A 72,089-nucleotide genomic window follows, 5' to 3' on the forward strand; every position below is an offset into this window, starting at 1 on the left:
CATAAGGGTTTTGTAGAGATAATGTCAACAATTGGACAGATGGACTGTCCAGTATTTTGAGTGCATTTGCAAAATCATGCTTTCGGGCACAGCATTTAACCAGAACTGTCTGCACTTTCCTCCCCATGAAGCAAATCATCAAAAATGATAATTACGGTTGTAATTACATGCTCACCAAATGATTCAGAGGCCATCCCAGGCACCAATGCAAATACATTTAAGATTGATAAAAAAAAAAAAATAAACGTCGATTAGGAGGGGAAAAAAAAAAACAACAAAAGCTAAACATTCCCTGTGGAAAAATCTTTCAAAATAAAGCCATTTTATATCCTCGAAGTAAAAAAACAACAACTTTGTAATAATGGATAAAAGCTAGTACAATTTCACTTCCCGCTAAGAAAAGCGGGCATCTGTATGTGATTCACTAAAACTGAGATAAACAAAGAGACACAATGAGGAAAAGTGGTGAAATTCTCACAAATGTGTCGCGATTTATTTTTCTTTTCTCTCAAATCTGGAGCAAAAGCCTGTGAGTCACAGCTGAAATTCCAGCTACAGCTGCGTCCTTGAAAGGACTGCTCAAAGCGCTAATCTTCTGGAGACTACTCAAACTTTTCTTTTTCACAGTACAACTGAAAAGAATGTGAAAAGAACATTCACATTTATAATAGTGATGCCACAATCCTACTTCATTAAGGGAAATGATCGCTTCAGACTGCTTTCTATTAGCCTATAGGGCAGTTTGTCTACTTTGTCGCTATTTATATTCTGGATTAAATTAGGTAACATAAACGGTGTTCTACCCCTAACCCCCTAAAAATGCATCCCACATTTGTCCTCTCATTTTGTACAGCTATGTCATTCATTGATTCTTTGAAGAAAATTCACAGTCGGCAGGGTTTTTTTTTTTTTTTTTTTAAATGCGTTTATGGACTGTATCTACAACTATGTTGTTTGGAAAAATGATGGAGAATTGCGAGGTTTGGAAACGACTTAAACTCTCAATCCAGCACTGCAATTACTGTTTCAAACATGAATACACCTGTGGTGGATCATTGGTCTTTCTCTTTACAGTATCAGCCAGGAGCCCTTCATCAACACATCACGTGAACACCAATAGCAAGTAAAACCCCAGAGGGGGAATTTCATGACATGAAAATGCTGCTAAAGGGAAAGTGTGTTTCTGCTTCCAACTGTGCAGCTGATTCTAGTGCTTTCATATAGGTGCAATGGGAGATAAATGCTCTATGTGGGCCAATGGATTAACACTAGGCTCTAGTCTACACCTCACCTGCAAAGAGTGGGAAAACGAACCTTAACAAATGTTATGGTCGCCATTTACGATCTCTCCATTTCCACTTACTAGTAATTGTCTGCCTGAGGTGCATGCGCATTTGTTTTTAATATAACTCTGGTTGAGGCCCAGCAATCTGACTGGTCCTTCGTGTGAGCCATCCATTGTGGGGCATGCTATGGAAAACCCACTGGAAAAACTAGTTTTATTAGAAATGCTAATAAAAAAAATTTGAAAGTTGAATTATGTCTGGAATAGAGGGTTGTAAGCAGGGGCGCAACCTGGACCGGGCATTCAGGGCTGTAGCCCTGAAGATTTTTTCTTTAGCCCCGAATAACTCTCCACTTGGAGCGGTTTGTCACTACGTAACTGAACGTCAGTAAAAGAAGAAGGCGGTGTTGTCATTTTATATCTTCAGTGAACGGAGGCGAGACCAGTCAGACAGGGTTTACAGGAAAATACGTGGAAACACTCGTGTCTTATCGGCTGACGATCTCTCAATTCTTCCAAACGCTAACTCACAGTCAGTGTGAGGGAAAATGGATATATGCCTCTCTTTTTTTTTAACCAGTAAATGGGATGAAACTGAAACAGTAACATCGTCTGATGCTGAGCAGGAAAACAAGGTGTGTAAATATCTATATGAGTTCCAGTTTACGTCAACATGATATGAGCAGAGCGTAAGGAAAGATAATGTACACTGTATTATGGCACTGTAGCAGCTAAACCCATACAGTGATAGCTTAGCTGTGCCTCCCCATGGCTAGCGACACCAAACTAGCCTAGTTAGAAAAGCTTCACGGTATATTTTATCCGTCTGGTAGTCCTACAAACAGTGACAAGGCACTTTTATGATGACCGAGGCAAGTTTTATGATGAATCCAACTTTTTCTGATCATGTCATACATTGACAGCTAAGTTACCTCAGCTTAAAACAACACTTAGGCTACTAGCTGAGCTGGAACAAAATGCATGGAGAAGAATCTGGGCTCAGCCCCAGATGATTAACAGTCCAGCTAACGCCGCTGGTTGTAAGGTCACAGCATGCAGAACTTTTGCTAAGTGTCCGTTTAACCCCTAGTGTCTAGCAAGCACTAACACTGAATTATAAGTACAAGTTGATTAAAACACTCATAACTGAACCACATTAACTATGCTTTAAAAAATAAACCCAGCCAAAAGACAACCAAGGGCGGAACCATTACCGATCATTAACCATCAATTAGCTAAGGCCAGTCGAACCCATGCTTAGTCCTATGGTCAACCACAGATCCACCGGCACAGTGGGGAAATCTCACTGCTCAAATTTCCTGCCAAAGCTTTGGCAGGTTCCTACAAAAAGACAGAGGAACAGTACAGGGATTTGAGGCTTTTCGATTTATCATAGTTAGATAAAAGTAATGTCATATTATGATGAACCAAAAGGAAGCAGAAGTCCATTACAGTCTAATTTGTGCCGTTTTTGCAGAGACAAGGCCATGTGGGTGTTACCTTGGAAGGTAATTACATTAGACAGGGGCATGCTTTTTAAAAGCATAATAGCACAGACACATAGAGATCAGTTTATGGATTTGAATTTTTTTTTTAAAGTTCTAAAACAATAAATTATGTGTCATTATAAAGATTAGGGCAAATTGCCCCATGGGGTTTTAATGGCATTTTTTTTTTTTTTTGTTCTGTCTCTGAAATTATCCACACGTCTATATCCAACTCATCTCAATAACCCATCATAACCCATCACCTGCAGAGATGACACTCCTTCCTGGAATATGTCACTCTTTTCCTTTCTTCTCACTTCTCAATGTACTGGATTTAAACTAATTTATATGAAAATATCCATATTAAATTAGAAAATGCAATACTTTACAGTGTACAACTCTGTATTTGAAAAGAATGCCCTAGAACATCGCAGTAGTGGTTTGAGAATTCATTTAGCAAAAGAAGACATATTTCCTTGATATAACTCCTTTTAATATTTGCTCTTACCCATTAGTAGAGTCTGGGAACCAGTGTAGAAATATAATTTATTCTTAATTTGATATCTATAAACATTTCAAAGTTTTAATAAATAAATAAATAAATAAATAACTAAACAAGCAAATCAACAAATTAATTCATTCAATAACCGTTTTTATCTTGTTCAGAGTCTCGTAGATTGCGGGAACATTGGGAAAACACCCTAGATGGACTTGGCATGGCCTCCTCAGTTTTGACGAGGAAGCTGAAGAGCCCAGGGGTTCTGTCGACAATCGGCATAGTCATGGGAGGTGAACATGCAAACCGGGGGATGGTGTGACTGAGGAATGCCACCAGCATGCGACAACTTAAATTAAATTTAAAAAAGACAATTATTTACTAAAAAAGAAGAAGAAGAAGAAGAAACATTTAGACACAACATAGAGGAATAATACGAATCAGTGGTTGGCCAATATACTGAGAGATATTGGAGCTATCCAGTAGATGAAACGGCTAAATAGATGGTAATAATTTGTAATGCCAAGTAGTAGTGGATCAGAAGAGAGAGTGAGAGAACAAAGAAAAATTAAATTACTGATACCAAGAAAAGAGCCGACGGGTGGGGGTGGGGGGGGGGGGCAACGCGGAAAAAGATGGGGAGAAAGGGAGATAGATGTAGAGAGAAGGAGAAGAGATGTGCAGAGAGCAGATCAAATGATGCAGATTTGAGAGATGGTGAGTCGAGGCAGAGATTAAATAACCATAAATGCCTTTTCCTATCGACTATCGTGTCACATAGCATGAGATAAGAAGTTTTTAATGTAACACGAACCCACTTTCTCTCTCTCTCTTCCTCTTTCTCCTTCTCTCTCTCTCTTTCTCTCCCTCTCTCACACACACACACACAGACACACATTGTTCTCCACTCTCTCTTTCTTTCTTTCATACACACATGGGAGGTCAAAAATAAATGACACTGTAATTAAACTTTACTTAGAAGAAATGAGGAAAGGTAATAATAGCTTTATCACAGTGCTAAATGCTGTCAAATGTCAAAATAAATAAATAAATAAATAAATAATAGAGGCAGAGCATAATAATAAAAATAATAATAATAATAATAATAATCTTATACTATGTCCTTCTACTTCCTGTTTAGCACTCATCTTTCTGTCTCTCAAATTCTCTCTACCTGTTTCACATCTCTCTTTGTCTCTATTTCTGTTTTCTTCTTTTTTTCCTTCCTTTCCTCCTCTTTAGTTGCCTTCACGCATAAGCACTGTAGATTAAGCATCTGCATCCTCATTTAGACCACAGGACGACAATCAATGCAGCAGAAAGAGCTCATTAGTGATGTCATCAGCCCCCTTTTTAAAAAGTGCACAAATCTGTTAAGTGTTTAAATGTTCAGCAAAGCCAGGACAGGCTATTCAAGTTATTTGTCCTATTCTAGGTCATAATGAAAAGAGAGAATTTTCCCTTAAAAAAAAAAAGGGAAAAAGAACAAAGAACACGATGATATACATGGAAAAATTAAACAGCCAAAAGTGTAACAACACTAAACTAAAATTACAGAACTGCAATTTTTTTTTTTTTTTAATGTTTTCTTATCAGGAAGCAGTAAAGGTTGTATAGCTTATCCATGCACACATACAACAAAAACAACACGAACATGAACTACACCTAGCACCTACATATTTCGGCAGGTAATGACAGATATTTGCAAAACATGGTCTAAAGGTCACTAGACTAGACGCGTAACGTCAAGCATCGCATGTCACGCATCAAATCAAGACCTCATGTAATTACATTCTACAAAGCATCTCGATCCACATCGGCAACGTCACAGGCATGTTCGTGAAATGTAAAACTATAGCTCGACACTCCCGTGGACAAGACATATCTTACGAATGGTAAAAGGTAACTTTGACATAAACAGTAAAAAAAAAAAAAAAAAAAAAACTTAGCTTTGACGTCATTTGCCATTGACTGAGAGAGTGCTCATTCTTCCGATTAGGAAAAAAAAAAAGTAGTGTTCCATTTGAGACAATACTACCCTTCTAAAATTCACACAGTAGACAGTGGAGTACATAGTGCATAGTGTAAGTGCATGACGTATAGTACGTCATTTGGGACGCCGCTTATGACACGTATTCTTAAACCTACACGGTGAAACTAAATAGACACAAATATAAGAGTTATTCACCGTCCCACTGTCCCATATCACGTTTGTAGCTGAATGGCTTTGTAATTACAGTTGGCAGACTGCTACAGACAAAACAATCTTAGTAATGAAGGCTCGAGGGCAAACAGCTCTACCACTTCCTTTGGTTTATGGGTGTTTTACATCCATTCCATTGTATTAGCACCCTCGATGTTTGACAGTTTGACAAAAACTTTTAAGTAGCTATGCAGTTAGTGCAGTGAAATATTCAGCAGATTCTCACATCTTCTTATTGCGTTTAATTATTATATAATTGTGTATAGCAAACCACGGCAAACTGTTAAAAACCGAGGGATGTTTACACAGAAAAGGAGGTAATGATTAACAGGTGAGTGTAATTAGTAAATGGGAGTTTGCGCCGCTTGAATTGCAGTAAATTCATCTACTCGTAAACGATGCTAAGATTTTTCAGTAATTCCGCGTTGTTCCTTTTCCCTGTCATTTGCTTCTAGAGAAACACACGTGAGACATGTCTGATATGGATTGACCGAGGGGTTGATTTGATGCCTGATGCATCCCATGACATGATGCATCCGATGTGAATCCGGGTTATAATAAGGCACGTATTACTAGCAAAGTAAAATGTCCGAGCATGGATAGGACGTCTGAGCTAGCAGAAAGGCTAACAAACACCTATAAGTGCTCTGTTCATTTCCCAAAGGTAATGTGAAGTTACGTTACTTATAAATGATGCTAAAATGTTATCGTAATAGAAAGGAAAGTATCAGTCCCAAGCGATCGACCTCTAAGAAGGGTTAGAACCTGTGCTACTGTAGAAATGACTCAAAACGATGAATTCACCCCTTAGATTTGTGTAAGTGGTCTGAGGACAAGTCTGAAGGGGAATAGCCTTCTCAAACCACTTTGCTTTATTTACTTTAAATACCCCACTGAGTGTGCAGGTCAATCAAATCAAACAATCCAGGTCAATATGGATATTTTATAGCAGTGAGAGGTCTGGAATATGTTTTATATACTACCTGTTGTACACCGTCTACGGTGTATAGATTTTGTGCTGAATTTGATTCACATACTCCTCGGACTTGAAGGCAGTTTCGGGCATAGCTGAGGATAATGTCTGCTGTCAGTCGGCTTTTGTCATTTCGCTGCTCATATACGGATTTGTGCTGCTTCAGAGATTTATTCACTCCTCCTCATCCACTCAATGCTCCAGGTGTGTGGTCAATGGATGTGTGCAGTGGGTGATAAGGAGGCAGTTCTGCTGCTTTTGTTTTACCGCAAACCTTAGCAATGAATATGTGGGACATTTGCATGTCTAGTTTGGTTGTACAGCTTAGAAAGGGGATACATGTGCCATGACAATGAGGCCGGCCTGAGGTTAACGTACTGTCTTTCCACGATATGAAAGGGTTATGTGTTGCTAGTCAAGGGATGTCTTGTTTTGTTTGAATTCGAGGGGGATTTTGTGATCAAGAAGGAAACCGTTTTCGTAGGAAGGACTCGTCCGTGATGTTCGTGATTACCGGTAGGGTGCTCATTTTAACGGCCGTTGGGAAATACCGTATTGATGCTCAACTGCTGCTATTGCCTCTTAAAACAACTTTCCGGCTCAATGAGGTCTGGAAAGTATTGAGAATGTGAGGCTTTGCATCCATACTTCCAGGTTTGTGTTTGAATCAGGAGACAGATGAGTGACAGATGAGTTCTTCTGAAGTGGTTGAGATTTGCTAGAGCTTTTGGCCATGGAAGACTACCATGGTAGGTTGTATGGTAAGTCCCATACAACCACTGGATCCAAATGTTACGTGTTCTGTAACAAACAGGACTCCAGAGAAGGTTACGGAAAGCAACCAGGCTGTAGTCAGAAGCACCGACAACAATCAAAACTAACCAAGCTAGTTAACACAAATCCCAGTGACAAACAACAATAGACATATCGCATAGCGTAAAACAGCATATTAAAGATACATCCAGCCTTTTCTGCGGTCGACAGAATTGAATTTTCACCAAGAAAATAGCTAAAAAAATTTCTGTTCTACCACCGAGAGGAAAACGATATTTGGTCTGTCTTCTGTGATACTAATGTCTATTTTACGGGCTGATATTCTAGACATCCCATTCTAATCAAATCATTTTGTTCTTTGCCTCCACCACAGTTATAACCACAAGTGACAGCATTAAAAAAAAAAAAAAAACTGCACCAAAGAGCCATAACATTAAAACCACCTGCGTAATCTTCTGTAGGTTCCCCTTGTACTGCCAAAACAGCTTCGATCTGTCGAGGCATGGCCTCCGCAATACCTCTGAAGGTGTTCCGTGGTATCTGGCATGAAGACATGAGCAGCAGATCCGTTACGTCCTGTAATTTGTGTGCTGAGGCCTCTACGGATCGGACTCGTCTGTCCAGCACATCCCACAGAATAGTTCATCGTTTTCGGTCCTTTGCGCTTCAGTAGCTCTTCTGTTGGATCAGACCGGACACTCCCCACGCGCCCGCATCGGTGAGCACCCCACAAGACCTGCCGTTTTGGAGATGCTCTGACCCCGTCGCCTAGCCATCGCAATTTGGCCCTTGTCAAAGTCACTCAGATCCCAAATATCCCTCAGATATATCCCACCCCTTCACAGGTGCCACTGTAACGAGATAATCAATGTTATTCACGTCACCTCTCAGTGGGTAAACGTAATGGCTGTTCGGTGTATATCGTTCTTGTCTTATACAAACTACCAGTAAATGAACGAAAGTGTATTTTGTTGTTGACTACTTCATGTGATGTACATTATCTCCACCATATTGTCAGTAAATTTCCTTAAATCCTTTCCCATAGAGTCTGCAATAACAGTTGGGTCCATTTAAATGGATGTCGTTTGCCATCTATAGCTATTTGCAGCCGTTTCTTTTAAATAAATGTGTCTGGTCGCTCATGAGTAAAGCACTGTAGCATGTACAAGACTTATCATCGTTCACTGCGTACTGCTGTATGCAAACACATTTAATAAATGACCGTTTTCCTACACAGATTTAGAACATGTCTGCACACTTTGATACACGAGGCTGTGGATTCCATATCAGATTAGGTACACACAGTATATAGTGTGGACGGGCATCCTGTATAGTTTGAAAGAGAGACTCGTATCTATCATAGAAGAACGAACAGTGAGTCCAGATTCTACATTAGGTGACACAGAAGCCTGTTCCTTGCTCCTCGATCTTGCCTGTTCCTACCCTCACGTGTCATGTTAAGCAGGGTCAGAGCACTCTTTTTGATCATTTCCATTTCAAACGAACAGTGTAATGAGGCCAGGTGTACTATTATTTCGGAGGAACAAAATGTGTCCCCTTTTCCAAGTGACCAGGTCCCACATGTGATCGTATCTAAGTGTGTGAGAGATGTCCCATGGAGATGTTGTCGTGTCTAGTCACTTTTATACATTCTGTGTGTAAGGCAAATTCTAAGACATCATATGAAATAAAGCTGTGTGTGTGTGTGTGTGTGAAGCCAAATAAATGTACTTCATTCGAAGCATGTGTGCCAATGGTGTTGTTTAATAAGGGTCAAGCACTCTGAAAACTTATGTCAGGGCTGTGTGATTGAGCCAATGCATGTAGAAAGCAGAATTATTCTTGCACTTGAACACTTGAAGAGAAAAGAATGATTCTCTCTTTAAATGGCCAGGGAATAAGAACAATTGCTAATGCAGTACAAGCAGGTACTTACAGGGTCTGCTTAGCTTTTACTTATGGAAAAAAAAATGATTTTGTGGCTTAGCCACATGAAAAGAGAATGCATGATGTAATCATTGAATCCGTCCAGGATCTTTATAGAAAAGAGACGGGTGGATCTAGAGCCTGTTCTGGCAACACTAGGCGCGTGGATGGAATGCACCCTAAATGGGAGGCCAGTCTATCACAGTGCACCATGCACACACACATTTTGACCTATAAATAAACCTGTAAATATAGGTTCAACATATTAGAGTCTATAAAGTATGATTCTTAACATCACCATGTTACCAACTGAGTCATTACAGATAACAATAAATGCTCGTGTTAATTACTCCTCTGTTACCATTTGAATAAAATTAACAATTTGAAACAATTAAAGCCCATGGAGTCTGAATAGGATATTCAGGTTTCAATGACATTTTCACAAAGATCTTCTACATGTTTGATTAAATAACAAATTCCGTGCCTTGAATATGTATTCACCCCAACTGAACATCACTCCACATTTTGTAATGTTATAATCTGCAATTGAATTGTAATGAAATAGGATGTTTACCATTTTTGTCAAAAAAAAAAACAACAACAACAATTATTGTGACACAAAGATTCATTCAAGAAAACAGTCATGTAATGGTTGCGTAAGTATTCACCCCTCACCTCTAGTTTTGCCTGTTCCGCTTGGCAAAATTGCTCAAGTAGCAATAGTAAACAACAATTTTCATGTCTTCTTTTTTTTTTTTTTCTCAAAGATTCCCAATACATTGAGGTTTGGGTTTGATTGGCCATTCTAAAACATTCAGGTTCTTGCTTTTGAGCCACTCCAGTGTAGCTATGGCAGTATGCTTAGGGCCATAGTCCTGTTTGAAGGTGAAAGTCTGCCCTAGTCTACACTCTCTTGCAGACTTGGACAGGTTTTTATCTAGGACTGCCCTGTATTCGGCATCCTTACAACACGATGCTACCATAACCGTGCTTCACTGTGGGGATGTTGTTCTCAGACTGACGAGAAGTTTTGGTTTTACTCCAAACATTACACTTTGTGTCGAGGCCAAAACAAATTTATTTTGCTCTCATCAAACCATTGAACCCTTTTCCATTTTTTTTTTTTTTTTTTTTTTTTGCTGAGCCTCCAACAGGCCTTTGGGTAAACTACATATGAGACTTCATATGTAGTTTCTAACAAATTCTGGGGTTTACACTATCAGGGGTATTTATACTGAGCTCACAAAACACTTTAACTGCGCACAGGTCGATCACATTCAACTAATTATGTGAATTCTGATGGCGAATCTTTGCACTAGAACTAACTTGGGGGTTTAAGAGTATACCCTCATGCAACTTTTGTTTGTTTATTTATTTATTTATTTATTCCCGGTGTAACATTACAAAATGTGGTTCAAAAGGGGGTGAACACTACATCAAGTAAAATATTGTGTTCATAAATGCTGCTGGAGGTTTAATTAGTATGCATTAACATTAACACCCCATTCCAATTCCCCTCTCGCATAGGTGCTTCTGCACTCTACTAAACTTCACGCCCTGTTCATTAGCACATATGTGTCTAATTAGACTTAGACTATTTACGTCCACATTTGTCACTGTGTAGAGTGCAATACCAACCCTTTCTACTTATGAGGTTAATGTCATGTTGCTGATCTTTGTCTATTTATCATCTTTCCCCTTTTGATCACCTATAATGCTTTAGATTGTGGAATTAATTAAAGATAAGCAATAATATGTAGGCATATAGGATGTCATGCTGTCTGCCCTATGTTTTGCCCCCCCCCCCCCCCCCCCCCCCTCTTTTTTTAAACTGGAAATACAAAAAAAAAGAGAGACTTTTATTTCAGACTTTCTTCGGTCTGTGAATGTTTTTTTGTTTGTTTGTTTTTGTTATTTTTTTACCATTTTATATATTTTTTAAGTATATTTTAAATTATATTATATTATATATTTTATTATATATATATATATATATATATATATATATATATATATATATATATATATATATATATATATATATATATATTAGCATTATAATGGTGGCTCACTAAAAAAAAAAAATTTCCATCCTCACACTCCAAAATAATTGGTTGCAATTAGAATCCCATTAAAATTGGGTTTCCGTGGGAACATTCTACTCATTTCATTTCCGTGCAGCCCTTATCATATTCTTTTGTGCTGGGTTGAAAGATGGGAACAGATAGTGGGAGTCAAGGAAGAACGAATCTGCTGACACTTTTTTCCCAGCAGGCACCAGGGGAGGTCAGAGCAAAGTTGACAATGATTCACTGGTTCTGTCCTAATTCATTCACTCCAAAATCCCTCCAGCTGCCTTACATACTCACTCTCACTCTCACACACTTAGAGGGGAACTCCCATTGGAAATTGTAATGAACTTGAATGAGCTGAACTACGGCAATTGGTGGTAAAAAAAAATAAAAATAAAATAATAATAATAATAATAATAATAATAATAATAATAATAATAATAATAATAATAATAATAATTTTTTAAAAAATCCAATTAGTTAGTCAGATAGAGACAGGAAGTTATATAGCCTATAAGTATGTCATTAGTATCCTCTTTAACTTTGTTCCGCCTTTTGTAATTCACTCTTTACTTGGTACTGTAAACGAACAAGCACAAGCATTTCACTAATACCCACAAATCCTCCTTGGGTAAACAATGGGGCACGTTGCAGCTGTGCTTCTTGAAGCAAATCAATATCAGCTGCTAATCACTATGAGCTTTGTTTATTTTACTGTTAAAACCCTCTCTCCTGTCTATTGATTAGATTCAAAATATCCAGGTTAATTAAATCAGGATGTTAATCTCAGTGCCTCGTATCGACCAGGGCAGCGTCTATGTTCAGGTAGCAATCAAAGATCTGTCAGGGAATGTTTAGACATCTAGACCACCTATCTCCACTAAGATTAAAAAAACACACACACACACACACACACACAAACTCCGTGTCAATACAGAATCTTTACTCAGCATCTCTAAGTACCAATTTAGCTTAAGGAATTTAGCTTAGCCTTTACATTCAGAGCCACATCAATTAATCCTTTTGTCCTGCTGAGGTAAAAATAAATAAATAACTAAATAAATAAATAAATGAATGAATAAATAAATGACCCATAGATTATACAACTGGTCAAATTGTGCAAGAAGCCTAAACACATTGTTTTTGGCTTATTTGCTTTGAAATAAGATTATAGACGGCACGCCAACCATCAGAGAATCTCAATTTGTGTTTGGTGTTACAGGAATAAAATTATTATAAAACGATGCTAGCACTATAAGGCTTAATACACAGCATATAGTATATTGTGTGTGTGTGTGTGTGTGTGTGTGTGTGTGTTTGTGTATATATATATATATATATATATATATATATATATATATATATATATATATATATATAATATTATAAAACTAGTTAACATAGTTGTTTTAGATATAATAATCTAGTTATTACAAACATATATGTATATATATATATATATATCAATCATTTTGTTATTACTAAAAGCGATGTGTCTGTGTTCTCGTGTTATAATAAGGAATTTAATATCATATATTATTTTAGATAATAAACAGTGCATTAGCACAGGAGAAAGCACAACCACACACACATAAGCACACATAAATTCTCATCTATCACTTTATAACTAATATGTAATGGAGCCTACGGATGAGTGCTGATTTTCTTTTTTGGGTTTTTTTTTTTTTTTTCGTTTCTACTTTCCTTGCATTTCTCTGGTAGCCGTGGAAACAGCTGCTGGACTGATGGTGACAACAAAAACACAGATGGATGGCGAGAATGAAAAAAAGAATCCACTGTTTCTTTCTCATGTTCTTTTTTCCATCTTTCAGCCAATCATTCATTCACTCTTTCTCTTATAGGATCATCTTCCAAAGCCACAGAGTAACGATGTAGTATGCATTAATCAGGGCTCAGAAAACTCATTCTGTGGGTTACTCTACGAAAACGGCAGCCATTCAAATGTTTATAAATCGTTGGCAATGAAATGTATCAAAAGAAATATCATAAATATTGCAGTAAACGTCATGATTAATGTAAGGTGTTACACCTTGAGACACAGTGCCGTCCACTAATATTGGCACCCTTGGTAAATATGAGCAAAGAAGGCTGTGAAAAATTGTCTTTATTGTTGAACCTTCTGATCTTTTGCTAAAAAAAAAATTCCCAAAATACTCGGCTCTCATGGAGATCAAACAACTGCTAACAAAACACGGGTTTCCCCGAAAAAAAAAAAAAATCTTTGTTAAATATAGATTTGCAACAATTATTGGCACCCTATCGCTGCCTCCCTTCGCCGAGATAACAGCTCTGAGTCTTCTCCTATAGCGCCTGATGAGGTCGGAGAATACATGGCGAGGGATCTGAGAGCGTTCCTCCGTACAGAATCTCTCCAGATCCTTCAAAATTTCGAGGTCCACGCTGGTGGACTCTCCTCTTCAGTTTTTCTATTGGTTTCAAGTCAGGGGACTGGGACATATGTCTTTCATAATGTCTTTCCAAATTCTTCCCCATTAATTAATGTTGGAAATTGTGACATTCTTTACCATACCTAATAAAGTAATTATTTATTGCTTTAATTCCTACCCTTACCTGTAATAAAAGTCTTTCTATTTTAGTACAGAGGCTACTTAAATGTTATCTATGGGAATGGTTGTTCAGGGTGACAGCCCATTTTGTAAAAGTTGTTGCGAAAGTAACCATCGGTGTCTGCATGGGTGACATTAAAATGTATGGGATTTTATTTATTTATTTTTCGATGAATAAAATTAGGAGAACTTAAGAGTAACGTTGTAAGATTTAACGTGAAGTGTGTCGTTTTATCAGATCCTGTTTTGGGTGTGTTGCACTCGAAACATACAGAGCCTTACCAGGCTTCGAATTTCCCGCGTGTCCCTCTGCCCTCGGCCAGGCTTTAATTATGTTTCGTTTCGGGTGAAGGATTAAAAGAATTGTGCATTTTTTAAGACGTGCATTGTTTGTATTAAAAGCAAAACAAAAAAACACTGACCTCCAGCGATACGTTACAGAAAATATATCTATCATCATGTTTGGTTTAAACACACAATAAACCTGCAGGCGTCATTTGTGAACCGACTCGCTATGGATTTGTAAACCGACTTGATAGCTTACAGACGATACACACATACCGTATGAGCGTTCAGATAAATAAAAGGTCTATCGAGAAACTTCTTAGGACAGACTGTAGTTTTAATTCGTTCATATGCATTTCGATTTCAGTTCCATTTTAATACACAGCCAGACTACGCAGAAGTCTGAAGTGTTTCGCCATTTGATCCCTCCTAGCATTTCATATGGACATGAAACCTGCATTTTTAGCATGATTAGCATTTTCTTTCAGAAACTCTGTTAAATATTTGGGACAAATCCAGCCAAAGCCAACAAATGTCAGAACTTTATTTATTATCTGAAATAATAGATAACGGGCACTAAGGCACTAAGCACACAACTCCGACAGCTAACCCTAATGCGAGAAAAACATTGTTATTAGTCATTAATAAGATGCGTACCTATTGAACTCACAAACTAAGGGTCTTCACTCAGCCATTTAAAGTATAAAACTAGAGTGGAATTCTTTTCCATTTTAACTTTAGATGCTTGCCTCAAAGTGTCAAAGATAAACATGGAGAGAGAGGGAAAAAAAATGATTTGGACTTCACAAAGATAAAATTCTGGTCATTCAGGTGACGCAGTTGTCAGCTCACCTCCTCGCCTCTGGCTTCAACACCCACGTGGAAAACATAAATACACAATTCCAGAGCACACTGAATTTCCTTCTCTTGTTGTGCTAGTTGAGCACATCATTGCTTTTTGTTGTTGTTGTTGTTGTTGTTTTCGCCCTAGTTACATCCACTTCGCACTTCACTCACACACGTTTCATTTCACTTGCGCGCACTTCACACAAACGCTTCTAGTTCCTCCGAATAGTGTGAATTCTTGTCGCTATTTCAGCTTTACGTGGCCTATATTAACCGGCTGACGGTTAATTATTTATAGCATGGCGTAGTGTGCAAGAGAATAGGAATTTCAAATGAATGTACATGTTATGCGTGTTTACTTATTAAACTTACTGTGTGAGGCTTTCACTTAATAGGGAATTATACAGCATGGCCATTTGTATGAGCAATCTGTGAAATATGCTCCGCTTGTGTCTCTAATAAATTTTTTAAAATTATTAAATAACCGTTTGAGACTGCCTGTTAGTAATAATACTCTATCAAAGCCCACTGTGCACGCTGAAACACTGTGGCAGTTTGCCATCAAAAATACGGCACATTTCTGGCATTAGCCTGACGCGCTTATCTAGAACGACTTACATTTATACAACTGAGCGTTCGAGGGTTAAGGGCCTTACTCGAGGGCCCAACAGTGGAAGCTTGGCGGTGTTTGGTATTTGAACGTACAACCTTACGATCAGTAGTCCAACGTCTTAACCATTATAGTGAAATCAGTCTAACACTGAGCTCGAAAAGCATGAGCGAGAAAACAGACAAACGATTAATTACTCATATAAACCTAATAACTGAAAATATACTGCAAAAACAAACAACCCGCGAAGTGAAAATATCTCGTATATATAGTCCAATTTATCTAGTATTCCCTATTACAAGATTACACTTTTAATCTATCTCTATGCATTTTGTTTACTAATTTCAAGTTTGAATCAGTCTTGTTTTAATTGGTCATTTTAAGCATTTATTTCTAGAAAGAAGCTGAAATATCCGCCAATAGAATAAGATGTGCATTTAAGAAAATGTCAATCTTGAAATTAGAGAGAAGGAAAAACATCAAAAAACACGCTGAATAATCTTATATTTGACTTATACGGTATTCATCTCATAATAAGAATTATTAGAAGCATTTTCCAATTATCGAGACATTTTTACTTGCTAAGATATGATTTATTTCGCAGTCTACACTACCCAAGCATCCGTCACACAGATACAATATATATATATATATATATATATATATATATATATATATATATATATATATATATATATATATATATATATATATTTCTACTTGCGATGGTTTCCAGCTATAAACACTATAAAATGCCAGATGACAGACTCCAACTTAATGCTAACGAATGTATAAAGGACTGGATTCCGAGTCCCTCCTTCTCAATTCTGACAAGAACGAAGGAACATTTGCTAGAAGTCAGCTTTATGATTATATAGTAACTCTCAATGGCCTTTCGATTTGGCAGCATGCAGCAGTTGAAAGACCTTGGTGTGGCACTTCAGCTCAACTTTGCTAAGTCAAGAAAAATAATGTTGTTTACAGGATTGTCCATAGGTGTGAGTGATTTGGTGAATGTTTGTGTGCATGGTGCCTTGCAATGGACTGGCATTCTAATCAGGATGTATTTCCATCCCATCCCTAGTGATCCTGGCACAGGCTATAGATCTGCCATGACCCTGATCAGGATAAAGTGGTAACTCGAGATGAATTAATGAATGTTCACAGGACTACAGGAATTAGTTTCACAGGCCTAAGTTGCAGATGAATCACGCATTTGGCATGCAAAACCAAACATTTGCTCACAGTTGCCACCTATATGAGAGGAATGTGGGTGGTTAGTGCATCTCTTGGCTGTGGTTTTAAGTTCTTTGATGGCTCCCACAGAGTTGGTTTCACAGTTGGATCCCCTGTTTTGCTGCTCCTCTGACAGCATATGAAGCATCTGAGCGCGCTCATGAAATCGAACCTGTCTACTAAGTCAGTAACCTCTATTTTGTCTAGCTTGTATGCCTGTGCATGTGACGATTGCACCCCAGTGTTTGCTATTTACATGACCTCCCTATACGTTTTTGGTTGATGGAGCAAAGATCAAATGCATCATAAGTCTCATACAAGTAAAATCCGAGTTTGTGCTCACATCCTTTCCAGAATCAAGATCGTGTAGGCCGTTGACCAGATCTTTTGTTGGAAAAGTTCCTGTTCTGAGCACATCAATGGCTTCTGTTACAGTGGGAAAATACTTAAGGCTACCATCAACATAGAAGTGTCATTCAACACACTGTCTTACTCGAGCAGCAAAAAAATCACTTTCTCCCTCCACAGCTGTCCACTCCTCGCCTCAGCTAACGAGAATTGCCTCAGCTAATGAGAGATGATTGCCAACAACCTGGACCTGTATGTGGTAATCAACAAGCTGGTGGTTGTGAAAACACAGGAAGTAGCGTTAGTCATGCGTTTCTCGGGCTGAGGAGCTGTGAAACATCTGCTGAATGTCAGGAATTGCTGTACAAGACTCCATTCCGAAATTGATAAGGACTCCTAGGGTTTCCAAGAACGATAAACCCTGAAGTTAAGACGTTGGTTGTCCTCCAGTGGCAGAGCTGGATTTGCACACCTGTTAACCAAGAGCTTTTCCATGAAAGATTCCAGTTATGCTCGTAGTGTCAGAGTATGTCTGGATCACTACGTATTCCAAATACAGGGCAAATCTTGCCTTCCTTCACCTGAAGTGTGTAGTGGAAACACAGGGCGAAATATAAGAATAGGTGATACGGTACGCAGTGGTACTCGGTTTCCAAGTACTCCATTTCCAAAGCTTGAACCAGCTACAAGATCTCAGACATACCGCAAATTGAACCGTCTTAAACTCCAGACGTAAAACACACATCTCTTTTATCATGCCTTGTTTTTATCCATACTTAAGCACTTCCTGACGACAATTTGCACTGCTTTTTAATTAATTATATATCTAATGTAAGTCTTGTAATGTATTTCCAACGTTATGTTCTTTTATTATAGGTTATTTTAGTTATGTAAAGCCATTTGAATTGCCTTTGTGTATGCTACGTAAATAAACTTGCCGTGCCTTGCCTTGCTTCCATGGACATTGAAGGTTGTGAGGTAGCTGTTCTCTAATGGATTGACACAGGGTTGTCTGTGTCAATGAATCCTCTCCTGTCGCTGCTTCAATCTCAAGGAGCAATTCAGCAGATGTTAAGGTGAAGGTCCTTAAAGCCGAAGCCCTGTTTATAGGAAACCTTCGAGTCATTTGCAAGAGAAGCTTCCATGATCTCTAAAGAGCTATTAGACCTTTCAGACTCTGACGAAACATTTCCAGGCCAGAGGCTGTGCGCTTCATATGGACAGCTCACATTCTTCTTGCATGTTGTGGTGACTCGATACTTAATGAGAAGGTCAAACTGATCAATAGGTTTAAGGTTCTCTACTGCATTGACAACGTTGGATTCCGTGGTATAAATTATGGCTGGTTGACTTGTCATCGTTATCATGATGTGGCTGATAAGTAGACAGGTCATTTATTGGGAGGTGAGTACGCCTCTGCTGCATGATTACAGTCCATCACTGGGACTGAATATTTTCTTCACGTTACTGTTAGAGATTTAAAGAATGGGGATTTTTGCTGTTGTGGGAACTGAGGAGGAGAAGCTGGACACCTTTTGCGTTAGTGAACTGTGGCCAGCGAATTGAACCGTTGAGTACAGATGAGCTGTAAAGGGTTCGTGATGTCTGCTGCTTCGATGTTGAATTGAATGGGAGTGTGATTTTGCTGAGAAGCTCAATGTGTTTGGACATATTTGTCAGTGTGACACTGCTGAAATTGTGATGTGGTGGCCATGAGTGTATTCGCTATTTTCAAGTACTCTGGCTTCTAGTGATGCAGTCTCAGCATTACATTTTTCTTTAAGGGCCTTCGGAGTACCTTCAATGGCTTTACATCAATCTGTGCTTTCTTTTTTTTTGTGTGTGTGGTTTCATTTCTGCTTCACATTTTGCATATGCGGCTGTATTCAGCCTTGGCAAGTGCATGATCTGCAGCCATGGTAGCTGAGGAAAACTGGATTCAGAAGACACTTTATGACAATATTGGTAGTAGGGCTACATGGATGCCATTTATTTCTTAGATTGAATACAATGACAAGTACTTGGAATTTTTTTTTTTTTTTTTTACCAATTCCAAATTGAATAACCTACATAGTTGGAATCAGACAGAGGCATCATCCATCCATCTTCTATACTGCTTTTTTTTTTTTCAGGGTCACGGGGAACCTGGAGACTATCCCAGGGAGCATGGGGCACAAGGCGGGGTACACCCTGGACAGGGTGCCAGTCCATCGCAGGACACAATCACATACACACTCACACACCCGTTCATACACTACGGACACTTTAGACACGCCAATCAGCCTACCATGCATGTCTTTGGACAGGGGGAGGAAACCGGAGTACCCAGAGGAAACCCCCGCAGCACGGGGAGAACACGCAAACTCCGCACACACAGAGCCGCAGGAATTAAACCCACAACCCTGACGGTGTGAGGCGAACGTGCTAACCGTTAAGCCTTTGCAGAAATTCGTTACATGTAATTCTGATTATTAGCTGCAAAACAAGATCTTCAAGGTTGTGGAATAGTTTTAAACTAGCCCAGTGTAGTGTAAAAATCATGACCCCTAGCAGCCAGTCCTTAAATGTCCTGCCCACGGTTCCTCTTCCACTGAAAAGGCTCATAGAGCATGCATGGGGCAGCATGAAGGTGAGCAAATCAATGGAACATCGACTTAAATCTGTCAAATAGAAACATTTTTTTAAAAAACAACTGGTAAGTCAAAAGAGCTAATTAATATTTCAATAGAATTTAAACGTATGGAGCTGTAAACGAGGACTTTATGGAGAAATTTGCGCTTGCTCTAGGGATGAGGCATCAGTGGATTTTTCGCTTCTTCTTTTTTCTTTTTTCTTTTTTTTAACCAAGGGATAGCATTTCCTCTCCATGCTTGAACACTGAACGCTGCATGGAAACAAACGGCAATTTCGACTTTGATAGCACTTGGCGCTCAGCTGAATCTGATCGAAATAAATAACGTTGCATTAATCTTTAAGCAGTGGTGATTATATATCACATACACATGCTAATAATGAAGCATTTAGCAATTCCACCACCATTTTAAGTAAAACCTTAGGTTTGGTTTGGTTGGTGTGCTTTGCAAAGTGTATAGTCGTTCATTACATTTGACACTGTGGGTTGTCATTAAAGAACAAACACACTGTAGTACTCTGGGATAATTTGGACACCATGAGAAGGATCAAATTCCTCACTGTTTAGAGCGTTATATACAATTTGACCCTAATAATGTCTTCTTATGGTATTGCCACAACACTCTGCTGCCACCTAGAGATCAAACTGGGTGACATTCTGGTTTTATTATTAATTATTAAATCATATCGTAAACAGCTATTGGCATTTGGAGTGATGGTGCGGGGGATGGGGGGGGGTTACAAAAAGATTGTAACTATGATAAAAGCAGAATGAAGATAAATTATAGATATTATGTTCATTTTTTTCACAGACGTTTTTATCCTGCTTTCGATTTCATGTAACCCCTTAAGGATTAGTAGACGACATGCTTATTCGTAGTACTCGGCTTGAAGACCCCCTCACACTTTCCTGAATGTGGGGGGTCTGTCAAAATCTCTCAGAAAATACACTTAGCATGCAGTGCAAAAACGGCATCTTAGCCAGTTAAAATAATTTGAATATAGTCCAATATTTCCGGTGTTTCCTATTGTAAGATTGCAAGAAACAAAATATAAGTAAACATATTTCTGGACATTATTGCTAATTTCAAGTCAAGTCAAGTGAGTTTTTATTTTATAGTCATTTCTCTAAATAGCTTGTATACATTGGAGCGAAATGCCATTGGCAGCAAAAAGAAGTCTCATAATACAGTGGTGCTAAAAAGTTTATAGATTGTTCTCTCTATCTGTGTAAATATGACCTACAACTCATCTAATGACTCATAAAAGTAGACAAAGAGAACCCAATTAAACAAATGAGACAAACATATTATCCTTGGTCATTTATTTACTGAGGGAAATGATCCCTCAATTACATATATTACATATCTGTGAGTGGCAAAAGTATGTGAACCTCTAAGCTTAGCAGTGTAATCTGAAGGTGAAATTAGAGTCAGGTGATTTCAATCGACGGGACGACAATCAGATGTGAGTGAGTGGGCGCCCTGTTTTATTTAAAGAACAAGGATCTATAAAAGTTCACAACATGTTTGTGGAAGTGTATCATGGCGTGAACAAAGGAGATTCCTGAGAACCTCAGGAAAAGAGTTGTTGATGCTCATCAGGATGGAAAAGGTCACAAAACCATATCTGAAGAATTTGAACTCCACGAATACACAGTCAGAGAGATTGTGGATAAATGGAGGAAATTCAAGACTATTGTTACCCTCCCCAGGAGTGATCGACCGATAAAAATCACTCCAAGAGCAAGACATATAATAGTCCATGAGATCACAAAGGAAACCAGGGTAACTTCTAAACAACTAAAGGCCTGTTTCACGTTGGCTAATGTTAATGTTCATGAGTCCAACATCAGGAGAACACTGAACAACAATGGCGTGTATGGCAGGGTTGCAAGGAGAACGCCACTGCTCTCGAAAAAGAACATTGCTGGCCTTCTGCAGTTTGCTAAAGCTCACACTGACAAGCCTGAAGGCTATTGGAAAAATGTTTTGTGGGTGGATGAGACCAAAATAGAACCTTTTGGTTTAAATGAGAAGCGTTATTTTTGGAGAAAGGAAAACACTGCACTCCAGCATAACAACCTTATCCCGTCTGTGAAACATGGTGGTGGTAGTACCATGGTTTGGGGCTGTTTTGCTGCATCTTGCCCAGGACGGCTTGCCATCATTGATGGAACAATGAATTCTGAATTATACCAGCGAATTCTAAAGGAAAATGTCAGAACATCTGTTTATAAACTGCATCTGAAGAGAAAGTGGGTCATGCAGAAAGACAACGACCCTAAACACACGAGTCGTTCTACTAAAGAACGGTTAAAGAAGAATAAAGTTAATGATTTGGAACGGCCGATTCAAAGTCCCGACCTTAATCCAATAGAGATGTTGTGGAAGGACCTGAAGCGAGCAGTTCATGTGAGGAAACACACCAACATCCCAGAGTTGAATCTGTTCTGTACTGAGGAACGGGATAAAACTCCTCCGAGCCGACGTGCAGGACCGATCAACAGTTACAGTTACCCAAACGTTTATTTGCAGTTATCGCTGCACAAGGGGGGTCACACCAGATACTGAAAGCAAAGGTTCACGTACTTTTACCCCTCACAGATATCTAATATTGGATCATTTTCCTCAAAAAATAAATGACCAAGTATAATATTTTTGTCTTTTTTTTTTTTTTTTTGCTTAATTGGGTTCCTCTTGTCTATTTTTACTACTTGTGTGAAAATGTGCTGGTGATTTAGATCATATTCACGCAGAAATATAGAAAACTTTACAGGGTTCACAAACTTTCAAGCACCACCATATAAAAGTGACTGATGGAGCTGTGTAAAGTGCGGCGTGCAGTGGTACTGAATCGTATTATGTTAGGTGTTTGACTAGCTCACGTGAGCGTAAAGAGGCAGCAGTGTGTCGCCTAATCTGACTGCCTGAGGGAAGAAATTGTTTCAGAGTCTGCTGGTAGTGGCACGGATGCTCCTGTACCTTCTGCCAGACGGCAAAGAGTCCGTGAGAGGGGTGAGAGAGGGGTCGTCTTCGATACTGAACGCACCGGTTGTTGAAGCGTGTTGATTGAGTTGTTTATTTCTAGAAAGAAGCTAAACGATCTGCTAATAGAAAAAGAAAATACGCCAATTGGGTCACGTGAATAAAGTTTTTTATTCCACCCAATAATTCACTGGAGGTCGTGTACTGTATTAAGCATGACATTCCCACAACATTCTGAGTTACGGCTCAAGTTACTTATTTCTTAGCCTCATTAAAAGGAATGTTATAGAGCTAGCTCTCTGGCCACTATAACACAATAATAAGACCAGTAATGTTAGTCTAAGTAGTAGGCATATACTGCAACACACACACACACACGGTATCATGGCTCTGTTCACTGTATCCTCTGTATCCTATCCAGAACGTTCCCTCTTTGTGCACATACACAAAAATAATTAAGCAAAGGAATGAACTCCTGGCGCTGTCGGTTTCGTGTGCTAGCGCTTCTGCTAACACAGATGGTTTTTCCCACAACGCTAGACAATGGCTTAGCTCCACCATGAGTTTTTCAAATTCAAGACCCATAAATCTTGAGTCATATGAAAACTGGCAATCACATAAAAACGCTCATGTTTTATTTATAAAATTGTGTCATGTGGTATATCTCATCAAGGACAGACGAGGATTCATTATACTGTTATTGCTGACAGACGTGATAAGTACTGGCGGGTACCGTGTCTGCTAAAGAACGTGAAAGCTGAAATCAACAACAATAACCGAACCTATCAAACGGAGTTTGGTGATCGTGTCTGGAATGTCACATCTTGTCAAATTAGTCGAATTAAATATGTCAAGACAACGGTATGTGTTTGGATATGAAATTATCTAGGCTTAACCTGACTCAAATCTTGCATAATAAGGCAGGGAGTGAATCCTTGCGTTGATGTTGACAGCACTGTTACAGTGAAGGAAGCATTCCGAGTAAGATCCAGCTGATCGTTTTAAATTAGTGAGATGAGATTAAGTAGAGTAGCTAGTTATCTGTTTAAACAAATGCGGGGCTGGTCCTCCTGAGGAATAGAAATAAACTGGAAGAGAACCAAAAGGTGTCCTTTTATTGACTGAGATTAGAATTCAGTTCAGATTTAGTTTTAGGCACAGCGTTAATTAAACGCGCTAATAATTATCTCAATGGAAGGTCTTCACACGGATGCTAACTAAGACGAATGTGTGCACCCGGATTTCTGCGTTTCCGCCACTGATAGCAATAGATCGGCTGTCCGTCTTTGCCTAGAGGCTTTCCTGAATTTTAAATCAAGAACCAGACGGTTTTATATTCTTATATAATGACTATATATTCTGTAGGCATTAACCATCACCTAGTTTGCTTTCACAGTCATTGCCACTGTCAGTCTGTCAACATTTTCCTTAAGCGCGTAAACAGCATAAATTACGCCTTAAATCCCATAATAACCAGACAAAAATCTCCTGCTACACGCAGCAGAGAGATAAGAATAGTTCTTCTTTTGCAGTAACTTCTAGTGCGGTACATCTGTGCATGAAGCACAAGAAAAAACACTCCTCCCTGTTCTTTCCCTCCTTAAAATGGAGTCCTAGACAGATATACAGACGTCTTGAAATATTTCAAACGAGTCTGTTCAATAAAAAGAGCTTTGGAATAAATCAATGTAGACAGCAATATGATCTCCTCTGCTCACAGACTTGAACCAGAAGAGTACAAATATCTGCTATATCTGAGACTATTGGGTGAGAACAGTGAAAAAACTTTTTTCTTTTTTTTCTCTTTCAAATAACCAAGGAACAAAGGAACGCTTCTCCGCTGGAAATATATGAACAACTTTATATAGTTTTCAGGTCAGTGGTTGGTAGCAGCCTGCGATGGTTATTGATACTGTTTTCTTTCTAACAGATAGTAGTTAGACTAGTTAGTAGTTATAATACATTTAGTGATACGATATAATATAATAACTAGAAGGGTCGAACGCTGTTTATATCCCGGCACTGTTGAATTCTCGAATCTGATTGGTCGAAAGGTGTAGATTGATTTTCTCTAACAAAACGCCGACCGTATTCCGAATCACGGGTTTATTTTAATGCTCTCGTTGCAGTACACTGCTGTTTCTATAGTAACAACTCGTTCAAAGGGACGCGTATGGTGGATGCTTCCACTTAGTACAAACCGATTAATAAATGGATTTAAAAAAATGTGTTATAATCGATGAGAGTTGATTTGGTGAAGGTTTCTATAAGGAGACGTTTATGTCATGTTTATGGACGGAGTATCGAGTGCCAGCACTTTGAAACAATCACAATGGGGAAAGTTTTCAGGACGGAGGACTTTTCTTCATTTCTGGTTTCCGGTTCGTTAGTAACATGACTTTTTTTTGGGGGGGTCACTTCAAGAGAACGGGGGGGGGGGGGGGGAGAGATCGGTGAGGGAACCAGTCTTGAATAGTAAGAGCTAACTGTTTATAGCTCTTATAAGATAAGTAATAATAGGAACTAACTTGTTTTGCAGACATTTCACAACATTAAACGTTAATGATGCGCGGTTATAAACCATGATGCCTTCTTCTGTAAAAAAAAAAAAAAAAAAAAAAAAAACGTTTTAAGTCTTCACTGTGGTATATGAGGAATAAAACACTTCAGGATGTGCTGTTATAGCAAAACAATCAACTTTAGGGTGGTAATGGCATTACGTTATCTAATCTAATGTATTATCAGATGTCTCTGATACATTAGATCAGTCACAGTTTTATCACCTGTGGTTTTAAGGTGCATTGTAGAATGTAATAAAAGTACATAGATATCTCAAGGAACTGCTTCTCTCTTTTTTTTTGAACTACTAAACAAGCTACTGGCCTTAATGTGTTTCCCGAGATTTAAATAAATACATGAAACAATTATTTTCCTGCTGTGTGTGTGTGTGTGTGTGTGTGTGTAAGGAGACTGCAGAGAGAGAGAGAGAGAGAGAGAGAGAGCCTCTTTCAAAGCCCTTCGAATCTTCAATTATATCAGTCCAAAAGAAAACAACACGGAGTCAATTGTGTAGGTGTGAGCAAACATCTACAAGAACTTCGATTATCCCACATTATTAAAGTGTCACGCAAGCTTTCATTTTCGCTGACAACCCACGTTTCAGGTCTAATTCCATCTCAAATAACACAACACTTCTGGATGTCAGATAAATACGATATACTATAATACAATGCTACAATACATATGACTGATATTTGTGGTCAGTAGGCACACAATCAAGTTAAATAAATGTTTCTGAATCAGTGTAATTCTCATGCTGTTTTCCAATTCCTAGACTTTCCCAGAAGAGTCCTCAATAAAAAACGAATCTGTCATCATTAGAGGTTAAATTGGGATTTACGAGGCGGGCGAGTGTTGATTCTTTCATGTGTGCCAGCAACGTGGGAACAGTTTACGTTATGTTATTATATATTCTCCGAGTTCTCGATGTTGAACTAATTGAAATGCGAATAAAAAAAAGCTTTCTGCTCTAAAGTGAACAAACTACGGTATATTAAGGCATCAGGATCTAATTTAATGATAATGAGTGTTTATTGATCACATATACTTACGCACAGTGAAATAATTTTCTTCGCATATCCCAGCTTGCTAGGAAGTTGGGGTCAGAGCGCAGGGTCAGCCATGATACAGCGCCCCCTGGAGAGGAGAGGGTTAAGGGCTTTGCTCAAGGGCCCAACAGTGGCAGCTTGGCAGTGCTGGGGCTTGAGCCCCCGACCTTCTGATCAGTAACCCAGAGCCTTAACCGCCAATAGGATGCCCCATAGGATGGCTATATCAGTAAAGTTGCAGCATGACCAAAAATATGAATACTGGAATATGAAACCTGATATGTCTACGTGCTATTATCTGGAATATCTCATGACGTGTCTGTGAAATGTCTTAAATGTGTTTGGAAGCTGGTTTGGTATTTTGCACACAGTGTATTTATCACACCGTGATAGCTGTGCCATTTTGTGCCACTTGTCATTTTTCTTAATTAATGGATTCCTGTTAATGCTCTGGGAAGCAAACTTGGATTGCGAGACAGTCAAGATTATTATTACTGCCATGCACTAAACTGCTTTTTTTGTTAACACTGATAGAACAGTTTTTGAGTTTTAGCCAGTACTCAATACTGATCCCAATGCGGCTTTCTGCAAACATCTGTCGAGTCGCAAATCAAAAGAGGCGTTACGGCAGCATGCTTTACGCATGCGTTTACGCCCTGTGTGCATGTGCAAGACCGAGCTCATTTCTTTCTATCTATCAATCTATCTGCTAGTTTAGTTATTGTTATCGTTTCCAAGCTCTACTTTATCGGCCTACGCTTCCAACTGTGCTTATTCCTTTCTGAAATCTGAATGGCTCTATTGCCTTCATTTTACCTACATTCTCTAGTTATGGGAGTATATGTCGTGTGTGTACTTGACCCAACGACACCTTTCGAGCCCCCGTATTTAGCTCTGATCATATTACTTGCGAGAACAATGTGCAGTTTCCTTTGGCCTCCCTGGTCAATTTCTTGATCATCCTGTTTCTCCAGGGCTGTGAGAGCTTTAATGTGCTCCAAATGTCTCTCGCAAGACTGGAGCTATTGAGTAGAGGTGGAAAGAGGAGAGGAAAGTAAAATTTGGGGGGGGGGTTGTCAATGGATATCCTCTTCACCATAGGCACATTAGTAGATTTTTATAGCAATATGCCTCTATGCCTTTATTTTAAACTAGTCAGTGATTAATGTACTCGAATAACTAAAATCTGTTTTTCCATGCTGTTGGGTGTGTGAAATTTTAAATGAGATCGACTTAGTTATTTAACTCTAATCATAAATGTCAAATTCTTTAGTGAGTTACAAATATTCTTACTTGTGTTTTCCTGCACGTCATTGCAAAGTCATTTTGGCCTGAGCTCTCTTGCAAAAGAGACTTTCTGGTTAAACAAAGGTTAAATAAATAAATAAATAAATAAATAAATAAATAATACATTAAACCCTATTATTAGCCATGGTTAGTTGTTGTTTTTTTTTTTTTTTTTTAATTAAATTATTTTTTTATTTTTTTTTAGATTTTTTTAGTTTTGTCATTTGTTTCCGCTTTATATGGTACATTCTGAATATAGGTGCCATTCTATTTGTAATCAAATTGAAAAAAAATAATGCTTACTGTACACTACTAAACAATGAAAAATCAACAATTAAACTACAAAACAAACTAAAGAAAACTACTTTGTCGCTCAAATATAGCTTGTAGTGCACCTACAGCAATGACAATTGTCAATTTGTTTTTCTTTTTATTTTTTTTTATTTTTTCCGGTTATTGTGTTCTGATTTGACATTTTAGTAATGGAATTACCTTACCTGCTTTAAAAAAAACAAAAAAAAAAAAAAAAAGACAAAAGATATACAGTGGTCCAGATTTTGGATGTAGACAATAAAGCACCTCTAAATGAGCACTTTATAGTAAGTGGCTCGGGATCTATAAAATGCCGCAAATGTAATTATAATGAGTAAAAACTTTGGTGTAATAATTTGTAATCATTAATGCATGTGATGAAAAAAAAAATGTGATAAATAAATAAATAGACAGATAAATAAATAAGGTATACGTTTGAGAGAAATCAATCACCATGCTTTCACAAATGACAGTATGACATTTGAAAAAAAATACTGAACATATAAACATTAATATGGGAAGAATACTTAGAAGACATCAATTGATGGATTGATATGCAGCTACACAGGACACATCAACCAGTTCAGGGAGAAAAAAAAACAACTGGTTTGGGTTTGAAAAAGCTTAATTAATGTTTTTTATTATTATTAGTTTAGAGAAAGTCGTGGAGCTATAAGCCTCTGAATAACCCCACATGTGGAAGAAGCAAGATTCAGCCTGGTAAAAAAAAAAAAAAAAAAGCAACAAAAAAAAAAAAACAGAGATATTGAAGAAAGCTAATTGGAAAGAAAGCAACAGCGGGGGTTCCAATAATAACCTTTGAGCTGCCATCTGCTGAAGGGTTATTGCTGCAGAAAAAGGACAAAGAGGCAAAATCTCATAACCCTTGTAATTGTATGGGACGGTTTATCATTTCACCAATCCTGTTCTGAGGCAGAGTAGTCTTGCATCCACCTGCCTATCGTCTCCCTTCCTCCCACTTACTTTCCACAACCCCATAGAGGAATTCTTTTCTTTATGGAGGTGGAACGTTTATGATCGCGGTCCACATGATCCGATGTCACTCTTAGATGCAGTGAATGCCTGGTGCCTGGATATACCTCTGGAAGATTTCAGACATGCAAACCATTTCATACCCTATATTTCAACGGGTCACACCTAAATATTGCCTTCGTTTCATTTATTACTGTTTACTGCGTTTGGTAGTATTTATTTTATTTTTTTTTTTAAATAGAGAAAGATTTAATTTAATTCTTTTTGAAGACATCATTGCTCTATAGCATAGAGCATTTCTTTGAATATGTGCCTAAGACCTTTATATATATATATATATACAGTATATATAATTAAAGGTCCCCATGGGTGAGGAATTTACTGTCTATTTTCTGCCGTAGAAACATTTAAGGTGGCCTAACTGCTCTAAAAATAATTTCTTTTCATGTGTACCATACCTTCACTGCATATTACTCCAGTACCATATATAGACAGACCAACCTCATGGCCTGCATGTTCTACAGGCTCTCTGCCTTTCTCAAAACATCTGTTTAACTGCTTTTCCCAGCACACAGGATAACAAGATTAAGACAAAGAGCAAAAGAAAATGAATGCATGATACATACTTGTCTCACACACACAGAGACACACATACAAAAAAAACAAACATATACATTTAAACGATGGGAAGAAAATAAAAAGTATGTAAGAGATATGGGTGGAGGCAGAGAAGGTAGAAAGGGAGTGCTCAAAGGTATGCGTGTGTGTGTGTGTGTGTTCTCTGTTTAAAAGGGGGGGATGCATGCGCCTCTCTAATGAATTGACAAAGGTCCTGTGGTCTGTTCATCATCTTCATCTTTATCTGTGCTTCTAACTTTGACTGTGTCTGTGGCATCATGGGAAGGCAGAAGGTTTTCATGGACAAAATGATGCAGATGTTCCACATACGAAACCTCTTGATGCGTCAGGCTCTTGCAGAATGCCTGGGCACCCTCATCCTGGTGGTGAGAATTAAACATGTTGTTTTTTTCTCTCTCTCTCTCTCTCTTACAAGTCTGTAAACTGCTTTTGTTTTTATCATTGATGACAATTAACAGATTTTTACTTAGCAGTGAATCATTTCTAAAACTGGCACAGACTGGGTTTCGTCTGACATAGAAAGGACGGAGACGACATAAGGTTTGCTTTATTTCCGAGGTGGTTCAATTCGCTTAATTTCGTTTGTTTGTTTGTTTTTCATCTGCTAAAGATGTCCAGCTAAAGAAGTCTGGGCCTAATGTTAAGTATAAAAACTTTGGTGTGACACCCATTAAGGAATTTTATTTATTTATTTATTTATTTATTTTTAAACTTCCTTAACCTCCTTTAGAGATCAAGTGTAAAAAGTTACAAAAATGCCCCCGAGGAAAAAGAAAACCGTTGCAGTTCAATCCAATTAGATAATTATTGAAATATAATAAGACAGCTCCCATGGGGATATAGACCTATTTATTTCAATCGTTATATTTAATACTCGACACATTTCATTCTATTCTAACACACGTGGTTAATTGTTGTCATTTTATAACAGCTCATTTCTGTTGTGTATTATTACCCCTACTGCTTTCAGTCCAAAATAAACACACTTATTATTTAGGCTTACCTGAGTGAAGAAGGATTGGATTCTGCATGAGAAATATGGCCGATTGATATTAGTTTCTAGTAACACGCGATGTAAACACTCTAATAACGCAGGAATAAAAAAAATAAATAAATAAAGGTTCAATCGTGTGTTATCCTAGTTGGTTACGGGGGGAAGTCATTATCCAATGACAGTGTCCCTTTGTTCTTCTTGCCCAAATGCACACAAGAAAATTATGGACCTTCAACTACGCAAAGAACCATTGACAACCCATTTTCTTCAGCGTCTGGGATAAAATACCTAAAGAAATGTTTCAGCTTAAGGGAAAGTATGCAGAATAAATATGTGCATGTTTTCTGGCTATATACTTATATATACTATAATAGGTAATGTGTTTTTTAAAAAAATGCGAGCGAACACTGGATGAAAGATAATCTGGTTCAGGTGGTGACTGAGACGTAAATCTTTTCTCAGCCCATGTTGTTTTCAGACTGCTAAGGGTGGAACCCTTTGATTTTTTTATTACTCAACTTAGCTGGGGTTTGGAGCCTTTTAGGGGATAGAACAGGTATGCAGACACACACATGGAAAACACACACACACACACACACTACCCCTTACCTACACATATCTTCACTTCACATTCTTTGATTGTCCAGACAGAAACAGGTCCACTAAGCCAAATGTAGCTTTGCAAATCACAACCATTTCCTGTACTGTAATGCTGGAATTTTTGACCTATTACAATTCTGAGGACCCCCCCAATGTTTTCATGCGGTGTTTCTATCTGAGGAATGTGCGTAATTCCAAATAAGTCCACGAGCCCAAGGACGTCACTCGGTTACAGATTTTGGCGGCGTTACGTGACTTAGCGGGTACGCTTGAAACACATAGTTCTGCAGTAAGCACACATCCATCTGTGCTCCCTGCTGCACCCTCTGCTGGAGATGAGTGGACGTCCTATCAGGGACAGAAGGATGGTTCTATGGATGTGATATCACTGCATGCAAATAATTCCCTTTAGGGTAGCGAGGGGGAATGCCGAAGAAGACAAGGGAGATGAATCCAGGTCGGACGCTTCAGAAGGGAGCCGGCGTTCTGAGATTCTTTCTCGCATTTTAAGTGCGGAAAGTGCTCCTGGGCCTTGATACTCAGGAAGAAGCTACAACTCCAGCCCTTACACAAGGTGTATGTGTGAGCATTTCCCGTACGCAGCCTCCTGCGTCTCTTCCTGTGGGGTGAGGATTAATCTCAGATGTTAAGGAAAGCCTGGGATAATCCAAAAGCAGCACTGCAGTTTAATGCAGGTTGTAAGCGGTTTGTTAAGTTAAATTACGCCCCTGGGAGTGAGACTTAAGCACTTTGGGACCTGATCGGGTTATGGATAACCATTGTTGCCCTGGTAAAGAGTGTCAGAAGACAGATCGGTTAATGTGCCAAGCGTATAATGCAGCTACCCAGGCACAATTAAAGACCAGTTAACACACTAAGAAAATATTGCAGAAGCAACTTCCAATATGGCTATACTCAAAGTGCCGTAAATTCAACCGGTGACGAGAGCACAGCAAGTTTTAAGTGTTCCTGTAAGCTGTTCCACATTGCTGAGGCATTCAAATGAAAATGAAACCTGTTTTTTTTTTGTTTTTTTTCCCCCAGATTTAACGGGAAAATGTATCGTTAGCAAATTAGTACCAGGATGTACTAGGAATAATTTCTATGCCATTTCAGGTGTGCAGATATATGATGCCGTTTCCTCAAATCAGAACATTTGATCTGAATTTGTTCCGTGGTGAAAACATTGCTCACATAGTTTTAAGTCATGTTGTTTGAACATTTTGATTAGTTTAGCGCAACATGGTGGAAAGCCGAATCACGTGCTATCGTCATTTTCTTGACTACATTTAAGATACGTCTTGAAATGCTTCGGCAATTTTAAGCTTTTAAATCAAAAAGAAAAAACTTCAAAGTAAAATCAATTACTGTCATGCTCAAGATTCTGAAGACAAGCGAGAGGTTCTCAAAAAAAAAAAAAAGAACCGGTCATGGAGAGACTAGAGCAAAGATTCAATAAGTAGAACAATGCTAATCAAGTCAGCGGTACATCCACGGAGAATGTAAGAGTTAAAGAATATTTTTTTCACTGAGCTATTGAGATAACATAGTGGGCTTTTCATCCCATCCATCCAGATGTTTGGCTGTGGTGCTGTTGCTCAGTTGGTCCTGAGTGAAGGATCGCATGGAATGTTCCTAACAGTGAATTTCGCATTTGGTTTCGCTGCCACACTTGGGATTTTGGTGTGTGGCCAGGTTTCAGGTGAGCTTTTATGAATGCTGGATGATTTACTGGCTACTCTGAATTGCCCCAGGTGTGAATGAATGTGTGTGCTGTGAGTCGTGGAGTGCCCTGTGATAAACTGCCATTCCATCTAGGGTGTATTGTTTTTATTCTTATTAAATTTACTTCAGTTTATCTCACAGGTTAGAGGTTAGATTTCTCTCAGAGTTTCTCATGTTTTCAAGTGTGAGCTAATTAACCACAGAGAGATTTTTTCATTACCTTTATACCATCTTTACCGAAGGTGCCAATATTTCTAGAGCCAAATAAAATAAAACTAAATAAAAATACTATAGATAAAAATCTATAGAATATATATGTAAATTGTTTGACCAACGAATAGTTTGACCAACCTGTGTGTTAGCTATCGCTCATTTTCGTGAAGGGTGCCAAAAATTGTGCTAGTTCGCTAGTCAGATTAATTGTAATTGCCATTGTGAAGATCTTTAATTCTCTGTGCATTCTGTCATTTCAAAAAAAATATCTTTCCTGATGTTCTACAGGTGGCCACCTGAACCCAGCTGTGACCTTTGCCCTTTGCATCCTGGGTAGGGAACCATGGAGGAAGTTCCCTGTTTACTTCATATTTCAGACTGTGGGTGCCTTCCTTGGATCTGGAATAATATTTGGCATGTATTTTGGTGAGTACAAATTTTGGTGAATATCTGAAGGAACAGAGCTGGCAGATGGAAGTTAATTAGCTGCTTCAAAGTACTAGGACATGGATTTGATCTCATGACATATCTACATTACTGATGTTTAACAGGTAACCTCTACAATCTCTAAAAACTAGCAAGTTGTACTTCTTTCCTCCGACTGTACCTGGATGATCCATTTTTATAGCATTTACTAGCTCTTCTACCTAAGACTCTTCTCCTAGCACACTTTCTAACTCAATTGCAGATGCACTCTGGGAGTATCGGAAAGGCAGTCTGATTGTGTTGGGGGAAAATGCGACAGCTGGAATATTCGCCACGTATCCGTCCAAACATCTCAGCCTGTTTAACGGCTTCTTTGACCAAGTAAGACGCAATAACCCAATTTCACAGAAAAAATGACCTACACCAACTTAAGAAATTTGATACGGTATATTGCTACGAGTATATGAGCTTAGAAAATAGATAATATACAGTAAATGAATAACAATAATAGTGGTCCCGGCTTAAAATATATAAATTCCCACGAATTGCCTTTTAATAAAGAGTTCTGTACTTTTTGTGCAGGTGATTGGCACAGCAGCGCTGATCGTGTGTATACTCGCCATTGTGGACCCGTATAACAACCCAATCCCACGTGGGCTAGAAGCCTTCACTGTAGGCTTCGTGGTTTTGGTTATTGGCCTTTCTATGGGATTTAACTCAGGCTACGCCGTGAACCCCGCCAGAGACCTCGGACCCCGAATCTTTACCTCACTTGCAGGCTGGGGCGGTGAAGTCTTCACGTCAGTACTTAACTATATCGCGCACATTCTACTATATTAAGCAGAGTAGATATTTTAATGCTTCGTATGCAGTGCCTCATACACAATATGTAATATTAAAGTACCACTGCACTCAGAAATGTGATTTTTTAAATTTATTTATTTATTTTTTGTAAGTGACTAATAATAAGTATTTAATAAATTGTTCATTCTATAAATTGACATCTAATGTCGGTGATGAACAAAATCTCCATTGTTAAAGACTATGACAATTCAAACCGAGAGTATGGGATGAAATCTCACTCGTGTTTGCCTGTAACAGACGTGAGCAAATTTACTATAAACCAGCTGAATAATTATGTACGTATGTTACCTATAGAGGGCGCACGGTGGCTTAGTGGTTCGCCTCACACCTCCAGGGTCGGGGGTTGGATTCCCACCGTGGCCCTGTGGGTGCGGGCGGAGTTTGCGTGTTCTCCCCGTGCTGCGGGGGTTTCCTCCGGGTACTCCGGTTTCCTCCCCCAGTCCAAACACATGCATGGTAGGCTGATTGGCGTGTCTAAAGTGTCCGTAGTGTATGAACGTGTATGTGATTGTGCCCTGCAGAAGACTGGCACCCTGTCCAGGGTGTACCCTGCCTTGCCATAGGCTCCAGGTTTCCCCGTGACGTAAGGTTTTATGTAGTATATAAAAAATATATAGATGCTTTATGCTTCTAGCTCGCCATTTAAGCATTCAAGCAACTCTATAATTTCTTCTGACTCATTTGCTTCACACAGAGGGCATACAAGTATATATATATATTTATTTTTAACCACAATGATGCTGAAACAATCAATAACTTTCTCTACTTATCATTGTTGCACTAGTTTTAACCAACTAGAAATATACTAATCGCATCTACTTTCTCATTTCTTTTCTGCTGCAGGGCAAATGATTACTGGTTCTTTGTTCCGATCTTTGCACCATTTATCGGTGCCATGGTGGGCGTTTTGGTGTACCAGCTGATGGTGGGATACCATTTGGAGGGCGAAGCCCAAGACAGGGAAGAAGCAGTGACCCGCGAAGAGAAAGAAAGACTGAAGTCATGCAAAGTGTCTGGATAAAATCCCACTTACAAATCATCAGCTTTTTGTTGTTGTTGTTGTTGTTGTTGTTGTTGTTGTTACAGTCATTTCTTGCAGTCTGAATCCCAGACGTTATGGCTTTCATGTTCGCTTTGACATTAAGATCTCATATTTCCTCTACTCTCCATGCTAAATCCCAGACAATATAACTCCCATGTTTTCGTTGGCATATAACGTTTGATTGCCTTTGTATAGTCGTCTGATAGTCACGTCCTACCTAAATCCCAGAATGTTTGCCTTCTCTTATTCACTGCGTTTAATGTATAACTAGACAAGTCTAGACAGGGCTAAATCCTGCACTAAAACCAAAAAATCCTAACTTCTGATATATTAGTGTTGTTCAAGACCAGTTGAGTCTTAAACACCAATAAGAGCAAAGCAAAACTATTTCAAACATGTGTGTTGTTCCTTCATATATGTATTGGAAAGAATCAGAAACTTACAGTATTTCTCCTTCAAGCGTGTTGACATACTTCATGTGTATAATTAAGAGCAACAAGAAGGAAGACTAGGGCCAGAACAAGATAATAACTTTATATCATAAATCTAGTACAAACAAGGCTTTCATAAGAAGACAAAATTAGAGAAGCAGAGTAATATATATGCTTACGGTTAGAATTTCACCTTGACTGGAGCATATTCCTAAAGATGACCTCCATCTCTACTTTATATATAACTTATTTGAATTAAATGTAACATTCATTATAAGAAGGAATAACAGGAGTCCTAAATTCTCAGTTGTTCCTAAATTGCTGTCATTACTTTAATGTTATGCTGAATATGTTATGTTCTTCTATTCACTTTCTATTCGTCTATTTTTTAAAAAATATTTTAATATTTTTAGTATTAATATTATCCATTCGTGTATTTGACATTTTTTTTTAACTGTGTGCATAATTTAGACGCTTTTTTTTTTTTTAATCTTTCATATATGTATCTACAAAGGAAATGTTGAATTATTACTGCTCATATTTTTCCAGCTAATATTTGCATTCCCTTTCTTTCACACACAACGATGTAAGTTGTAAAATAAATAAAAACGACCAGTTTCGTCATCTAAAAGGATCTTTGATGCATTCTTTATAACCTGAATGCATGTTCTTGCATTTAGAGAATTTTCATCGTGAATAAAACATTAAAAACGTCCGAGTCCGAGTGTGGCTCTACACCAAGGCCGGCATTAACTTCCTTCTCATCTCTGCCAAAACACTCCCTTTGAGCCTTGAGGCCCTCATAAAAGACTCGCACTGTTCGAGTCTTTTTCAGCTTCATCGAGCATAAAGTGGACAGGTCGAAGGCCATTTCTGACAATAATGCCATAAATAAATCCTGCTTAGCTGAAGACTTATTATAAGATAGCGCTACTACACGGGCATTAAAATTAGTTTTTGCTCTGTAATGGATTTTGGATCACAGCTTTGAAGAGATCTCTGACATTGGCTTGATATTGATACTGCACCATGGGAAAGATTTGTTCTTGCACAGAGAATAATTTGTGTGTGGGGGGGTGTGTGGGTGTGTGTGTGTGTGTGTTCACTTGTGTCTTTAGAGCAAAGGCACTGAAAATCAATATAAAGTTTTTCTGACCTTTCTGTTCACCTTTATCCTATTAGGAAACATTGATGGGAGAAGTCTTTTCCAGCATGACTCTGCCCCCTGAAAAAGGGCACAAGGTCACACTGAAGGGTTTAATCAGCATAAAAATGATGTAAATCATATACCATGACTTTTACAGTCACGGGATCTCAACCCAGTTAAACACCTATGGGAAACACCTTTTTAGGCTGTTTGCTTCGTCGCCTGAAGAAGGAGGCGTGCCAGGAAAAAGCCTTTGCAGGATTATAGTTTGCCAATGAGCATATAGGCAAAGCCCAGGCCTTTTGGAATAATGTGCTCTGGACAGACAGATCAAAGATAGAGTTGTTTAACCACTGTAAAAACAAACATGTTTGGTGCAAAGACAGCTTTTCAGGAGAAGCACCTCATACCAACTGTGAAGCACGGTGGAGGAAATGTTATGGTTTAAGGTTGCTTCGCTGCCTCAGGGGCTGAACAGATTCAACTATGAATTCTGCATCATATCAAAGAGTGCTTGAAGATAATGTGAGGCCATCTCTCCAAAAGTTGAACCGAAAGTGGACCTTTCCACAGGATAATGATCCTAAGCACACGAGCAAATCCACCAAAGAATGGCTCAAGAAGAAATGGAGGGTTATGGAATGGCCTAGCCAAATCATAGATTTGAATCTCATTGAAATGTTGTGGGGGATTCGAACTGGGCAGTGCTTACAAGAAAATGTTCAAACATCTTGTAACTGAAAGGATATTGCATGGAAGAGTGGTCAAAAATTCCACCAAGCCTGGAGGACAGTTATGCAAAATGCCTACAAGAAGTTATTTCTGCTAAAGGAGGCGATACTAGCTTCTGAGGCCAAGGGTGTACTTACTTTTTCCACAGAATAGAATATCACATCTGTTGACATTTCTGGTGAACAAATGATTGAAAAGGTGAAATTTCCCTTGGGGTTTTGTTCAAGTATATCAACTTCATTAATAGGAACTATTTCAAAGATAATCAAATGTTTGCTAGTCCAAATATGTCCAAAAAAAAAGCCAACGATTTGCATGGGGTGTACATATTTATAATGTATGTATAAGGTGCTAAGGACAAGACGCAATGTAGCATTTGGGGGTGTGGTTTAGCATGGGTCATCTCGCACTCTGCATGTGCTGGTACAGACGTTCATCTAATAAACAAGGTCCTGTACCTGGTCGTTATTACCAATGGGGGGTGATTATTTTGGACAGAAATCTTCCAAGTCAAATGATCTCTTTGTTATGAAAATGTATTAAAACTGTGTTTGCAGCCAATTCGCAGTTAATTTGTGCGACGGTCCTATCATCTCACCACGCCTTTACGCTCGTTACACTCTCTGACCCGCCTACTGTAGTACACAAACATACTTACAATCCACCTTTTAAATATTAATTCACCCCCCCCCCCCCCCCCCCCTCAACTCCCTGTCCCCCAATTATACTGTTCCCAAAATCGCCGACCTGGCCCTTTTATTCAACAGCCAAGTGAAATGTGACAGAACTTCACAAGGGAAAAGAGAAACCTGACATTTAAGAAATCCTAAATGACATGGCCTTTTTGCAGTGTGCATCAACAAACACACCTAACGTCACTCACAGCTCCTTCCCACGTTTACGGAACAAAATCCTAGAAATTTGAGCTTATGTTCTAAGCTATTTGGGGGAAGGGGGGGGGGGGGGGGCGGTTGGCTTGTATGTTTAAGCTTATTCGGTATATTCTTAGAGGTAATAGTGAGGGAAAAAATATTAAAATCCCTATATCACAAATTAAACAAAAATTTGAAACACACCAAGGATCAATTATGCTCCAGAAACGTCTTGAATTAACATGATGCCAATACTGACAAATGAATAATAGCGTTGCTTCCTTCACCAAGACAGTGTCATTCATTTAAGGAAAAAAATAAACACTACATTAAATGTAATTGAGGTGAAGACTGATAACAGATGGAAATCTTTGTGGGTACCTTCCACTAGCTAAGTAGCTAAATAATGCTAGTGTCCACGTCTTCCCTTAACCCTAACCATAGTACATATGCTAAAAAATATATATATATATATATATATATTAAAAATAGTTATGCTTCTTCTCAATCTTATTTCTTCTTAATGTTGAGTCATATTGTTTGATTTGACAGCTACCCATCAACTCTCCATCCCCAAAGCTAAAGAAACCAAACATGAATTCAGCCGAGTCTATACAAACTGCCTACACAATTTACTTAATGAATGTCTAATGAAGCAAAGAGTTGACTGTGGAGTGCGTCATTATCCACGATGAAGAATATGCTTGTTTACACAATGCTCGGAGTTAAAATAGTGTTTTCTCTCTTGCACACTTCTTTGTCTTCTCAGTTTTCCAGAACTGACCTCCATGAAGTCAGTGGTTTTAAACAAACCCAACAGTGACACCAACTGAACAAAAGACGGTACTGCAGGAGGAGTGGACATAGTAAAGTAGGAGGTTAAACAACGCTTAAACATAATAAATAGTTTTAATATAGTACATAACAGGTTATAACACTGAGTATTGCAGTAGAATAAACACTGCAATAGACATGTATCTGTTCTGGGGGGTTTGCTCGTTTGTCCCTAACCCTAACACCACCCCCCCCTGCCCCCCAAGCATTTGATTAGGTCCTCATATACTGTAGACCTTAATAATGGCAGTTTAAAATTCAGAATAATTAATCTATTCAATTAAATAGAATTATTACTTCTATAGACTTTTGTGACCCAGAAGAGGGATTAAATCTGACCTGAGATCAGCACCAGGAAAAGAAAAACAAAAACAAACAAAAAAGACCAGGCACATGAAGCATCTCGTACATTTATTACCCCAGACAAATATTCTGAACAGCACGATTAGGCAATAATGAGACTATCGCATATTTCAAATGTGATTAAACCTTTAACTATGAATGTATAAATGTTGTGTGTCTCAGACAGAACGTGAGAAAGGCGTTTAGTTTGGTTTTCTTGCGACGTGCTGGACAGGCAGATAAAGCAGACAGGGCAGGTGTTTGTGTGTATGTTTTCGGAGGACTTTCATGGCCTGCAGCGCTGGATGAAGCGTGGGTAGAGGCACACGTCTCGAATGTGGTGACGGTTGAGCAGCCAGGTGAGGAAACGTTCGAGGCCGAGCCCGTATCCACCATGAGGACATGTCCCATACTTCCTCTGAAACACACAAAAGATGCATGTTTAGTTCTTATGGTCATGTTAAAAGCACAATAAAGCAAGTTTTAAGAAATGTCTAGAGGAACTGTAACATATTAGAACCAGTGCATTAATATTAAAAGCAGGTGATCTGAATTACAGCAGGCACTTAATTACATCAACACCTTCTTAAAAGCATCTTGAGGCAAATCATACTCATGTTAGAGGGGACCACTTAAAGCATGTAAGGAACACACTGGTTCAAAATACTATACAGTACACACACCTGGTCAGTGTACCAGTAGTAGGGAGTGGGGTCGATGCCTTCTCTCTTGTAGCCCTCCAACAGCTCCTCAGCATCCCAGATACGCATCGACCCTCCAACGATCTCACCAACGTTGGGCATCAACACATCAACCTACACACACAGCAACTTTTCTATTAGAATAATAATAATTTTTTTAAAATAAATAAATAAAAAAACACTTCAAATAACACAAAAGGACTATATATTTCGCCTCTAGAGGCCGCTCTCGTGCTGTTTAACGACAGGGGACCCTTCCCAGCCGCTCCCACACCAGACGCAAACCAGGAAAATATATCGGTGTGGAATTTTGACAATAAACGAACGGTTAAGCAATCGGTTATCGGCGCGGATTATTCGGCAAAACCACCCGATCGGTCGACCTCTACTTTTGGACATATGCAAGTGAGAGACAATACTGTTTGAGGAGAACATGACACAAGATATCACTATTACTCATTAATCCATAACTAATGCATGCATATATAAGAAGTAAATACAGCAGTAATCTAAAAATGTTAGGAACCTACTAGTATAGTATTTAGTGTATTCACATACTACACTGCAGTTGTTACCGGCTTCTCCTCAATAACTACTGCTTCTGGAAATTACTGTGACCCTTAATGTAAAGTGTTACCAGTACTTGGACAGAACAAACAGATCAATTAAAACATTGGATGTGATGGCTATCATTATCTAGCCATTTATTTAGCACTGCTGTATTCACTCTTTATGAATTATTGTCGAATACGTGACTCCCTATAATGAACTATTACTTGTATGAGAACTATAATTAAAAGATCAGTGTATTAGTGCTCGATTTGGTTTATTCTCTTTTTGCTGACCGATTCGGTGAGGCGTCGGTCCTCGGCACAGCGCTGCATGTAAAATGATTTGATCTCAGCTGGGAAGCGACACAGCAGGATGGTCTCGTTGATGGAGTCGGTCATCAGCCTCTCAGGGGCTTCAGGGATATCCTATAAAAGAATCATGGGGGGGACAGAGGATGCCAGATTATGTGAGATTAAACAATATCTGCATTAGAAACTACAGGTAAGTGAATAACAGTCATGGCTTTGACAGTCACACATAAAAGATTTTTTCCAGATTTCTTTCTTTAAACAAATTCACAATCGGGTCATTTTTCTTCCACGTGCGTGAAACGTTGCTTTAATTCGACGCATTATGTCATTGTCATCTTTCATATCCGATCTCTTACTGTCCTTTCCTTTACACATCCTGAGGAGTTTGAGCTCTTTACACAGGACAAGCTGCTGTGAAATGAAGGTCCTGTCAAACTTCATGACAAACCTCTCCAAACTCGTAGTAGGTCCCATCATCCTTTTTAACGTCGTGCTCCTTAAGCCATGTAATGGCATCGGCATAGTTCATCCTCTTAAACGGCCTCTTGGGGGGCTTGAAGTCCTACACACACACACCAAAAACAGCTCGTTACTTGTTTACATATAGGTAACGTACATTCGTGTATAGTGACTACTGAAATGAATAATTATCACTGAGAGAAGCATTTTTTATTCTATTTATAATTTAAATTCACGTATTGTCCAGGTCCTGATTGTTACTGACTCAATTACAAGATTATACACGTTATTTGTTTAAGAAAATCGGAGTTCGGTCGATTATAAAACACGCTTTTACAGGCTTGATCATATCACAACTGGTGCTATAGAGGTGAGGATAGCTGGAGAGGTCAGAGGTCATACAGGGTTCAGTTCGTAGAGCAGCGGAGCAGCAGGGGACTTCAGCACTCGATCCACCACATCACACACTAGATCCTCTAATCTGTTCAGCAGATCTTCAAAGGTCATGAACGGACACTCAGCCTCAATGTGGGTGTACCTGTGGGTTTTTTTTTTTTTTTAACGAAAAGAAGATTCAATCATACGTCACTAACGTCAGTCCAGTATAGTGTGCTCTTATTTTCATACAAGAATTATAAAATTATTATATAAATTGTGTGTGTATGTGTGACTCACTCAGAAAGGTGTCTACGAGTGCGGGACTGCTCAGCGCGATACGATTGGGCGATGCAGAACGTATCTCCGAGAGCTGGGATGCATGTCTCCAGATAAAGCTGCGATGACTGGGTCAAGTACGCTTGCTCTCCAAAATAATTCAGATTGAAGAGGGTGGAGCCCCCTTCCACCTGAGTCTGCACCAGAGTGGGAGGAGTGATCTACAAAAACAGAGATACACACACACACACACACACACACACACCTTAACAGTGTCCAGAATGTCAGAGTCTTCCCACTCTTGTTTTTATTTCATTCCAGAAAGAAGCAACATTACTTCATATCTCAATTCATCCAAACAACCTGTAGATCACAACCCCCCCCCATGGCCTCACCTCATAGTAGCCACGGCTGAAGAAGTGCTCTCTGAAGCAGTGCGTGACCGTGGAGCGCACCCGCAGGATTTTGGACACGTTTTCTCCACGGATCATCATGTGCCTATTGTTGAGCTGAACGTCCACGTCGGACTCCTCGTTCAGCAGATTGTCGGCGCCGCCGGCTGGAGCGAGACCGATCAGCTCCCAGAAATCGCAGTGCAACTCGTGGCCTCCTGGAGCCTAGGATGGAGCAGCAATTTCATTTATAATAGCTAGTGAATGGTACAATTTTCAATAGGTGGACTGAAGAAAAAATAATAATAGTAATAATAATAATTCATGAAGATCAATAGCAGCAAAGCTTTAGGCTCTCTTGCACGTTACGGTTTCTTCTTAAGTGTATTATCGGCTAGACACAGAATAATGCCATCATACGTGTTCGTCCAAATTATACTAATAGTTATATTTAAGTTAAAAGTAGATGCTGGGAATTTGGGTTTCAAACAAATTTACTGTAAGCCAGGCAACTCAAGTTTAAATGCAGGGAAATGAACTACTTGAGATATATATATATATATATATATATATATATATATATATATATATATATATATATATATATATATATATATATATATATATATATATATATATATATATATATAGTGATTTGTTATTTAAAGGGAAAATAGTTAACGTTTTACTGTGGCCAAACGACTCTATCTTTGATCCACCTGTCCGGAGCACATTATTCCAAAAGGCCTGGATTTCGTACATTATTTTCCTTAAAGTAGAATGATGTATTTCAGATCATTTGGAGATCTTTTTGAAAGATGCATCCACCATCTTTTTTCCTGAAGTCCTTACAGAACTCTTTAGATCGTGGCATGATGACACCACACACCTCAATAGCAAAGGGAACACCAGACACTAGATATGAGAGCGGTATCAATAAGACCGGCTCCACCTGCACTCCCTAAGCAGGTTCTAAATCACCGGCACCCGATCTTGAACACCTGATTCGAATTTTATGGATTTGAAGGTGTGGTAAATGTAGGGGTGTACTTCCATATGACTGACATGGCAATTTTGACTGACGTATGCCGGACAATTTCCATGGGGGTGTGGTTTTTCAAAGGACTATACATTTTCATCTGCGGCACTGAAGGACATATAGAACAACGCCATACGGAGTTGTTTTTCCGTAAGTGTGGTACCTGTTTTCCCTCAGGGACCGGCTTCACTATTCCATACAGAGCCACTGTGCTTTCAGTAGACAACATGAGTCCATTATAGCACTGACACTAAAAAACAAAAACACACAAGCATTAATGCACCTGAGCATTTCTCTCTCTCACACACACACACACACACACACACAAGTACAGCAAACGAAATAGCACAGTCATCAGAAAACCAGAGAAAGGTGCGATTCTCGTTCAGCAGGTTCCAGAAATCAATTGATATCGAGGACCTTTGCAACATTAGTAACCGCTACAGTTATATGATCCTGATATTTACAAACACTACATATTAATCTCTTTCAGATGACTGATTACCAGTTTATCGGTGAGTACACACTGCAGGAATCCTGTTCCATCTCTCAGCACAATGAACAGGAGGTTCTTTCCTAACATAAAACACACACAAAAGCAGTCAATTTTATTAGCCATTACACAAACAAACCACTAAAGTGTTAAAATACTCAACTGCATATTCGGCTAATAGGTGATTTCATAAACGCCAAAGATAGAGTTACGTTAATACCGCAGTATTGAGCTTATAGGATTAAGCATAGGTTGTAGAAGTCTCAGTTGGATTGAGGTTTGGGCTTTGACTGGCCATTTTAAGACATTCCTGTCCTTTTTTTTTTTTTAAACCACTCCAGTGTAGTTTTACACCCCCCCCACACACACATATAGCCCACAACATTATGGGCCACTATGTGTAGATTCATGACGTATAATCCCAATGATTCGTGACATACGAGGGGTGAATCAAATGAAAACAGTTTGTTTTATTTATTATTAATTTATTTTATTTTGCATTGTTTAACAATTGTCACACAAGTGTACCAGGTTTAAAGTAGAAGGGCTGAGAACATTGGAATAACACAGTGAAATATACGACTTCAACAAACACAAGTATTTGTTGATGCATTAAAAATAAATCAAGGTCGTGGACTATGTGTTCAGAAAGGACACACGTGTTTACATTTGTTACATTAGCACGGAGAATGATGATGCATTTAAAATGCAACAAAAGCCCTGACAATCCAGACTATTAATACATTACATATTACATTATGTAGATTGTGTGTGTGTGTGTGTGTGTGTGTGTGTGTGTGTGTGTGTGTTACCTTGACGGCGTAGCCTGTGCACCCAGCCAAACACTTTGACTCTCTGTTCCCTCAGAGACTCCAGCTGATGGATCTTAACCTAACACACACACACACACACACACAACAAACCATAGTTAACACATACAGTTAACCAGTTATACTGTATGGTACACCTACATTCGTTACACAAAACACTTTTGTAGCGCTCGCTGTAAGACTTCGATTAGCCGATTGATTATTGATTTATACTCGGTTCAACCCTAACAAATACAAAAGGCTGTTAGAACACACACGATCATATTTTTACCCCCCCCATTTTCAACTTAACCAGATGTGCAACCAAACACGCACTTGTTCGCTTGTTTCAGCTGGGTATCGAGTTTCCTACGTTGGTTTTTTTTTTTTTGGTCAATGTTATTAAGTATAGTAGATAATATACAACATATACCTCAAACCATCAGATTTATCCACGCAGAGGAGCAGTGCTGAAGCACGAATAACGCCACAAGTAACTTGCAATTTTATGTTTCAAATACAGAGGGCGATAGAGAGGCAAAAGCTCAGTACTGCAGCTTTCATTTTCATGTGAGAAAAGGAAAACGCCAGAGCGTTGCATATTACGCATGTCCTCTACAGATTCAATTATGAAGAATTTCAGGTTCTTCCAGCAGAGTGTGTGGTTTCTTTCATGGTACACTTATGCTGCATCGAAACAAGTAATGAACTAGGAAACGTTTTTTGGAGTTTTAATTGAATACTTTTAATATTTTCAATAAATCACATCAGATATAATTTAAGACCCAATTTGCAGTGATGATACACTGACTATAAAATTACTTCTAAATAACTCCCTCATAATGAAAATGATTTGAAGCGTATTATACAGATAGTATATAAACTACAGTATATATAAATAAAAACAGTCCATAGAGTTTCTTAAGGTGCCCATGAAATGGCTTCTTTGCTGGGATTTGACTCTGTATACGGACATATTTCCTTCTGTGACAGCATGTTGAACTGCCAGACCGACTTACACAACATCCAGTTGCATTCGAGAGTAGCTTAGCAAGCTAGCTAAATCTGGAGAACAACAGAAAGATTTACAAGAGCCTTTTAATTTGTCTTACTGATGGGTGTTTCTTGATACACAGGTGTGCAGTGTCAAATTGATTTTTTTTAAAGAATTAACAGCTCTGAATGTCTACTCTTGGTTTGAGCCCTAGGTTTCGGCAGTGAAGACTGCGTTTGTTGTTTAAAAGGACAAACCAACATGAAGATTAGAGAGCTGTCTATTGGAGAAAAGCAAGCCAAATATTTTGATGCTGAGAAAATGGCTAACCAATGGTTAGCATTTAGATTAATTTCACCATACTACATAGTACTTTTGCTTATGTCCTGAAAAAAAATTAAAGTACAGACAAAAATGTTGAAGAACATGAATAAACTGGGAGGTTTGACTTTACCGTTTTGGGTTCTGGGAGGTTAGGGTCGTTCTGAAGAACAATCTTCTTGGCTTCCTCTAGATTTTTCTCTCTCCTCTCGGCATCTTCCACCTGTCAACGAACACATATTGTTTTAATTTTTTGAACAGAGTCCTAGGGTGTAACAAATTCACTATGCATACAGGAAATGATTAATATCACTGTACGGGTACAAGAGAAAGCAGGAGCGCTTTCTGAGTGAATACCTCTTTCTTTTCTTTTGTATCAGTCTTCATTTGTTCCTTATGATAGAGTTTTTTCACATTCTTCAGCTGGGTTTTAGAGATCACAGCCCAGCGCTGGAGAGATAAAGAAAGAGAAAGAGATCAGGTTGGAACTGTTGCGTAAAGAAGAGGGCAAATGCAACTTTTTCCACTTTTTCGTTCTCACCTCTCCTTCTTTTTGAGAATCCACATAGATGGTTGGGAATGGTTCTTTTCCAGCAAATAGCAGCGCCTACAAAAATTAAGTTAATTATTAGCATACTCATTCTGTTTTTTTTAAACAGAATTGCAAAATGCAAACATACTACACATTACTAATGCAGTCAATAAAATGATATTTATCAAAATATGACTTCAAATGTCCAGTTAGAGTGGGGAAGATATCAAGGTTACATTCAGTGCAGTTTTGAATGGTTTCTGTTGAGTCCCATCTCCATCCTGATCACTACCCTGTTTATCAGAGACATACAGCTCACCTGGAAAAACAAAATACAGCACAACATATGTCGGTTTTACAAAAAAAAAAAATATGTGACAGGGTGCAATTTTTCTCTGAGACAGCAAAACCAAGGCGAAAATCGTACTGCATAAAGTCGGTTTTATTGCTAATAACTGATATACTATAAATCTGGCTTTATTTTCAGCTCCATTTTATTACAGTATTTAACCGAGATTGTACTGGGATCATCTCGTGCACTGTGCCATGTATTAATCTGAAAAGACTGCTGTAATCATGAAGACAAGCCCATGCTAAGAATGCTGAAAAAGAAACTTGACTGGTTCTCAAATAACTCCCAACATCAGTGCAGTGCTGGATATGAAACAATCAATACTACACAATCAGACTACACAATACGTCTGATCAGAAATAATCGCGTCATGTAAACCTAATACATGTAATGTACAATGTAATGACGTCATGTAAACCTAATACATGTAATGTACAATGTAATGACGTCATGTAAATGTAATACATGTAATGTACAATGTAATGGCGTCATGTAAACCTAATACATGTAATGTACAATGTAATGACGTCATGTAAATGTAATACATGTAATGTACAATGTAATGGCGTCATGTAAACCTAATACATGTAATGTACAATGTAATGGCGTCATGTAAACCTAATACATGTAATGTACAATGTAATGACGTCATGTAAACCTAATACATGTAATGTACAATGTAATGACGTCATGTAAACCTAATACATGTAATGTACAATGTAATGACGTCATGTAAACGTAATACATGTAATGTACAATGTAATGACGTCATGTAAATGTAATACATGTAATGTACAATGTAATGGCGTCATGTAAACGTAATACATGTAATGTACAATGTAATGACGTCATGTAAATGTAATACATGTAATGTACAATGTAATGGCGTCATGTAAACGTAATACATGTAATGTACAATGTAATGACGTCATGTAAATGTAATACATGTAATGTACAATGTAATGGAGTTATGTAAATGTAATACATAGGAAATAATAGCTATAACCTATATAGAGATCTACGGCTAGGAGATCTGGGACTCTACTTGGGCTTCAACACCCCAACACAATACATACATATCACCATGTCCATTTCTTACATATGGTATCAAATGAATAATGAAATATATGTCTAGTGAGTTTTAATCAATAACGTTGCAGATTCATTATGGTATGGCTTTTTGCCATATGCATACTGATATATCATTGGACACATGAACCTCTAACTAAAAAGATGGACTCATACCATCTTGTGTGAAATGAATGCTAAGCTAAAGCTAATGCTACGGATATAGCAAGGCGATCTGATGCAACACGCTGCGCAATTTGCTGCATTAACACTGATTTTGTTGTATTTAAGAAGCCATACTCACGTAGCGACATTTGTTCTACACTCTGGGTCCCTTCGTCCGCCATGTATGTGTCCGATCTGCGGATGAATCTCACACACAAGCTGTCAATGCTAAAGAAAAATAAAACTACAATAAACTTTAGGCTATGGTCGAACGTCAAGGCTCCCGGTTCAGCCTTACTCACACACTCGTTCAATGACTGAGAATGCGCATGCGCGGGGTGATGCTCAGCCCCGATGCTCTGAGTGGTCGGGATTTAGGACTCACTGATTGGGTAATATCAAGTCTGGAGGTGGGATTTATAAGAATGTCATTGTTGATTGGTTGTTTTTACAATATTACTCTGACTGACTGACTGGCCAATGTTAAAAAAATAATTGATTTTGAAACCTCACAAACTAAGTAAGAAAATGAACTGTGCAATTCCAGGAAGGTCCATTATGCACTTTAATGGTCATTTTCAAACATTTCAGATTCTGTGATTGGTTTTTGTTTCATCTGCTTGTACATTAATTTATTTTACTTATTTTCTTATTCTTTTTTTTTCATTCATACAGTAGCATTTATTCATGTTCATGCAATATATTAATATTCAGAGCTTACTCACCATAAGACAGATCACAATGACAACTTCCTGACAATAAGTGAATTACTTCTTCTTCAGTTTGCAATTGGAATAAAGTTGGTTTGATGTTGGACGTTCGATATTTGCAGATATGCTGAAATTAAGGGACCATCTCTAAAGTTACATACCACACTGTTAAACACGTTTCTAACTTCAACGGCATTTGGAGGGAATAACTTACAGTCACACAACCAACTGTAAAGTGTTCATCTAGGTGTCAGGTATGATGCACACCTTTTAGATTTTTGATATTTATCAAAATAAACTATTAAATCATATGTAAATTAGACATGTATTTCACTGCAGAATGGGCCCATACACAAAATATACCATAATTTAAAGCTCAAAAGCATTTGAAGGGAATGACGTACAGTCACACATCCAGCTGTAAAGTGTCTAGGTGTCCGGTATGATGCATACCTTTTAGATCTTTGATATTTAACCCTACAATGCATGAACCAAAAAAAAAACCTTCACAAAAGCATAAAGGGGGTCAAAATGACCCGTGCTGGATTGAATGGTTTTCTTCAAAAAATAGATGTCCTATTAATGAAATAATTTATATATTATATATGTATATAAAAACAGCTGCCTGTATGACGGAGAACTCTCACTGCTGCTGACCTCACTCAGTGCACGGGATAAATCTTTTGGAACTAAGGCTTAAAGTTGTTTCTCACTGAAGCCCCTACCAGACACTCCCCAGCAGCCTAGAAATAATGTATATATAAATATTTGGGCCTTTATGACCTAGAGAACCAAACAGGACCATTACATTTGTAATGTGGATGTGGTTACAGCCTTGGCTCACACATCATATAAATATATATTTTTAATATTTTGATAGTGCATGATCACATTTTATTTGATTAATACAAACATGAAATTAGTATTTAAAAAAAAAAAAAAAAAAAAAAAAAAAAAGGGTAAATGTGTAGCACACGTATTTGTATTTACGACAATGTTGTTTCATTTTCTGTATCATTTGCGACCTCTCTTCACACTTCCGGCCGTTCTTTGCCATGACAACGCAGCATTGGGAGTTTCTCTGATTTTGATTGGCCGACGTGTTGGATGTCGACACGAGCACGCAGGAAAGCGTACGATTCGAGAAAGCGGTTGATCAGCAATTTTTTTTTGTTGTACCATTAACTGTAAAAGATCTGTATATTCTGTCCGCGTTTATTAGGGAAACACTATATTTTATTTTAACATGGTCGGTGTTAAAGTAATCGCAAGCGATTCGGAATTCCAGCCGGAACTGACCGGTGCCGGCTCCAGACTGGCCGTCGTGAAGTTCACCATGGCCGGGTGAGGAGGAACTGAAGTCCCGATCTGGGCCTTTAGCTTAGCGAAAGAACAGCGTTAGTGCTGCTTCCTATGGAACAGACACGGTGTAGGACTAGCATTAGCACCAGCATTTATATTTTCTTAGCATTAGCACCTGTGTGCTTTTCTGACTGGAAACATTTTCGGCTAACTGCGTTAGCTTAGCCACACTGTACCGGTATGACTTAGCAAAACAGCAGTGATTAGCCTAGTTAGCTAAATTAGCTCTGTAGCGAGTTAGCCAAGTCGACTAGTTTAATGAAAGCTGTTTATTTGGAAATATTTTACTGCAAAAAAAGCCATTATGAGTGAAAACAAACAAAGGAACTTTGTTATACAGTCTACTCGCACGACTCTGATATATTACAGTGTAAAGCTACTACGAGTGAGTGAAAGACGCAGTGTAGCTCTAACATCTAACCCCAACTGCCAACCTTTATGCTTCTTTTCGTTAATAAATGTTTTTTCTTTTCTTTCTTTTTTTTTGTTATCTAAATTACCAGGTGTCGTCCATGTGTCAGAATAGCTCCAGCTTTCACCACGCTGAGCAACAAGTACCCACATGTTGTTTTCCTTGAAGTCGATGTCCATGTGTGTCAGGTGAGAGGATTCATCATGGAAGTGCTTGGAGGTTGTCGACTTATAATATTTGTTTTAAAAAGCTTCGATGTGTTTTTCTGTTGTTTTTATCGCTCTGACCTCGTTTGTCAGGGGGTCATACTGACCGTCTGAATCGTCACCACGTATTGGTGATTAGCTGTCACGTGATCCCAAGTCAGGCAATAATGAAGCTCCTTGAATCACGTGACGTACATTACAATGGCTGCAGGGGTTAAATTAGATTGCTGTTCTCAGATTGAGCTTCAATACAGATACAAAGCTGGGCATCCCTTTGTTGGGTTTTCTTTTCCCTGTGTAGTTATTTCATTTGTCAATTTATGGATCAGAAACACGTGGCACTTTTCATTTATAATATATATGAGTGAGAGAGAGATATAGTATAGATAGATATAGGTGTTCACAATACAAGTGGACACGATTCTCTTTCTGGACATGGTCGTTCGCAGTGTTTATTGGTAAATGAGACCTTTTTACGTGAATCGTGGAGTGAAGTCACATGACACATCTTGGCCAAAATCTGCAGAAACTTCGAAAACTCGCAAGTTCCTCCGAATATTGCGGCGTGTGCTTGAGTTTGCGTTCATTTCTGTGATTGCGAAATCCCGGAGATACTGATTATCATTATTATCATTATTACTCCTGCCTAACTTCTTAACTTCAACCTGCTTACTTTGTTGTGAGACCACACAACCCCCCCAGGCAGACCATGGAGCATTTTTTTTGTTGTTGTTCACTGTATTTTTATTTGCAAGGTGATGGTAAACTTGAAGTTCTTTTGCCGTGAAGCAGAGTTTGTTTTCCCAAGCCACAAATCAAGTAGGCCACCAAATGAACTATAATATGTGACATAGTAAATTATGTGTTATATCGTTTAAAGTACTCCTAATAAATGACCTCTGAATGCTCAGGGGGCGCTTTCACATCATTTCTCTGTCCATTGGTGCAGTTTTTGCTTAGTGGCTCAATTTATTAGCTCACAAACCTTCTTGCAACCCAAGACACATGGCATGTTTTGTTCACTTCCTGCAGTTTTGTCTCTGCATTCAGAACATACTAGACTTAACTTGGAACTGGACATTCTTGGACCGGTTGTTTTGGTACATATGAATGTATTTGCTATGATCTCACCTGCCCAAACGAACCACACCCTAAGGAAAACTCAGGATTGGATTCAAAGAACAGAATAAACACTGTATATATGAAAGCACCGTAAGATGAGGGAATTTCCCTTTGAAAATATTTTGACCATGTCACGTTCAGCTTTCACTAGTGTTTTTTTTTGCGAGGCTTAACATTGTTAGTGTGTCGTGTCTCGAAGGGAACAGCGGCAGCCAACAACATCTCTGCCACGCCGACGTTCCTGTTTTTCCGAAACAAAGTGCGTGTGGATCAGTATCAGGGAGCGGACGCCTCAGGCCTCGAGGACAAAATCAAACAGCACGTGGAGAATGACCCGGGGAGTAACGAGGACTCGGACATTCCCAAAGGATACGTGAGTGCGGTAGAAATAATTCTAATAACAAAACTTTTTTTTATTTTGTGGGGTTTTTTTTTTTCTTCTTCTTTTCAATAAACCGAGAACAGGAGCAGCATCAAGAATGGAAGCTAATTATTTGTAAATTATTAATTTGAATTTTTAATCATTAACCACTTTTACTTGTTCCAGAAAAATCTCAGTCAACAATCATTGTAATTAGACTGACAGCAGACATGGTGTACGTTCTTGTTGTGTGTATGTGTGTGTGTAGATGGATCTTATGCCTTTTGTGAATAAAGCCGGATGCGAGTGTCTTAACGAGAGCGACGACTACGGCTTTGACAACTGCTTAATCAAAGACTCATCCTACCTCGAGTCAGACTGCGATGAACAGGTAAGATACACCAAAGCACTTACACCCAAGTCCTTAAAGTAAATTCCACTCTACGGCCATTTTGGCAACGCGACTGGCCAGTTCTTTCCAGTAAATACAAAGACAAAGATCCTGTCTACTTGAACGAGGAGAGACCTATAACCACAAAACAGATCAGCAACATAATGGATTATAACACCCCCCCGCCCCCCAAAATTCTGCATCTTCTCCATTCAGTTTCTGGTTGCACTCATGACAGAGTGTTTTTGTCTGCTTTTCAACAAACCATAAAGGTTTATCCCTGATCATAATCATTTCCTGTTTGAATAATCACAAGCATTGACGTTCTCAAGCGTTCCCTTTTGCTCGGCGCTATTTTCTCAGGTTTCATATTTGTACAAAATGACTCCCGATTATAGACTCTTGTAATATAGAGTTATTAAAGTCTCGTTATTTGAGTCAGCGTGATAAAAGTTTGACACTGAGCAGGCTAGTAAGCATAACACTTCATGTTAAAATATCCTTTTTGCCACCCTATACCAGGGGTGGGTGGTGTTCAGTTCTGTTTTGTTTTGCTATTAGAGGTATCACGTTTCTTCGTCTTGTGGTCTTTGTTCAGCCATGAGTGTGTCAGGATGTTTCTACTGAGAATTAGTGTGTGTGGCTGAAATAGAAGCGAAAGTAAAACTGTCATTCGAAGCGTAAAAGTTTCTCCGTGCTTGGAACGGGGTCGGATCGAATGACGGATAGCGTATACTTCACGTCTCGTAGGATCCATGTAAATTAAAGCTCAGCTGAGGTGTACGCCTTGGCATAAGTGCTGATGTGCAGTTCAGTACGACGTGATGCAAACGATGACACCGAGAACATGTGACTGACCTTTCACAGTAGCCTGTTGTTTACCTCTGAGGAAACTTGTCATTCTAGTCTGTCTATGACCGTGCGTTTGTCTAGCGCTCGGAGGATCGTCATCAGAGTGTTCATCACATTGTGATCATATTTTCTGTTGTGCTCTCTGATTGCAGCTCCTTATCACAATCGCCTTCAATCAGCCCGTAAAGCTTTTCTCTATGAAGCTGCAGGCATCGGATTTGGGTAAGACACTTAGTTCATCTCAAGCTTTTTGTACATTTTATCATTCTTAGTTTGCCGGGGGTTTTTTTGCATCGAATGCGCGTTGTGATGACGTCAACTTGTTCACAAAAGTTTTGTGTGGTCTTCCCTTTTGAGCATCATTTATTCATTTTAAAATTTACTTCTGTGTTCATCATCTCTCTCTCTCTGTCTCTTCATATCCTCAGCTCAGGCACCAAAGTGTGTGAAGATCTTCATTAATCTCCCACGCTCCATGGACTTTGATGACGCCGAGAGAAGCGAGCCGACGCAGACTCTGGAGCTTTCGGAGGAAGACTACAAAGACGAAGGCCTCATCTCGCTCAGATACGTCAAATTTCAGAACGTCAACAGCGCCACCGTACGTTTCTCTTTCTCGTCTCCGTCGTCTTTCTTCCTCTAAACTGGAATTTTATTTTTATACCATTTCTATGCGGTTATATTTGACGTTTTTCTTAGGAGAGCGTCGCGCCCCCCCCTAGTGGTGAGATGCGGAACAACAATGATTTGTCACATGGTTTAGTGTTGTGTTTCCGCTTGTATATTTCTAGCTGTTCATTAAGTCGAACCAAGGGGACGAGGAGACGACAAAAGTGAACTACCTGACGTTTATAGGAACCCCAGTGCAGGCCACCAACATGAACGACTTCAAACGGGTAACACGGCCTCATCCTCACCGATGATGTGAAATATCAGTTAATCAGTGTGATGCTGTGTCTGTGCATGTCTCTCTGTGTGTGGTGATTTGGTGACAGCAGCAGCGTTTAACATGCCTTTGTTTTGTTTTGTGAAATGTAGGTTGTAGGGAAGAAAGGAGAGAGCCATTGAGGACGGAGACTGGAAAATACAAGTGCGCTGGAACTGTTTCACAACTCTCATTAGAGAGATTAAAAAAAAAAATGAGGGTGAAGAAAGAGCCTCGATCTGCATATTTTTATCATACACCCAAAACCTGTAAATAAAGTAAATCCTTTTTCAAAGGCATCATGGACATTTTTCTCTGTTGTACACGTGCAAAGGCATCTGACTATTCAATTCTATATCATCGCACCCGTTTGACTGGGGTATAAGCGTCAAATTTTCTCCCCTCTCTCGCCATATATTACAGGTCAAAACTTTGTGGACACTCCACTGAAATGTTTCTCATGATTTTAAAAACCTTTTGATCTGAAGGTGTGATGATTAAATGTTGGAAATCGGTGTCGTAGACAAAAATATGATCGTGCCGACGTATCCGTTTCTTTCATTAGAAAACGTACATTTTATTTACAAAAAAAAAAATATTTTTAAAATGGCAGACATGGAGCGAAATATTCCGAAAAGCGGCCGATGAGAGTCCAGCGTAGGTGTGAACGGCTTTAATGCTGTTTGAAAAAAGAAAAAAAAAAACATCTCTGGGAAATTCCTCAAGAAATCGGGTGAGAAAACGCCAAGAATACGTTTCTGGAAATTCTAGGCGAAAAGGAGCGTCTACTTTGAAGATGCTAAAATATTAAATTATTTTGATTTATTTTGGGAGCATAATTCCCATAGTTCCATCTGTGTTACTCCAGAGTTTTAATGACTTTATTATTATTCTAAAATGTGGGGAAAAGAAAGAATGAGTGTGTCTAAACTTTTGACTGGTAGTGTAGTCATCTACGTTTACAACTAATCGTGATTATTAGGGGCCCAAGCACAAAGTACTGGAAATAATATTGACCGGAAGGGCTATATGAGTTACTTGTATTAAATATATCCCAAAGCTGTTTTGTGGCATATTTTGTACGTTGTTCCTTAAGTTGAGATAAACAGTTAGGATAAATAGGTTCAAATTCTTTCAGACTTTTCTAACTTGCAACATACACTATATGTCCTAACCATGTGACCGTCACGCCCATATGTGGTTCTTCCCCAAACTGTTGGCGCAAAGTTGGAGAAACAGTTGTATATGATGTCTGTATGATGTAGCATATGGTACGATTTCCCCTCACTGGAGCTAAGGAGCTCAAATGTGTTTCAGCCTGACAATCCCCCTGTGCGAGGTAAACGGGTTGCCAAAGTTAGAGTGGAAGCTCTCAAGTGGTCTGGACAGAGCTCTGACCTCAACCCTATTGAACACTTTTGGGATGAATTTGAATGCTTACTGTGCCCCAGGCTTCCTCGCCAGACATCGGTACCTGACCTCAGTAATGCTCGTATGTCTGCAAGGACAAATCCCCACAGCCTCGCTCCAAAATCTAGTGGAAAACCTTCCCAGAAGAGTGGAGAGTTATTGTAACAGCGAGGCGTGGCTGAAGCTGAAATGGAAAGGCATTTCGGCCATAGAGTGTACATTTCTAGTTTACTCTTACTAGCAGAATGTGTATGTGTATATGTATATATATAATATTCAGTTTTCTCCAATGTTTATGACGTTGCTTACTAAAGTAGTTGTTAATAATGAAAGATTATCTTTATGTAACTAAGTGTAGGGGAATGTCATGTCTTTCATGTCCAGCCACTTACAATGTCCAGCCTTGTTACAATGTTTCCTGGCATGCCATAGTTCAAAGGTTCTTAGCCCCTTAAAGAGCATCTACTGGGAACTTTCTCTCACAGGGAAACATTCTGTTGCAGGGTTCTGCACAGAACCTTTATAGACTCTCTGAGAGGGACAAGTTGAAGAACTCTTAAGAGTTTTTAAGTGTTATGCTAAGAATGTACCTGTCTAGACCACTACCTTTGTTTGTAAATTGTCAGGTCATTTTCTTTGATTCAATGTTTATTAGTGTTGGAACATTTATTTAAAAGAATATTATGTTGGAGGGAATGGACAAGATTCCAAGAAAGAGAATCTGAGGCCACGGTGGTCAAAGGCTCATTGAAACTGGAGGGTTCAGGCTGGTGGTGGTTGAGTAGTGGTGTGGGGAATGTATTATAGGGACGCAATGCCAATTGATCATCGTTTGAATCACGACCTATCTGATTATTTGCTTTATTATTGCTGACCATGTACATGGCTACTTCCAGCATGCAACATGTCACAAAGCAAAAGTCGTCTAAAAACGTGTCCATGAACATGACAGTGAGTTCAGTGTACTTCAGAGGCCTTCCCAGTCACCAGATCTGAATTTAATAGAGCATGTTGGGATCTGTTAGAATGGGAGATTCACAGCATGAATGTGTGGCTGACGAGTCTGTAGCAATTATGTAATGCAATCACATCAACATGGACTGGTATCTCCAGGAAAAAATTTACAACACCTTGTGCCGTTGAGGCCTAAGAATAGAGGCTGTTCTGAGAGCAGAGCACTCTGGAGTTATACCCAGTATTACTCGAACCCAGTAAAGACGAAGCAATCCCTTAAAACTTGAAATGGATCTTGATCAGAAGAGTATATTATCCTGATGCAGACTGTATTAGGGAAGAAAAGCTCAGCTTGTATGATAGGATTGGTGAGTAAGATATTTTCTGGTGCATTATTCAGCAAATTGTTTTCTGTAATTATTCTTGTAGTTATCAAAAAAAAAAATAACACTGCAGTTCCTATACTGGCCACATGGTGGCAGCAAAGCGCTGAAGTTTACTTCATGTTCATTCTAATTTTCATTTAGTTTGTCTTATCCGTCACTAAATTTCTCTTCTCTGTAGATGTATCTAACTCAGGTCCTGGAGGCTCATACCCCTGCTTTGTGCTTTCTCTCTTTTAACCACAACTTCAGTCTTCGTTTTTTCCTACGTGTTACTATGAATGTATACTTTTGTGTCAATAATTGTCATTTAACTAGCCAGGGACTATTTCATAATTCAGTGTTAATATGTTAACCCCGATTACATTACTAGGAAAAAATAAAAAAACAAACAGTCCCTGCAGGATTTGGCCATGTTGCGATCGCAGAAATGAACACAAGATAAAGGAAACTCCACAATATTCTCAGGCGCTTGCGATTTTTCAAAATGACAACAGATTTTCCGCAGATTTGGGCCAAGACTCGCCACGTGACGTCATCACAACACGCATCAAGCCAAAGCCGTCTTCGATTCACGTGCGTCGGACATGAGTACAACCGGAAGGCCGCATTTACCGACAGACCGCTGCGAAAGTCCGTGCAAAACAATTTCTTGCAATTGGAGTTTTGCTAATTCAAGTAGTTTTCCACGGAAAAACAAATTTTGAAAAAAACAAAAAACAAAAACAAAGCTGCAACAAAATCAAGCGTTTTTGGCCGCAATGATCATAAAAAAAAACCAAAATCAAAAATGTCCAAAGTTCCCAATATTGCGTAATGTTTCAGCTTTCTGTTAGTTTCGCTTTTGTTTTAATTAACCTAGTATAGCTTATTCTTACCCAGAATCCACACTGGATGTGAGATATGCTCATTAAAAAGTGGGAAGTGGTAGCTCATAGGTTAGAACATTAGACTTCTGATTGCACGGTCATGAATTCAAATACCAGCAACACCAAGAAGACCCCTTGAGCAAGGCCCTTAACTCTGAATTGCTCAGTTGTATAATAATGAAGAAAAAAAGAGAGAGAGAGAGATAATTTTAAGGCAATCTGGATAAGGGCATCTGCCAAATGCCAGAAATGTAATGTAAATGTAAAAAAAAAAAAAAAAAAAAAAGACTAATGTCCATATGTATAAGAAAGTCAATAGAACATGGAACACGAGAGTCGGTGAAGTTGGGCGGGCTGTGATTCCAACACAATTAAAATTCAATTAAAAACCTTTACATTAGACAGTAGGACAAACAGTGAAGTTGTGTTTATTCAGGTTCCCCTTGTTAAAGTTATGAGTATCGTTACAGTACAAAAGCTCATTACAGGGTCATTACTATACAAAGATTTTGCAGCTACAGGCTTTATGATTATAATGTTGTACGTTATATGTCAATTTAATACAGTTCAGAGTGTATAAAAAGTGGTAGTGTGTGACTTAGGCGTTTACACTTTGCTCATGTGTACAAGGTGGGGGAAAAAAGACATGGGATGTGGAGGGGGAGGGAATGGCAGCAGTATGAACAGGCTTATACATATATATACGTGTATATACGTCTGAAACATGTAGGATATTGATGATTTATAGGATCAGGAGGTTTACTGATAACACCAAAACACAGCCCACAAGTCAGAGTCATTCATCTTAGCAAAGGTTAAAACACAGCTGGCGCGATATTTCAGAACAAAAGGTAGAATCAAAAGAGTAGTCAAGAATCGACGCTTGAAACGCAAGGGCGTCTGTACCACTATACAAGGCTAGGAACTTAGCAAGCTAGGTATTGTCAAGACTTCCCAAGAACATTATACACTGGTAAGCTATAAGTACTCAGGAACAGGAAGAAATCAGGACGGGTCTGCTGAAAATTCAAGGGGAGTGAGACCTCTGCTGGTGAGGAGGTGTAATATCCCTGGCTGGTGTGACTATATATATCTGGGGAAAAAGTCGATATTTTGAACATCCATCCATCCATCCATCCATCCATCTTCTATACCGCTTTATCCTTTTCAGGGTCACGGTGAACCTGGAGCCTATCCCAGGGAGCATCGGGCACGAGGCGGGGTACACCCTGGACAGGATATTTTGAACATCCATGCTCATAATATTACACAGTATAACATTATCTGGTAGTATGTAACCTTTATGATCAACATGTAAAAAATTATGATCAGAACCTCAGCTGAGAAGTTCGCAAGCGTTTTAAAACACGTCGCATGTACGGTGCATTAGAATGATGTTTGATGTAGCTGAAATTCAGTCGTAGGGAAAGTACAAATAAACATGTTTTTTTTTTTTTTCCTCACATGCACATTGTGATAATATTGTGAACTGCGATATAAAGTGAAACAATTAGCATGTGACATCCATGCGTTTATAATATAGAATAGAGTAGAATTGCGCTACATGTTTGTTTGGTTTTTTCCTATTCATGGACTAATTATTTCGCATCGTTCACTAATTAATTACATCGATTTTAAAAAAAATCAGCCCAAACCATTACAATAAAAAAGAAAAAATAAGAACCCAAACATTATGCTGATCATAACATATTTCTCCCATTCCCTTGGAGCTCTTTTGATCTTGATCGCACCCCCTCATCTCTGAGTAATATGGCATGGGAATATAGCATTTCACACTGTTGATATTCATTTCAATGATTGAGGTTCTCCCAACATGCTAGGTTTAATGTACATAAGATGCAGTATTTTAAAAAAAAAACAATAAATGTAGTGGGGATACTTCTTGGTCTTGGCTTGAGTCATGAAAAAGATGAACTTCGATTAGATATGCTAGTAGAAATGCTTTCATCAGTGTTCAGGGAGTAGCGCATAATTAAAATCGCACAATGTCATGCAAAAGTAATAACATGATGATTAAATACCACACAAACAAACGAGATGGTGAAAAAGAATTCTTGGCCTACAGAGAGAACATTAATTCATTTCAAGGGTGCATTACATGTAATTACCGCACGCAGTTATTAGTCCTTAAAGAGCTACATCACTAAAGGTGATTATACCGTCAGGTCCATAAGTAATTGGACAGCGACTCAATTTTCCTTATTTTATGCCTCTTTACACCAGCACGATGGATGGATTTGAAATGAAGCCATTAAGACGTGATTGAAGTGTAGATTTTCAGCTTTAATTTCGAGAGGTTTAACAAAAAAAAAATTAAAATATATATACGTCACGTAAAAATCGTAAAAATTGTTTGTATAATGAAAACTGCCAGCTTGGGTTGAATTAAACCTTGTCCCTTCTGAAGGTTCGATCGTTCCATCATTCAATGACGAGGCTGTTTGTAATGATATGCACTAAAAGGATTGTCTTGAAAATCAATGCAGGGATGGATGAGGTGTTGGATGACAACAAAGAAATAACAAAGTATATACTGTAAGAGTTAGAGTTATAGGACGGGTTCATAGACGTGGGGAGAAGATTAAATAAGACTGTAGGGAAGTGTTTGTTGCAGGTAGATATGGGCCACCAAATGCTTTAAAGCCCACTAGTGAGTGGTCAAGGCCTGAATGTAGGTCAACACACCATGCAAAGAATGAAAGAAAGAGAGAGGGAGGGACCAAGCGTTTTCAGTAATTAGTCTCAGCATGTGGTGTTGGGATAGATGTGAAGCACGGAGACATGCAATCTATTGATTTATAGAGCACAGTATTCCACGCTACTCTACTCTGCATGTGGGTTAAGGACCACACAACTGTTTGTATGTACAAACTTTTTTCCGCTTCTTTTTTCTTACCTAAAAAAAAAAAAAAGAAGAAGCATCCTTTGCATTTATCATATAATAACATGCAGCCTTTAGAAAAAAACCTTCGATTTGCATATTTAGAATCTGTAATTCTATAACGTTCCTTAAAACTGCATTTGGACATCTATCCACCCATCCATTTTCCATACCGCTTATACTAAGCAGGGTCAGGGGGAGCCAGGGCGCAAGGTGGGGGACACCCTGGACACACACTCAGACATCTATTCACACACTATGGACAATTTAGAGATGCCAATCGGCCTGGAGGAGGAAACCGGAGTACCCGGAGCCTCCGGGGAGGGAACCCCCGGAGCCACGGGGAGAACATGTAAACTCCACGTACGCTGTGGCATTTGGACGTGCAATATCATTTAACATTGATATTGCAGTGACTTGGCAGCAAGGGGCACAAGACATGGACCTGGTGGTAACACTTGACCAAGGAACTCGCATCACTTCCACCACCATTCCTAAGACCACCTGACTCACTGTGAGTCCTGCAGAGACCTGAATTAAGGTCTGGTATTTTCTCTCTCTCAATGCCAAAGTTTGAATTTGTGGACTTTCCTCTATCACTCACTCTGGGACTTACTGCTCCCTATGACAGCCATAGGGATGCTTGATGTTCTCCCCAAGTGTCTAACCATTCAGTGTGAGATATATGAAAAGTTTAGGTTTATGTATGCTGTATACCAGCAGAGCTTGTGATTGTGTGAATGACCTGGTAATCATGTCCCAACTAGTAATCGTGGTGCAAGCAGTTTACGAGTCAGTTTAGCTCAGGCGTCAGCAAAGGAATGCAGCGGAAGCTCAGGGATGGCACCACGGCCGTGGCTTCCAGTGGTCCGTTGCCCACCCACAACCTCTACAGGCTATTCTGCCCATTCTGTCACTTCATCCAAGGCCTGTGCAGAGGCCTCAACTGCTTTGCCCAATGACACCATTGCTGCACCTCCTGCCTACACTGACAATGCTGTCACTCCGACTATTACCAGCACGGAGGACATTGTTGCTACGCCTTATGCCCATGCCAAGGGTGGGGTTCCGTCACAGTTCCCTCTTGCATCATGGTTCCCATGGCAAGGAGTTTATGGCTCCTGTCTTATCAAGCTGTACACTACAGTGGAACTATTAACATTGTTCCAAGTGACATTTAAAAAGCAATCGATAAAATGCCTTTTCATTCTCTCTCATGTCATTTAAGGCTGAATTGACTGATTCTCATATAAGTAAATAAACAAATAAATAAATAAGTGTTTTAAATGTGTCTTACTTAGATTTTATTATTATTATTATCATTATTATTATTATTCAAATTGAGATCAGTTGAGATTTTAAAATGGTCAGTTCTCTGAGTAGAAATATAACGTTCAGGTTACCGAGAATATTCCCAATATCTGGCTCAAAGGAAAACCTCCCACCCCATTCAAGACTGAATCCAGCCATCTGCTGCTCTGCAGCTCCTCTGTGATATCAATCAGAAGCTTGTTTTTTTTTAAATAATGTTGGCATTTTGGGACAATTTGAACCAATGCACCATATATTCCATTTTCTACACTAATCACAGTCATTGATGTTACAATAATAACATCAATTGTGCTTTCACTTCCTCCATTCATGTTGGAAAAACATAACAGCACCGTGTGTTCTGAATGACAGTAATCCAACTAGCATTTACGGATAGTTAAAAGCGTCCGTTGTCATAGTACAGTGGCATGAATTCATAATCATTTGCTATGCAACTGCCTTTCTCCTTCTCTAGAGCAAATACATTTATCTAAAGCACCCCCCCCACACACAAACACACACACAAGATTGTAATTCCTTTATTTTAAGTATATAAAGCTGTACTGCAATTAAGTAGTACTGCTGATATATTTGAGGGTATTTACATCTATACCGTGTGATCCATATAGCAGTCACAGCTCTTTCTTTCTATAGACATACCTATAAAGAATTCACTGTATGCATCGACATCCGGAACAGTGTTACATCTGGATATCGATCGAAATGACGACTAAAGAAGTGTCAGTACTTCTCAATAAATAACGCTAAAATAAGAATGAGTCTATTGAAAAATCGGCTCTTTGATACATCAGTTCAAAGAAATAAATACACCGTTCGCTTACTGCTGCACTGTGGCTTTCATATAAAAATAGGAAATAAAATATATTCCATCGTCTACGATATAAACATTAAATGGCGTATGCGTGTTTTACAAGGCAACGCTGGAAAATGACAGGAATAGCTGGGAGAGACGTACGATGAGTCAGCAACTTTTCAGCAATCGTATTAAACACACTTCTTAACATGGCTAATATGTACTTCAGTCACATTTATAGGGTTAGCTAACATTATGTAACAGGTTTCGAGGCTATTTTCATATGACTGACCAAGTTTGCTGCAGTTAGGAGAGAAAACCAGTCATCATTTTGAGTCACGGTATAAAATATGGCATTGGTACATTCACTGTGATTCACTCGAATGAATAAATAAATAAATAAATAAATAAATAAATAAATAAATAAATAAACACTGAATAATTGCATGTCTAAAATACTTTATGGCAGAAATTTTAACCATGAATTATCATGTGATGAATTAGCGTTGGACATGTGGGGTCAGCTAGCGTGAGCCATTTTTTTTGTTGTTGTTGTTGTTAAAAGGTTTAAGTTGCTGTATATTTATCAATTTATAGAATTTTCCAATTGCAGTGTTTTTTTGCTAAAGATTGTAAAAGTTGAAGTCATGTGACCGTGGTGTAGTCTGTTTGCAGCCTAGCTTTAGCTTTGTCTTTCTGGCGATTGTATTTAGGCTTCACGATTCATAAAAGTTGAGTTCATTTGTGAAGACTGAAACGTGTAAGAATCGTAAACCTTTGCTGGTCACAGAGCTTATTTTTCGGAAATAATCTCAAACCCACTGGAAAAATACTCTCGAATTTTTGTCAAGGGAACTAGCGTGACGCTAACTTGCGAAGTTGCAAGCTACAAAAATATATCATCCCGACAAGGAAATATTCCTTTTATAACTAAATCTGAAACATCACACAGGACATATGGCACACATGTCATGTGACATGATGATACGTTAGCTTTGTATTTTTCCCGTGAATCACATATGTTAGCACGTATTCTCCGGTTAAACATCCTGAAAGAACATAAATACTTTGACAAAAAAAAAAAAACAACAACAACAACTCTGGAACATTCATGTGAAATCTGACAGCTAGTTTGGCAACACTGTTATTGTGAAGTCCTTCTGCGTCTCTGTCTTGGCCTCGTTTTCTTTCTCACATTTGTACGTTGTCTTTTTGTGCCAGTCTTGAGTCACAGACCTTGAAGATGAGATGACTGTACACACGTCAGTCAATGACAAAATGCTACAGTATCTGCAAATGTCATCAAACGCAAAGATATAGATCCAACTTTAGAAGCCTCGGAGATGTTTTGTTTAGTCCTACTTACTTTCCAGAAAGGAGGATAAGGAATTTGGGTCAACAATGGCCCAAATAGGTCAAGGTATTTTTCTGGCCAAAAATGCAGGGGTTTTTAGAACCTTTATGTGCAGCTGTGCTCTGCGTGACATTGTGCGTGTGTGTGTGTGTGTGTGGCTATGAGTCACGTTGTTGAAGCTCTATAGTGTGTGTGGGAGGGATGTGTACAGTTTGAGTGCTTTAGTGCATCCTTTTTTCCTTCAACGTCTGTATTGTGTAATGGTGTATATTACGTTATCTGGGCGTTTACTGCTACAGTAAGTATTGGTATGTTGGCTCGTGTCATATATGTTATATGTGTGTGTGTGTGTGAGAGAGAGAGAGAGAGAGAGAGAGAGAGAGAGAAAGAGAGAGAGAGACTCTGTATAACTCTGTTGTAATTTGTGACATTCAATCCATTTATACCAATATACATTTAATACAAGCACCATCCTTCAGTGGAAAACCTTACCGATTAGCATCATTGTTATATATCCCTGGCTATAGTCTGGGGTTTAAGATATAAGTTATAAGATGTTACTTTCTCTCTATCTGTCTCTTTCTCTGTCTATCACGTATGATCAGAAAAGCCTTAATTTATAAGCAACTGGCTGTGTGATCGGTCGCTTTGAATACATCTTTGTTGTGTGCTTTGGTATTCACAGCCGTCTAAAATCCTGGTGAGGGATCTTGTTTAGGGCATATCCTATGATCCGCTTTCCTATATATATCATTTGTATATTGTAAAAGACGAGTATCCGATTAGGAATCTGTGAACATTTATGCGGACAGAATAGCTCATCATCTAGTGCACTGCTGCCAATCAGGCCATTGAGAGGACACACACACACACACACACACACACACACACACACACAACCAACCATTTAATTCCTGCCAAAAAGGCAGTGGGCCAGAAGGAGCACTGATTGGCCATTAAATTAAAATGAATATCCTTACGAAAACTGTTATGTTGCAGCCTCATGTAAGCTTTAAAAACAAAGAGATCTGAGAGATTCTCAACTCTGCAGGCATTAATAAAACAGAAAAAAGTTAGGAAGACTACCCATTATAGTACATACACTACTATATGTGAGTCATGTCCTCCGTATTAGTATGATTCTGAGGGATTCTGCAATTTATGGGACAGTGAGAGAGAATATTCATGCTGGACATTTGAATGATTGTTTGTTTGAAATCACAGTCTATTCACTATCTAGTGCATTCCGGGTCATCATTTTGTCAAAATCATGAACGCACTCAAGAAACCTCACTATTCAGTGTGGTATTAGGTTGTGCAGAATACCCCTAATGGGCATTACAGCTGCCCTCTCTCGCCCTCTCGCTCTCTGAAGGATTGCAGATGTCATCTCTTTCCAAAATATCTCGCAACACACTCTCTCGCACAAGGATCACAGACACTCCCAGTCAGTCTCCCTCACGGACAGCAGCACTTCTCTTTCTCTTTGTTGCTCTCTAGGATCACAGCCTTTCTGCCTTTTGTTGCGTGGAAGAAAAAAAACATGGATGCCTAACATGAATGTGTGGTTTTGTTTTTGTTTTTGTTTTTTTGCTCTGTACTCTGTCAATAGCGAATAGCATTAGAAACAAGCTAACCAGTGTAGAATAGCGAGTAGCATCCCAACCTGCTCTTTAATTTCACGTACCGACGTACAGTCGGTCTTCGTTATGGGACCGTATACAGTTTTGGGTGTTTCGTTTTTAATTTTACGAACGCTTCGAGTGCGGTTCATTATTAGTCGTGCCGTACGTCCACATAGACGACTGCTTGAAGCCGTGGGCTGCGTCCCAAACCGCGTACTTACCTACTATGTAGTAGCTGAAATACGTGTATCTCGCCTACTGTATAGTAGGCAAGTACGCGGTTTGGGACGCAGCCGTGCTCTCTCGTTTGCCGTCAAACGGTCGAGCGCTGCCGTGTGTGCACAATGCGGTGAAAACTCCCACACGACGTTAACAGTGTGATTAAGGTGTGTACGTGTCTGTAACGCACGTCGATAATGCGACTAAAACAAGAACACTCCGCACGTTAAACCGAAGCGTGAATCAGGTGCACAGCTGATCTGATCTGGGTAGTGGAGGATCCAGAGCCTATCCCCTTTAGAGTAGCCGATCCACCTAGCATGTTTTGGGAGTGCTAGGAAACCCATTCAGACTCAGGAATAAAAATCGGTTAAAATGATATTTCATTCATTCAGCTCTATCATTCTTCCTTCTTTAGTTTATATGGACTTTCATCGACAGAAAGCAGTCGGAACATGCGATGATACGTAAACTACCGTACCGATTGAGTCAGTATCTGGTCTTGGGGTTGTATTTAGAATCGGCGACACAAGTTACATCAATATTTGCATGGAGAAAATGATCCGTCTTCACGGTCTGTTTACCCAGGTGGTAAAGTTGATTTTCTAGGCGACTCATTCAGATGATTAAAATTACCCGTTTGTGGTTCACGCCTCCAAGGTTTCCAGATTTATTCTTGAGTGGAAGTGTCTGAGATACTGAGGTGGTGTCAAGAGTGCCTAGACCACCGCCTTTTAAACACAAGCATTTGGCTTTTTAGCTCAAAAAAATAGAAAATGCAGCCTGAAGAAGCAGATTGCTGTCAGCTGTAATATGATGTAATATATAAGCAGGGGATCAATTCAACAATAAATACAAATAAAGACGAGTATGATGATATGTAAATTAGAAGATTTTCAAATGAGCATATAATAGACGTATATGTTAGTATATCACTGCATGGATAGTCCTAGTCATAATTATCCCATTAATCACTGCAGCTTGGTCTTAATTTTATCATTATGGCTTCCATTCTCATTATAAAATAGTATTAAGGAACGTTTTTTTTTTGTTTGTTTTTTTTAGGATAAATTAGACGTACAGTGAAGTACAGGAAAATGAACGCCAAGAAGTCTACACACATCTTTCATACAAATATAATTTGCTTAGTCACACACATATGAGTCATATGCTTGCTCATCACATGACTGTTCTGTGTGTGTGTGGCCGTGAGAATGCTGACACATATACACAAGTATATAAGGTGTAAGGAATAATTAACGACCGGACGTTGAATTATTAGGAAATAATGCTCCATGGAGCGAGACAGACCGTTAGTTCAGTTAACGCGGCGGAGTGATACGGAACTGTAATGTGGTCAAGACCTGACTGGGACTACTTCTGCTGTGCACTGACTGGAAAACAACTGCACACCTCAGAACGTCTGTCAGCCAATCAGAATGGAGAATTCATCACGGCTGGGGTATAAATGTGTAATAATCGAACATGTTGAACGGTAATCCATTAAAAGTAGATCGGTTATTGCGTAATCAAACCCTCTTTTCTGTCTTTTAAAGAGTTACAGGGTATAAAATGTGCACAATGCGCTAACATCAGACAGCAGATCATGGCAGTTGTAACTGTGAGAAATGATTTTTATTATATCAGGGGTCTAGTTAATGAAGGTTTTGGACTGTGTGTGTGTGTGTGCGTGCGTGTGTGTGTGTGTGTGTGCATATTTAAAGGTCTATTCTGGCTGTTGTGTAACAAGGACGTTATTGAAGAAGCCACATTGCGTTCTGCCAGCTGAGGCCCGCTGCTCTCATCACTGCTCACGCTCCGTCTTATTCACGTCTCCCTCGCTTTTCCCAGTCCATAGCTTACAGGGTTCGCATCTCTTTCCTCTCACGTTTCATTCTGCCGACGTTCATCACGGTGTGTGTTCTGACCTTCGCCGGTCCCCCTGTCTTTCACGGTTCATGGTGCGTTTTTTTTTTTTCTGTTCTGTTCCAAGAGCGAAACCACTTATTCCAATCTGTAAGAGTTTCCTAAAATCATGCGCTTGTTTTGTTTTGTATTGTTTGGTTGTTTTTGTTTTTCCCACTCCGCCATCCGTAAACGACACAAGAACTTTATTCTGTTTGCTGTGTCATATGTGAGTCCACTATATATAAAAAAAAAAAAAATAATAAAAAAAAACAATTACAGTACTGCTCAGTGCTATTTGTAAAAGACGACGACGTCATTCTTCACTCGGGGACAATGACACGACACGTCGAGGGCTGTCGTATTTGAGTCGGGATCAGGTGTTTCGTCGTAAAATAAAGACAACGACAATTAACAGGGTGTGTTTGGAGAACGGAAGCGTTACCCTTTGAATGAACAAATTGTGTGTGAATAGGATATTGACATGGATTTTCATTTAATACAAGGATCACTCCAACAGCTGACAATGGATCTGTCACAGTCCTAAGTAATATATTGCTAAATAATAAGTATCACTTGAGGATTTTTTTTCTTTTCTTTTAGTACATAAGAGAGCGCACGCTTCTGCAGTACAGGACGAGGGGGGAAAAAAGCATTCATTAGTGTTTCCTTGATAAATGGCCAGCTGCTGATAGCCGATCCCGCTGATCCAGTCTATTAATTACCATGATTACACTTTACCATGAATACCTTTATTTTCTTTTTCTCCTCCTTTAAAACCCAAGGTGGAGGGAGTGTTTAAATAATAAATAATGCATCACGCAGGAAAGAGCGCTTCGTCTTCACGAGCAAGATAATGAATATTTTCTGTAGCACTTATCTCAGGCTGAGATTAATTGACTGCTGAGCAAATCAGTACGGTGCGCAGGAAGGCCAAAAGACTGATCGCTTTGTCTAAGTGGCACAAAAGAGCTTTTATTGCGGCCAGGTTGATCTACAGAAAGAGGGAAACCTTTCCAGAAATCCCTCTAATCTGCTAGATTAGAGGAAAATACCTATACTATACTATAGGGATCGATATACCAGAGCTAACGTCTGATTTAATTATATCAGTTATCAGAGATTAATATGTTTTTTTGTGTGTGTGTGTGTGTGTGTGTTTCATTATATTTCTTAAACACAGATTTTCCACCACTTTTCAATTCACATTTCAATTCACAGCACCTAAAAGTTATATAAATAAATAATAAGTTAATTATAAACTAAGCAAAATGTTTTAATTATTGTTAAAAAGAGTTCTTGGTAATGGACTGAATACTGTACTAAACATTCATCTCTGCATAATCATCTCTGTCTGTCTCTCTCTCTCGCTCTCTCTCTCTCTCTCTCTCTCTCTCTCACACACACACACACACACACACGTATTCTCCTAATGCCTTTCTTCATCTCACCAGTGGGAAACAGGCTCTGCATTTTAGAAAATATAAAGTAGATAATTAGGAAATCAGGGAGCGCATTAATTACGTGAACATACACAACCAAGGAGCAGAGAGCCACTATTTGCTTACCTTGTCATTATGCAAAAAAAATATATTAGCTAATTATTTTGAATAATGCAATTAAGATATGCACGTTTAGCATAATTTTCCAAAATGGAAATGTAGCATTCAGCAAAGACGGGCAGGCGCACATGTGATCAGTGATGGGAATAAGAGAGAGATAGAGAGAGAGAGAGAGAGAGAGAGAGAGAGTGAGAGAGAGAGAGAGACAGACCAAGAGAGAGAGAGACAGAGAGAAAGAGAGAGACCAAGAGAGAGAGAGAGAGAGAGAGAGACAGACAGACAGACCAAGAGCGAGTGAGAGAGAGAGAGAGAGAGAGAGAGAGAGAGAGAGAGAGAGAGAGAGAGATTAATACACACTTGTGCGCACACACACACACACACACACACACACACACACACTATGGCTGGTGATGATGTGGTCAGAACCACCCCCCCCCCCCCACCCCCCCCCATGTATTATTTCAACACAGTCATGTTTGATATAAAAAAAAAAACCCAGGTGCAAATTGTCTAAGTGGATAAATGTTCAAATCCAGGTGCTGCATGTCACTTAAGTACTTTAAGCAGGTGAAAAGTACTTGAAGTGTTATGATATACTACTTAAGGCTAAAAGTGATCCCCTGGATTCTTCTTCCCAGACAGATAAATACACAGACAAGCATGCAAGATCCTGTAAAAATTTGCCCTGTTATATATCAGTTGTTGGTTGTTGTTTTTTTTTTTAAAAGGATGTAACAGTATTACATGTGTACAAGAACATCCGTAAAATCTTTCTCTGGATAGAAAAAACATATCTATATTCAGTTCTGTCTATAATATATTCATAATTCACTGGAAAGCAGACATGGAGGAGGAACAAGTACCATATTATTGAATATATATTTATACATGATGTTTATATGGTACACACACACACACACACACACACACACACACACACACACACACACACACACAGAACCGAGCAGAGAGCAGTGCAGGTGTCCCAGAGGTGGGTTTGTCCCTCCTCTGGAGTCTGACAGTGCCATCCATAACTGCCAACCTAATGAGCTGCAGCTGTCTACTGCACTAAAGAGAGACAGAGAGACACTGGGAGGAGAATCAAGACAGATATTTATAACTTATCCTGTTAGAGTCAGAAAATAATTGTCACTTGTCAAAATAAGCAACATTTATCAGTAGCCAAGTCCAAGTCCACTACTGTTATGGAACATTAAGGCAGAACAGAAGAGCTGTTTAAGATTGAATTTGAAATCCCAGATATCCTGTCCACAAACATTTCCCATGTGGGTAATATGTGAGCACATCATTTTAAAAAAAAAAAATCAAGTGAAAATAAACATCAAGTGTAAAAAAATAAATAAAAAAAACATGTGAAAATAGATGTGTGTGTAATCACACTTGAGAATAAGTTAATCCTGTGTGAAGGATTACTGTACATGTGAAAGCAAATGAATCATGTGTAAAAATCCCATGTGAACGAAAATGTAAGCTTGAAAGAATCACTGTGTCACTGAATCATCTGAAAATGAATGAATCATGTGTAAAAAAAAAAAAAAAAAAAAAAAAAAAAACGTGAACGAAAATGTAAGTTGGAAAGAATCACTGTGTCACTGAATCATCTGAAAATGAATGAATCATGTGTAAAAAAAAAACAAAAAAAAAACAAGTGAACGAAAATGTATGCTTGAAAGAATCACTGTGTCACTGAATCATCTCAAAATGAATGAATCATGTGTATAAAAAAATAAAATAAAATAAAAAACCCATGTGAACGAAAATGTAAGTTG

At 38.8% G+C, this 72,089-nt stretch overlaps 3 protein-coding genes across 5 annotated transcripts; 2 read left to right on the plus strand and 1 right to left on the minus strand.

The window, feature by feature from the left end:
• The first annotated feature begins 1,818 nt into the window (after positions 1-1,818).
• On the plus strand, positions 1,819-36,512 carry aqp3b (aquaporin 3b). Of its 3 annotated transcripts, none has more exons than XM_053687624.1 (6): positions 1,819-1,920; positions 32,756-32,882; positions 33,407-33,544; positions 33,807-33,925; positions 34,127-34,344; positions 35,252-36,512. In XM_053687624.1, exons 1-6 carry the CDS (start codon positions 1,834-1,836, stop codon positions 35,427-35,429), a joined length of 867 nt encoding a protein of 288 aa, XP_053543599.1. In that variant the 5' UTR covers positions 1,819-1,833; the 3' UTR covers positions 35,430-36,512. The 3 variants fall into 3 exon arrangements, with proteins under 3 accessions (XP_053543599.1, XP_017348706.1, XP_047017742.1); XM_017493217.3 differs by lacking the exon at positions 1,819-1,920 and adding an exon at positions 29,720-29,951; XM_047161786.2 differs by lacking the exon at positions 1,819-1,920 and adding an exon at positions 30,295-31,806.
• Positions 36,513-39,860: 3,348 nt separating this feature from the next.
• On the minus strand, positions 39,861-51,443 carry nars1 (asparaginyl-tRNA synthetase 1). The gene is made up of 16 exons (XM_053687625.1): positions 51,285-51,443; positions 48,790-48,878; positions 47,302-47,384; positions 47,075-47,140; positions 46,891-46,983; positions 46,667-46,756; positions 45,222-45,300; positions 44,422-44,492; positions 44,080-44,166; positions 42,881-43,102; positions 42,507-42,706; positions 42,234-42,369; positions 41,821-41,934; positions 41,355-41,486; positions 40,492-40,623; positions 39,861-40,226 (listed from the first exon to the last, which is right to left on the minus strand). The coding sequence occupies exons 1-16, from the start codon at positions 51,311-51,313 to the stop codon at positions 40,095-40,097; spliced, it is 1,755 nt and encodes a 584-aa protein (XP_053543600.1). The 5' UTR covers positions 51,314-51,443; the 3' UTR covers positions 39,861-40,094.
• On the plus strand, positions 50,492-55,288 carry txnl1 (thioredoxin-like 1). The gene is given in 8 exon segments (NM_001200461.1): positions 50,492-50,704; positions 51,226-51,322; positions 52,662-52,835; positions 53,092-53,214; positions 54,219-54,288; positions 54,495-54,667; positions 54,858-54,962; positions 55,105-55,288. Coding segments are annotated over 8 exon segments (870 nt in total). The 5' UTR covers positions 50,492-50,606; the 3' UTR covers positions 55,135-55,288.
• Positions 55,289-72,089: the final 16,801 nt, after the last annotated feature.

This window comes from Ictalurus punctatus, chromosome 18 (genome assembly GCF_001660625.3).
Source record: "Ictalurus punctatus breed USDA103 chromosome 18, Coco_2.0, whole genome shotgun sequence".
Classification (NCBI taxonomy): domain Eukaryota; kingdom Metazoa; phylum Chordata; class Actinopteri; order Siluriformes; family Ictaluridae; genus Ictalurus; species Ictalurus punctatus.

Bases quoted from the DNA above. Each gene is read 5' to 3' on its own strand.
- aqp3b (XM_017493217.3), top strand. From the start codon at position 29,844: ATGGGAAGGCAGAAGGTTTTCATGGACAAAATGATGCAGATGTTCCAC. The intron at 29,952-32,755 runs GTGAGAATTAAA...CCATCCATCCAG, and splicing joins TGGGCACCCTCATCCTGGTG to ATGTTTGGCTGTGGTGCTGT. The intron at 33,545-33,806 runs GTGAGTACAAAT...ACTCAATTGCAG, and splicing joins AATATTTGGCATGTATTTTG to ATGCACTCTGGGAGTATCGG.
- nars1 (XM_053687625.1), bottom strand. From the start codon at position 51,313: ATGGACATCGACTTCAAGGAAAACAACAT. The intron at 42,707-42,880 runs GTGAGGCCATGG...CTGTTTTTGTAG, and splicing joins TCAGCCGTGGCTACTATGAG to ATCACTCCTCCCACTCTGGT. The intron at 41,935-42,233 runs GTATGACCTCTG...GTGTGTGTGTAG, and splicing joins TGCTCTACGAACTGAACCCT to GACTTCAAGCCCCCCAAGAG.